Source organism: Ornithodoros turicata, chromosome 2, assembly GCF_037126465.1.
Source record: "Ornithodoros turicata isolate Travis chromosome 2, ASM3712646v1, whole genome shotgun sequence".
Classification (NCBI taxonomy): domain Eukaryota; kingdom Metazoa; phylum Arthropoda; class Arachnida; order Ixodida; family Argasidae; genus Ornithodoros; species Ornithodoros turicata.
In genome coordinates, this window is record NC_088202.1 from 21730888 (window position 1) to 21802976 (window position 72089).

The 72089-nt window shown below is 46.8% G+C and overlaps 2 protein-coding genes, 1 non-coding gene and 1 pseudogene across 3 annotated transcripts; 2 read left to right on the plus strand and 2 right to left on the minus strand.

Annotated features, from left to right (window-relative positions):
* Positions 1 to 22704: 22704 nt before the first annotated feature.
* Positions 22705 to 23930, minus strand: LOC135384393 (uncharacterized). Its single transcript, XM_064613597.1, has 6 exons — positions 23627 to 23930; positions 23442 to 23504; positions 23198 to 23251; positions 23086 to 23136; positions 22856 to 22999; positions 22705 to 22799 (listed from the first exon to the last, which is right to left on the minus strand). The coding sequence occupies exons 1-6, from the start codon at positions 23628 to 23630 to the stop codon at positions 22705 to 22707; spliced, it is 411 nt and encodes a 136-aa protein (XP_064469667.1). The 5' UTR covers positions 23631 to 23930.
* A 14557-nt stretch (positions 23931 to 38487) lies between these two features.
* On the plus strand, positions 38488 to 38559 carry Trnas-gga (transfer RNA serine (anticodon GGA)). The gene has a single exon. It is a non-coding gene; the product is annotated as a tRNA-Ser (tRNA).
* Positions 38560 to 47411: 8852 nt separating this feature from the next.
* On the plus strand, positions 47412 to 49326 carry LOC135384394 (uncharacterized; annotated as a pseudogene).
* A 10387-nt stretch (positions 49327 to 59713) lies between these two features.
* On the minus strand, positions 59714 to 60556 carry LOC135384395 (uncharacterized). The gene has a single exon (XM_064613598.1). The coding sequence runs from the start codon at positions 60554 to 60556 to the stop codon at positions 59714 to 59716; it is 843 nt and encodes a 280-aa protein (XP_064469668.1).
* Positions 60557 to 72089: the final 11533 nt, after the last annotated feature.

Genomic DNA, 72089 nt, shown 5'->3' on the forward strand with positions numbered 1-72089 from the left:
TTCTCTCTTCCCATTTCAGCCTTGTCATGCAGCGAAGCAGACTCACATCCAAAGTAATTAATTTACACTGAGGGTGCCGTGCTTCAGGAATTCCTATCCTGCGCTCAGATGCAAGCATTTCTTCACGGATACCTTTAACAGTTGACTTCCTCAACATACCGAGCTCCTAACAACATCTAACAAACAATCAGAGAAACCCTCTTCTCTGCTGTACCATGCGACTTTCTTCTGCGTAAAATCGGTGATTTGAGGAAGAGAGCAGCGAAAAATTGCGCGCACTTGTGCTTGACTTAAAAAACCTTAATCATATGCTAATAAACTAAGAAAAAGACACTCATGTCTGGTATCTGATACTGCCTCATACACAGACGCATTGCCCTTGCGTAAAGAAAGCACAGGAGAGGGATACACAAGTTTCCTTAGGTGAGCAGGGAAAAGGCTTAAGACCTCAGGTCACCACACATCGCCACGCGGCTAGCACAACATGACACCAACAACATACTAGCAGCGGGAAGAACTGCAACACTGCTAAACAAGACCAGACATGCCATGATGACGTCAGAAATCAGGAAAGAGCTCACGCACGCACGCACAGAGGACAACGCATTAAACACACGGAGCGCTCAGGAATAATCGTAGCGTTACCACACATCGCTACGAAGCTCAACGTCTAACACAAGACGACAGCAACCAGATATCAGCGAAGGGTAAAAATTGCAACACTACTGAACAAGTCCAGACATGCGACATCGCATACAAAACACTGCTCATCGGGGAAAAGGCCTAAGCCTGCGGCGGATCATCATAGACGATAGACAACTTCATTTTTCTATTTTGCGTAAACTAAACGCGGTCTGCTTGGAAAACGACGTACAAATTTTCTTAGGGAGCAGACACTCCGTGCTCAGTTACCAGCATTTCTGCTCAAAAACCTGCAAAATTAAGCACTGCTTACTTCGTCAAGATATCGAACACCCAACAAAATCAAACAAACAACCCCACTTCCCTGATAGAACACTATTCGGCTTTTACGCAGGAGGCTTTCTTCTACATAAAAGTAGAAAAAATAAGAAAAGAGCACCGAAAAATTACACACACTTTTGCTCGCATAGCTATAAGAGAAAAAAATAAATAATATAACGACGCACACGCTAATAAACTGTGACAAAGACACCGATTTCTGCTATCAGATAATTATTGCATAATGCTAAATACTCATTTGCATTGTCCTGCGTGACAAAAGCACAGGACAGGGATACACAATTTATCTTAAGCGAGCAGGGAAAGTCACTTCTACTCGAACAGCTTAATACCATAAAGTCTGAATTTTTGCAAAGAAAATAAAGCTTGAATAGCGCTACGAAGGTGACAGACACATACTAACAAACAAACAAGCACTTCTATTCATTTCTATTGATAAAGGCGTAAACCACACTTCAAGAACAAAGCACACTGCTCCAGGAAAGCGTATCAAATGCAACGCAACAGGACCGGCTCTCATACAATAGCCTGCCCAAACCAAAGACTTCACCAGGTTCGCGAGGCAATTCCATTAAAAACGCTCTCGGTCTATCCTACAGATAGCAATGCAAGCGCTGCTACTCTTATTTTTTAAACCACTATTCCACGCAATAGCACATAAATGTATCACTCGTGTCACATGAAAAGGCACACACAAAGAACTTACTTGTCAAGTGGGATCCCTGGTTCAGAAAAGCGCACGCTTTTTTGAGCGTGCGTATGTGAGCGTATGTATGTAGTGTATGTATGTATGTCCGCGTAAAAGCGTATGTGAGAGTCTATTCTCACAACCACATAAATCCATATTATTCCTCAGGTCAATAGTTATCTTACCATCGTCAAAAGATGGCTCACTCTTGTATGCGATCCCAAAGCGATAGGTCCTCGTTCCGGATGTAATAGGATATCACCACTCGACCGACGCGAACCAAAAAAGAAACAAAGGAATGCACGTTCGCTATACCTCCACGAAGAAAACGGTGCCATGCTTCTACGCTGCGATCATCATACAGGAGTGAATTGTCTTCTTCATTTTCCTTTTATTTTCTTGCATCCATATATTTTGGAAGAATACTATAGAGACCCAACAGAGCAGTGCGCTCCCATCAACACACCTTGGGCTGACCTTACACACCCGAAGCCTTTTCTGAATACATTCTGCTGGCGCTGGAATACAAAGCTTTATCGCCAGGGTACAACAATGTCAGCTCTGCTTGTGTTTAAGTGATAAAACAGTGCGCCCGAACCGCCCCCCACGCGAGCCGCGCGCGGCCCCGTTCTCGCGGTTTGGACGCGCGACGCGCGCGATTCCCCGAGTGAGCGCACTGTTTTATCACTTAAACAGAAGCAGAGCTGACATTGTAGTACCCTGGCGATAAATCTTTTTATTCCAGTGCCAGCAGAAGGTATTCAGAGAAGGCTTCGGGTGTGTAAGGTGAGCCCAAGGCGTGTTGATGGGAGTGCACTGCTCTTGATGATGATGATGATTGGGAGTTTAATGGCGCATTGACAACAAAGATCATAATGCGCCATAAACTGAGGTATGATCGAGACAGTGGTGATGTTATGGTTATTTAAGAGTAAACACGATGACTAATAAAAGATGAGTGTATACGTGTAAGACTACAGAAGGCTAATAACGCCAGCGTCTCTCAGGAAATCAAAGACGCTTCTAAAAGTGACGAGAGCCTTGTCACCAAGCAATAGGGCTGGGTGAAGAGGTAAGAAGTATTTATAAAATACATTGAAGTGATGTTTGCGATGGATTTCATGATGTGTGCATGTGATGAGTATGTGTACAACAGACAGGAGCTGACCACAGTGCGCACACTGAGGTGGCTCCTCTCCCCGAAGTAAGAACCCGTGTGTAAGGTACGTATGTACTATACGTAACCTTGCTCGTAAAGTGCACAACAGACGGTTTTCCAGCCGGTCTCCTGTATCGTGAATGTGAGGTTTAACCAAGTGAACCTTGTTATTTGTCTGTGTGATCCAAAAGGCTTGCCACAATCTGTGCAGTGATTTCTTGAGTGCCGATCTCATGTCTTGCACGGACATCTCAAAAGGTGTGATGTCATTTTGGAGTGCAGCTGCAGCTGCTTGATCTGCCAACCCATTGCCTTTGATGCCTACGTGGCTGAGTACCCAGCATAGGATGAGGGAGTACCCCTTTGTTCTTATCAAACTGGCTAAAGATCTTGTTCGCTGCACAAGAAAGTTCTTCGTTGTGTGCTGACCACAAATTGCGTTAATGGAACTCAAGGAGTCTGTATATATAACAGAGGACTTTATGGAATCTTGAAGGACGTAGTTGAGAGCCAAGATAATGGCGTAAACTCGGCAGTAAAAAGTGATGCAAATGTTTTTACACGGTGGGACCTTGTGTGCACGCCACAAATCATGGCACAAGTCACTCCTGCACTAGACTTGGACCCATCTGTGTAAATCTCAGTATGGTTATCAAAGCTGTCTTTCAAGTGTGCAAACTCTTGTTGAAGTACTGATGAGGCACTGTCTTGTTTCTTGTATTTTGCCAAAGAGATGTCAGACCTTGGAGGTGGTTCCCAGGGTGGGAGCTTTCTGCTACACTCTACAACTTATAGGTCACAGGACGAGAAACCGTGGCAATCAAACTCTGATGCAATTCGCAAAGAGAATGGAGGGACGACAGAGGGCTTGTTAATGAACAGCTGTTTAAAGCGTGTGTGCTTGACGCAAGTCGAGGCAGGATTTTGGGGTAGACTATTTATTCTAAGTGCGTACGACGTACCGAGATAAGAACGCCGTCTTTTCAAGGAGCATTCCTTCGATTCAACATATAGACTCTGTACTGGAGACGTTCGGCAGGCGCCAAGCACGAGCCTGAGCCCCTAGTGATGGACAGGGTCCAGGGCTTTCAACACCGACTCGCGCGCAGAGCCGTAAACAAAGGACCCATAATCAATTTTTGAGCGAATACATGCTGTATACACTTGGTGCCGTGTTTCCTGGTCTGCACCCCAAGATCTGTGAGAAATGATTTTTAAAATGTTTAGTGACTTGACACACTTTATCTTTAGGTTTTGGATATGAGCCTTGAAGGTTAGCTTCGAGTCGAAAGTGATGCCAAGAAATTTGGCTTCTGGTTGAACAAGGATATCTTGTCGGTTAAGCTGCAGCGTAGGTGATGAAAACAGTCCTCTAATCCTAGAGAAATGGACACACACAGTTTTCTCAGCTGAAAATTTAAATCCATTTGAAGAAGACCACTTGGCCATATTGTTGATGGCCACCTGCATCTGTCGTTCGCATATTGACAGGTTCGTGGAGCAACAAGATATTTGAATGTCATCCACGTACAAGGAGAAAGATATGGAGGGTGGGATGACATTGGTCACAGAGTTGATATTCACAATAAATAAAACAACACTGAGAACGGATCCCTGCGGGACACCATTCTCTTGTACGACGGGCCGGGATAGAGTGGTTCCCAGTCGCACTCTAAAGGATCCGTTCTGGAGGAAGTTTGAAATGCATCTAAGGAGTCTGCCCTCCACGCCAAAAGAGTAAAGATCCTGCAGAATACCGTGTCGCCACGCAGTGTCATACGCTTTCTCTAAATCAAAGAAAACGGATAGGCAATGTTGTCTTCTGACGAAGGCTTCACGGATAGCGGTTTCTAGCCGAACAAGGTGATCCATAGTGGAGCACCCTGTTCGAAAACCACATTGAAATTCAGAAAGGCAATTATTTTCTTCCAGATGATGAACCAGCCGGTTATTGACCATTCGCTCAAACGTCTTCCCAATACAACTCGTAAGGGCGATCGGTCTGTAACTGGCTGGATTCGATGCTTCCTTTCTTGGCTTGAGAAGGGGAATGTACGGGAAGGGGAAAGGGGAATGAACGTTCCCTCTGCCCAAACACGGTTAAAGAAAAGGAGCAACAATTTTTTGAGTCATCAGACAAGTGGCACAGCATAGAGTGGTTACTCTGTCTGGGCCCGGGGCAGTGGCTTTAGCAGCGAATAGGGATCGCTGTTCTTCTACTATCGTGAACCGCTGATTGTACACGTACTCATCAGCACCACTCATTGAATTTTTTTGTTTCTCAGCGTTTCTTTTTACTCTAAGATATTCGGGACTGTAATGGCATGAATCAGAGATGCGTTCAAAATGTTGTCCGAGCGCATCCGCCTGTTCTTGTAGGCTTCCCCACACCTGCCCGTTTACTACTAAAAGAGGGATTGTATAACTGCGGTGTTCTCCTCTGATTTTGCGAAGTATGTCCCACACTACTTTGGAGGGGTACTGTGAGATAGAGAAGACACGAAGTTGTGCCAAGATGACCGCTTTGCTTGTTTCCGCGTCCATCTGGCCTTGGCTCTCGCCTTTTTAAACAAAAGAAGATTTTGTGATGTGGGGTACCTCCGAAACGTACCCCACGCACGATTTTGAAGTTTACGAGTTTCCTTGCACTCGCTGTTCCACCATGGCTTCGGTCGTTTCGGTAAACGACCGGAAGTCTGGGGAATGGATTGTGTTGCTGCATCGAGGATGACGTTGGTAATTACATTGTTGGCCTCTTCAATCGTCATCCTCTCCACAGGGATTAACGACAGGTCACATTTTTTAGAGAAAGCATTCCAGTCAGCATCTTGGAGCTTCCACCTAGGGGGCATGCTGTCAGACTATTGACTGCACACATATATTTCAGGATCACTGGATAGTGATCACTCCCAAGTGGGTTTTTTTCCACGCTCCATTCTATGTCTTGATAGAGACATGGACTGCAAAGTGATAAATCTAAGACCGAGAAAGACTGAATTGAACAGTGGACGTACGTAGGTGCTCCTGTATTTAAAAGACAGATGGAGGTTGATAACAAGACCCTTTCCAACATTTTCCCTCGACCGTCGGTTCTTGTACTTCCCCAAAAGCGGATTGTGGGCATAAAAGTCGCCTAAGAGTATAAATGGAGTTGGAAGTTGGCTGATTAAGTGTTCTATGTCCCTCTGTGCAAAACTTCCTGATGGTGGCAAGTCGACCGAGCAGAGGGTGACAATTCTGTCCAGACACATCTGCACGGCTACGGCTTCCAAGTCTGTAACCAAGTGGACTTCTTTGGACGGAACAGTTCCTCGTGTGACGATAGCCACGCCACCAGATGCGCGAGTGGCATCTGTTCGATCTCTTCGAAATACATTGTGTCTACGAATTGGATTTGGTGTGTGTGTTTTTAAATATGTTTCTTGGAGGCAGAAACATGCTGCATTGTACTTGTCGAAGAGATCGTTAATGTCGTCTAAGATAGAAAGTAAACCACGGCAGTTCCACTGGAGGAAGTGGTTCATAACGGTCACACTAAAAAGGAGGAAAGAAAAGCGCAGCACTTGGTGACACCTACTGGAAAAGACTTCTACCATTTAGGGGGGTTGGACCCTTCGCGGGGGTTGTTTCTGTTGGTCATTCCCTTTGAAACCCCCTTAATAAACATATCCCCCCTTCGTCGTCCTTTTTCTCGTTTTTCATTCCCTTGTGAAGGAATGCTGGGGAAGCTTGACGATGACTTCTGCGACATGCAGTCGTCATCGTCGACCTCCATACTTTGGGTGCCTTTTTGGGAAGGGCCTTTTACGACCACGTCCCAAACTGACTGTATGCCATCGACCTTAGAGGAGGCCGTGGCTGTTTCTTTCTGGCCAGTCGAACGGCTGCTCTCCGTCACGGCAGAAGACACCGGAGTGTCTCCAGCCTTCTCAGGATGGGGAGTGTACAGTGGGGACTCAGAACCCGAGAAACAGGTCTGTGTCTCCACGGACCTCCTGGGTGGTGCCACTCCCCTACGCACCACGTCGGAAAAACTTCCTTTCTTTCTGAACTCGAGCTGTGCTCGTGCATCTTTGTAGTTTAAGTTCTGTTCTGTTTTTATTTTCAATATTTATTTTTCTTCTTTCCATCGTGGGCAGGACCGAGAGTAGACCGGGTGCCCCCCCTCACAATTAGCACAGTGGAAGTCTTTTGTGCACGACTCAGGAGTATGTTCTTTGCCAGCACATCTGGGACACACCAACTGTCATCGACAGACTTGGGAGCTGTGCCCAAACCGCTGGCATTTGAAACAGCGACGAGGATTAGGAATAAATGGTCTGACATGGCAATTGACCTAACCGGCTTTGATGGTAGAAGGAAGTGTGTGCAGCTTAAACGGCAGGATGATGTGCTTTGTCGGGATCTCCTTGCCATCTCTCCGCATAATTATCCGTTTGGCAGAGACGACGCCTTGCTCTTTCAATCCTTCTTCGATTTCAGTTTCGCTGCACTCGATTAACTCTTCTTCGGAAATGACTCCCTTAACGGTGTTCAGAGTTCGGTGGGTTGTAACTGAAACAGCTATCTCCCCGAAGTTCTTTAGAGATTGCAGTGCAGTACTTTGTTGTTTATTGTTGACCTCTACCTGAATGTCTCCTGAGCTCAGTTTCTTGGCCTGAAACGACTTTCCTATTACGTGTTCGAGTGCCCTAGCAACAAGAAAAGAAGATACTTTAGATAAACCCGTACGGACCTTTCTTCCCTCCGGGCTGCTGACCCACAATTCGCATGAACCTTTAAACACGTCACACCTAACCCTTTAAATACCATGCCAATGATGAGGACGGTGCCCAGAAGAAGAACAGTCTCTGTTCGAAATATCGGCGGCTTCTGTCCTGAGGCAACTCCCTTCCTACATCTCTACCGGTTCGCTGGATTTCTACCCATCTAGATACTTTAGATAGTTGTTCAGTCTCGTCATCTGAGTGAAGGATCAGGAACTTGGCAAACCAAGGTTCCGGACAACTTAGGTCAGTGAAATTCAACGTTTGTACTTCGGTGCGGCTCCTCTTCGGGCGCCGATCGGGTTTTTTGAGGTGATTGCGTCCATAGAAAATAATGAATTACATTCGGTGCAGACGCCCTGCCGCCCACCACGGAGCCCAACCAGGGGACCGCACACCACGCAGTAGCAGGTACCTCTGCATGATACCCAAGTGCAGCTTTCTGGAGAGTGAAAAGAACTGCCCAAGGTTGACCCTTGCCGCCAAAGAAGGTGAAAAGAGGAAGGGAGCGGGGAGGAGAAAGGATAAGGAGAAAGCAATGAAAAGTGAGGTGGCGACTGGCTGAATAGTCCTGGCCGGGCCTTCCAGGAGCACCCGTCTATGGGAAGCAGGGGCCACTGCAGTGTGTTGTTTTCCAGGAGGGGCCCCGAAGGGTCCAAACCAACCTCCGAGTCCACTCAACTGTCAGGATCCCCCTTTCCCCAGACACGGGAAAGCCATGCACAGCTATACGTGGGGGTCTCCCTCCTGCGGCGACCCAACCGTGAATGCAGGAGGGGGCTACTGCGGCTGCTGCCGGGCGATGGGGACGCCAGGTTCCCGATGCCGGGAGTGCACTGCTCTGTTGGGTCTCTATAGTACGCTTGCAAAATATATGGGTGCAAGAAAATAAAAGGAAAACGAAGAAGAGAATTCACTCCTGTATGATGATCGCTGCGTAGAAGCACGGCACCGTTTTCTTCGTGGGGGTATAGCGAACTTGCATTCCTTTCTTTCTTTCTTTTTCGGTTCACGTCGGTCGAGTGGCGATATCCTATTACATCCGGAAGAGGACCTATCGCTTCGCGATCGCATACAAGAGTGAGCCCTCTTTTGACGATGGTAGCATAATTATTGACCTGAGGAATAATATGGATTTGTGAGTGTGAAAATCTGAGTGTGTGTCTGTGTGTGCGCGCGGGCGCGCGCGCTTTTCTGAACCAGGGATCCCACTTGAGTAAGTTCTTTGGGTGTGCCTTTCATGTGACACGAGTGATACATTTATGTACTATTGCGTGGAATAGTGGTTTAAAAAATAAGGGTAGCTGCGCTTGCATTGCTATCTGTAGGGTAGACCGAGAGCGTTTTTAATGGAATTCCCTCGCGAACCTGGTGAAGTCTTTGTTTGGGGCAGGCTATTTTATGAGAGCCGGTCCTGTTGCGTTGCATTTGGTACGCTTTCCTGAAGCAGTGTGCTTTGTTCTTGTAGTGTGGTTTACGCCTTTATCAATAGAAATGAATAGAAGTGTTTGTTTGTTAGTATGTGTCTGTCACGTTCGTAGTGTTGTTCAAGCTTTATTTTCTTTGCAAAAATTCAGACTTTATGGTATTAAGCTGTTCGAGTAGAAGTGACTTTCCCTGCACGCTTAAGATAAATTGTCTATCCCTGTCCTGTGCTTTCTTCACGCAGGGACAATGCAAATGTGTATTTAGCATTATGCAATAATTATCTGATAACAGATAATTGGTGTCTTTGTCACAGTTTATTAGCGAGTGCGTCGTTTTTTTTTCTCTTATAGCTATGCGAGCACAAGTGCATGTAATTTTTCGCTGCTCTTTTCTTATTTTCTCTACTTTTATGTAGAAGAAAGCCTCCTGCGTAAAAGCCGAATAGTGTTCTATCAGGGAAGTGGGGTTGTTTGTTTGATTTTGTTCAGTGTTCGATATCTTGACGAAGTAAGCAGTGCTTAACTTTGCAGGTTTGTGAGCAGAAATGCTGGTATCTGAGCACGGAGTAGAAATTTCTATATTTCTCTGCTCCCTAAGAAAATGTGTGCGTCGTTTTCCAAGCAGACCGCGTTTAGTTTACGCGAAATAGAAGAATTAAGGTGTGTATGCTCTATGATGATCCGCCGCAGGCTTACGCCTTTTCCCCGATGAGCAGTGTTTTATATGCGATGTCGCATGTCTGGACTTGTTCAGTAGTGTTGCAATTTTTACCCTTCGCTAATATCTTGTGGCTGTCGTCTTGTGTTAGACGTTGAGCTTCGTAGCGTTGTGCGGTAACGCTACGATTATTCCTGAGCGCTCCGGGTGTTTAATGCGTTGTCCTCTGTGCGTGCGTGCGTGTGCTTTTTTCCTGATTGGTGACGTCATCATGGCATGTCTGGACTTGTTTAGCAGTGTTGCGGTTCTTCCCGCTGCTAGTATCTTGTTGGTGTCATGTTGTGCTAGCCGCGTGGCGATGTGTAGTGACCTGAGGTCTTAAGCCTTTTCCCTGCTCACCTAAGGAAATTTGTGTATACCTGTCCTGTGCTTTCTTTACGCAAGGGCAATGCGTCTGTGTATGAGGCACTATCAGATACCAGACATGAGTGTCTTTTTCTTAGTTTATTAGCATATGATTAAGGTTTTTTAAGTCAAGCACAAGTGCGCGCAATTTTTCGCTGCTCTCTTCCTCAAATCACCGATTTTACGCAGAAGAAAGTCGCATGGTACAGCTGAGAAGAGGGTTTCTCTGATTGTTTGTTAGATATTGCTAGGAGCTCGGTATGTTGAGGAAGTCAGCTGTTAAAGGTATCCGTGAAGAAATGCTTGCATCTGAGCGCAGGATAGGAATTCCTGAAGCACGGCACCCTCTGTGTAAATTAATTATTTTGGATGTGAGTCTGCTTCACTGCATGACAAGGCTGAAATGGGAAGAGTGAAAAAATAGGAGCGCTTCATTAATAGCGATCCAAGTAATAGGGCAATTATAGTTTCCATAGAAAGTAGAATTTTAATAGGCTCCTAAAATTATAGTTTTGTAGTAGTTTTTCTAAACTGCAATGCAAGGTAGAAAATCATTAATATGGTGGGAATGCCATCATGTTCCCGTAAAGGCGTTCTGTCTTGTGCTTTGGCGTGCGCGAATGGAACTTTGCTCCCCGGCTTTCGCGCCTTTTTGCTCGCAATGCGCGAATGGAAATTTGCCCCCCGGCTTTCGCGCCTTCTTGCTCGCAGCTGTAGCCTCAGACAACGAATGTATGAGCATAGAAACGGTCATGTATTACATAAGCCTGGTGATGATGTTGAGTGGTCTCACTTATTATTTTAAAAGAGCAGTGGTAGTTTACCGTGATTCTAATGACCATGATGAGCCTTTGGGGGTGAAAATCGTTAACATGCACGGTGCTTTTTGTTGAATTTTCATGTAAGAATGAATATAATTAAGAATTGGACAAAGGAAATACTCTTGCGATTCAATAATTAATAGGAGTCTTTGCCGCTGTCTTCTTCAGACAGGATGTGATGACGTCACGCAGTCTGTAGCAATGAGTTGACCGTTACTGGAAAAAAGTGTAGCAATAGAAAAATGGTGTGTATTGGACGGATTTATGATGACCACTGTTTTTGAATAAGAGGAGTGCGTGTGCTTGGAAATAGTTTGATGCTGGTTTTCTTCTTTGTTCAAGTGTTTCTTTTCCCTTTTTTCCCCCTTGTTGTCTGACAAACATGCACTGACATGCCTGGGCCTGTTCTGACATGCTTTCCTTCTACATGTAGTTTTTTTTTTCTTTTCGAAAAGAAACATTCTTGACGATGTCGATAGTGCTACCCTGAATGGGAATAGTGCTAGAACAATTCTTAATAATTTTGCGATTCATTTAGTTCAGAGAGTAATCGCGAAGGGGACAGGTTTGTGACTTTATTCAGGAGGAACAAAGCGTCATTATTCAGTTAGCAGCCTGGCTCTCGGATGGGATGGACATGTCTTGCTGAACCATTTTTTTTTCCTGTACAGTAAGACTTTGGGATTGAAATGCTTAATTCCTACAATCTCCTCTCATGTATGGTGTTTTTCTGCAATAGTTCCCTGTGGAATCATTATAGTAGAATAAAGGAAATAATATTGGGATGGTGATTCAATAAATAACAGGTCCCCTGTCTAGAGCGTAGGCGTCCTTGAGCCACGCACCTGCATGATGACGTCATACCACGAGACTATTGTTTCAGGATGACCTTGTCTAGAGGAGCATTAGTGGAAAAAACAGTGTAGCCCTGAGACAATAGGATGACGTCACGACCAATGAGAACGGCCTGTAGGGGGCGCAAGGATTCACTTCTCTCTTGCACACTGACGGGTGTGGACACGCAAATTCTGCTCCTGGCAATTGCGTTAGCCGTCAGTGGAAGAGCGTAGCTTCGATGGGGTGCGGATGTGTGGTTGGTCACTGGTCAATGGTGTTCGACGATGCAGGTGGATTTTGTGACGAACGGATTTACAATGAGGGAATGCTGTGAACGTGAAAAATGATGCTGAGTGTCTTTTTCACTCTGTTCAAGTGTCTCTGTGTTTGTTTTCCTCTGTTGCCCGGCAGTCGTACGATTTGTCCTGACGTGTCCTGACATGCCCCGACATGCATGGTTTCGTTTGTTGACGCTTTGTATTTTTTTCTTTTTTTGACAAGGAACATTCTTGTCTTGACGATGTCGATGGTGCTGCCCTGAATGGGAATAGCGTTATTCTTAATAATTTTATGGTTAAATTAGTTCAGAAATCAACCGCAAAAAGGGCCAGATGCATGACTTTATAGAGGAGAAAAAGCATTACGATTCAGTTCCGTGCCTGGCTGTCGGATGGAGTAGAGGCATCGTTCTGCTCTCCTTGTTACTCGTACTCTGTGTTGATTTGTTGAGTGCCTAGTCCTCTTATTAGCCATTGATTGAGTTACGTGTTAGGATATTTTGTTCTTTTGGAAGTCTCATTTAGTAAGACTTTGGAATTCCTTCGATCAGCCTTCATTCAGGGTGCTCTTCTGGAATAGCTTCCTATGCAATCGTTATAGAAGAATAAAGGAAATAATCTGGGGATAGTGATTCAATAAAATAGCTCCGCTGTCTAGAGCGTACGCGTCCTTGAGCTACGCAGGTACATGATGACGTCATGCGATGGCTTCATTGTAGATTGACCTTGTCCAAAGGAGCATTCGTGAAAAAAAAAAACAGTGTAGCCCTGAGACAATAGGGTAACGTCACGACCAATGAGAACGGCCAGCAGGGGGCGCAGGAATGCTCTTCTCTCTTAGCCTCTAGCAGGCGGTCGCCGCAGAGGGCGCTAAGAGCGCACGCGTAGCGGCCGCGGAGCGGCGTCCCAGTCAGTTTCTCGCTGGCTGTCGCGGAGAGCAGACGTGCGCTCGGTTGCTCCGCAGTCCCCGCGCTCGCTCAGTTTCTGCCTGGCTGATGAGCACTCGCAGCGGAAAAAGGTGGGTGATTTACCGATGTTTGCGCGTTGTTTTACCGTGCTCGTGTTAAGCCTTTCCTCGCTGTACGCACATCTTTAGACTTGTTTAGCAGTGACCAAGCCTGTTGACGCACGTTTACCGTCGTGCGGCTAGTGGTTCCCGCCTTGTGTTAGCCGCGTAGTGTTGTGACGCTGTGGTTAGGCCTAGTCGGTTGCCTTTTCCCCGATGTGTACTGTTTTCTGTTTAGCAGTAGCGGTTAGAGCTTTTCTCTCGCATGCCTAGACTTGTTCAGGAGTGTTGCCATTTTTGGCAACACACCTGCCGCTAGTGTCTTGTTCTGTCTTTCTCGCATAGAACTACGATGGTGGCGCCATCTGGTGTGATGCCTTGCAACTAAGCAGCCACTTGTCGTCGATCTCTGCAACTGCTGGGTGCCAACTACCAACATGGCGGGCGCTGGTCACTCGGGTGTTGCGGAGTGGTTTCTTCGCCGCGGCATCGTCGATTTTCGAATAAATTGTTTTTCTCCACTCTATTTCTATATATCTATTTTATTTTCTACCTATTTTTTTATTTTTTATGGACTCTCGTAGTGCACAACGCTCAGCTGGTCTGGACACGAGTTAGACGCTCCCGAATTAGTGTGGTGACTCCCTGGAGGGTGCTGATTAAGGTGGGGGGCCCACTTAGCTCTAATTGCTAAGTAAATCGCGTTCAGGCCAGTTGAGCGTTGTGCACTATGAGAGTCCAGTATTTACTAGTTCCAACCCACGAAGCATTCCGGTTCCGTAGCTCACAGACTGTACGTGGGATAATAATCGTGTCCAGCAACAGCACAACACGCGTACAATCAGAAACTGTTCTGCCGACTGGCATCACCGAAACACGGAACACAAGACGACGGACGCCGTGCCGGCCGATGCTAGCTATTTGGAAACTTTGCTGAAACTGTTGAAACGGCCGCAGGGACGCTGCACGCACAATCGGAGCGCGCACACACTAGCAGTGACCAAGCCTGTTGACGCACGTTTACCGTCGTGCGGCTAGTGGTTCCCGCCTTGTGTTGTGACGCTGTGGTTAGGCCTAGTCGGTTACCTTTTCCCCGATGTGTGCTGTTTTCCGTTTAGCAGTAGCGGTTAGAGCTTTTCTCTCGCATGCCTAGACTTGTTCAGGAGTGTTGCCATTTTTACCTGCCGCTAGTGTCTTGTTCTGTCTTTCTCGCATAGAGCTACGATGGTGGCGCCATCTGGTGTGATGCCTTCCAACTAAGCGTCCACCTGTCGTCGATCTCTGCAAGTGCTGGGTGCCAAATACCAACATGGCGGGCGCTGGCCACTCGGGTGTTACGGAGTGGTTTCTTCGCCGCGGCATCGTCGATTTTCGAATAAATTGTTTTTCTCCACTCTATTTCTATATATATATATTTTATTTTCTACCTATTTTTTATTTTTATATGGTTTTATAGGTTTTTTATAGGGGTTGCTCATAGGCCCGGTGTAAGCAAAGATCGAATTTAATCACGTTGAACCTCACTCATGCAAGGCACACGGTTTGTAGTCGCTCTGTCGTGACAGCAGCAAAAACGAAATACGTACTTTGATAAGTTTTCGCAGAACACAAGGCAACGCCATGTTATAGCTCCTGTGAAAATAGTTGCATAAATTTGTGATGGAAGTCAAAATGTGACCAACATCTGACACGCTTTTAGACGTCTAACAGTAGGCGTCTACAGCGAAATATATCCGCCATGTCTCGTAGACCACCGCTTTTAGACGTCTAAATAATGAATAGCGTTATGCACAGCTTCTAGACGTCTAAATTTATCGGTATCCCTAAAGTTTCAATTGATCCCATTTTTAGACGTATACTAGCGCACCATGTGTTACCTGGGTCTGTCTGCCTCTCTGTCTGTGTTGAGGGTAAGACCATTCTGGGTTTCTCTTTACTAGGGGTGCAAAGGACTACTGAAACTAGAATGGAGACACCTTTTTCCTCACTTCGGGATAGCTAAGTTTCTGTTTGACAATGTCGTGCATCACCTCTTTCTCAAACTTCCATTTCAGGCAAGACCTAGACTATGACGGTGATCACCTGCGCCGTTGATGCAGTGATCTTGCCCGCCACACTCTTTCGAATAATGGCCCTGTTTGCTGTATCGAGCGCACCATGCAGATCCTCTGCAATCATCAGACGCATGGCCAAAGCGACTGCAGTTGAAACACCTCAGAGGGTTTGGCGCACAGTGGTGTACGTCGGTTGAGAGATGGCCGACCTTCATTTTATCTTGAAGAGTGGGGTCATCAAAAGTCAGAACAATGTTTCTAGTAGTGATATGTTCATTGTTATCGCTTATTTTAGTTTTTGTGACGTGGATGGCTGTCTGATCTTTAGGTTCTCCTGAATTTCCTCAACAGAGACATTGATGAGTTCTGGAACTCCTATGACCCACGGCTTATGCTAAGTGTTTACGAAGAGAAGGAGATGTGTTTTGCCTATATTTCCGTGGTCTACAAGTTGTGGTCGCAGACACTCTCTGAATTACTACTACATTTCATCAATATGTTCCCTGAATGAGTGTTTTTATTTTATTTCTGTGATGTTCGAAGAAAGAGATGAAGAAGTAAGAGATCACTTTGTGAATGAAGAACAGTGGCATCCTTCCTTGTGGTGCACTCATCGTTGTTTTTTTTTAATTCTATGTTAGCGCCACGAAGCAACTGTCGCTATGAGCAGTGCGCAGACGTAGATAGATAGAGAGGACAGCAGGAAGGAGTGGGGGACAGGGGGTAAGTATGCGTACTGGACCCACTTCAGGGGGAACTGTGCCGACATTCGTCTGCAAAGTCGTCGAATACCTCAGGGAAAACCTCAGACAGTACAGCCGGTGACAAGAGTCGCACCCGTGTTACCTCCCAGTCTCTGCGTGGAAAGCGATCGTTTTATTCTCATCACTACTCAAAGCCAAGTACTCCGCTGGAAAAGACAGGTCCCTCAACAAAAGAGCTTTTGGGGTCATTGGTCCGAACACGTTTGCCATGCCCGATCATAGAAGAAGATGAATGTTTAACCATGTGAGGGTTAAGTAAATGAATGTTCCTATTGGTCACCCACACTTCACATTCACCCATGTGGAATGGTCCAGCAGTGATGATAACCCATCAGTCAGGGCTTGGCCATTAGCCTGATCGCCACCATTCAAGGCTTCCGCCCTTCGCCTGACATCCTAACGGCACCGTATGGATAACACTAGGGAACTGGCGGCCGGGGCCGTCGTGACGCCACTCACCAAACGTCAGCGTACACTGATGCTTCATGCGGGGTCCCAACGCTGCACCTATAATAGTACTTTTTTTTTCTCTCTCATCGACTACCAGCTTTGTCTTTCTGTTTACATTGCACACTTTGATCATAAAACTTTCATCATATGGAAGACAGGACAGCGATCAGGGATGACGACACGACGTTTATTCACCAAGGGCAAGCGAAGGAATAAGCGAGCTATAGTCGCGCGGTAGCGACCAAGAATGGTGACGTGAGCAATGACGTAATCAGCTGTCGTCTTCTTTGGGACATGCAACAGCTTGCCCCCCACGACGATCAGTGTGTTGTTACGTGGTTCGATGGTAGTTGCGCTGTGCCGGACTCGGATCTTGTACAGACGCTGAATCTTCAATGAGCACGACGTCACCGGGCTTGACCTTCTGATCTGACCTTCTGAGACGCTGCGTATGATACGCTGAGCGCAGTGCTGCCAGGTATTCTTTGGGCCATCGGATCCATAGCATCCGAAGATGTTCTTTGCGTCGGTTCCACATGCGCGTCAAGAGCTCTACCGATAGGGCAGTGTCATGAAGAATGTCCATAGAGGGAAGTGCCAACGAGTTGGATTGTGCTGTCAAGCGTCTGCCCTATCCGCTGGCGTAAGGGGGAATGGACTCATTCCCTTCGCTGTAAACGAAGGTGATTGGCCTCGAGTTGATCACTGCTTCCACTTCAGTGAGCAGGATCTCTATTGCCACGAAACCTATTACCTGCCTTAAGAGGGTGGTAGCGCAACTCCCATAGGCCCCTGTGTCTTCAGAATGACGCCATGACAGACACGTCAGCACCATCCATCCGTTGCGCGGACTACTACGATTGTAAATAAATGGCGTCAGAGGTGACGTCAGCAGTATTAATAATAAGTAGCGCATAATTGGCCATGGCACGTTTTCGTTCGCGCACTTCGTTTGCGTTGTATTCCCTTTTCCTCACCCGTGCAACAGTACCAGACGAGAACACAGAAAAAATAAATCGTATCAGGTTTAATGAAACATATCAATACGAAATAGATATAGTTATCACATAACTTGACAACTCCAAACAGAAGGGCACCGTAATATCACACAGAAACGAGGAAGGTTCACTTAAGCTCCATTTCTTACCTACAGCAATACGCACACGCAGTAATTAGATGTTTGCATTTATTCAGTGAGTGGCCATTGCAACAAAACGTGACATCGTTGGTGCACAGCTGATTCCTGCTAACACTCACGCTATCATGGCCGCTCGTCCCTTGATTTTTTTTTTTCGCGGGGCCAGCAACAGGGGTGCATTGTATTCATCAGTCCATACGTGTTAATCTTGGCCTACAGCTCCGAGATGTCAACGTCGCTACTTGTTTAACCCAAAAAGTATACGAACTCGTACGGACGTAGTATACGGACACTCGTAGGATACTCGTAGTATACGGACACATGGCACGGATACACACGCCCACTGCGACACATGCGCAAAGGAGCAGGACACGGAAACGTACTCGGGTGGTAGATGATTTCGTATATGTGCACGAGTGGGGCAACAGAAAGTTTTTTCTACATTGAAATTGTGAATAACCTATTAGTACGCACACAACCCATGCCCACGTTCTAAAGTTTTTGTGTTCACGATCGCACCTCTACTGTCAACACCCAGGATCGCTCGCGCCTCGTGATGGTAGCCTTGCCGATGGGTCTGATTTAGTATTTTCGCTTGTTTTCCCTACCAGTTTAGATATACCTTGTTCCACATCCACCATACCATACTACATCCGATTTTGCTTCGTGCCATTCCAGCAGACATGGCGCTGCAGTTTAATCGCGTGTTTGCAGACAAGCCATCGACATCTGCGTCCACCGGACTGCCAATTCATCATGAAGGATTACAGTCACTACTGACTTTCTTGGGCAACGAGATCAAGTACCGTGAGGACTGGAGCACCCGATTGGAGCAGAGCGCATTCAATGATCGTCCAAGGTCACAGGTAGGGTTACCAATCCCGAGCCGTTTTTGGAGTCCCAGGATTTTTTGCTCAATTCCGGGATCCTGGGACGGGATTTCGGGATTGTGACGAGTTCAGATGGTCCTTCGAAGTATAGTCCATCTCAGGTCAGAATTATCTGACCCGCATCCGACCCGTACCTGCAGGTGCAAATACGCACCCGACACGCAACCCGCGCCACGTTACAAACTGAGACCCGCATCCGCCCGATGCCCCATATTTTTTTTGCAAAATCTCACCCGCACCCGACCCGCTGCCCGCAACGCGATGAACCTGATGATTAGATATGTCAGTGTGCATGGTTTTTTGTACGACATCAGTACGACAGGGCGCAAAAAGGTGCAAATCCGCGTTGGTTTGTTACTTGAAGCATGATGATACGAACGCGACATTGGCAAGAAGGACACACAGGCGCTGTTGCAATCTAACGGTGTGAGCGTTTGTTCCGCCCTTGTCAGCGACATTTTATGTCATATTTCGAGCCACTGCAGTATAGGCGCGTAAGAAATTGAGCAACTTGGTGTACTTTCTAAGTGTTTTGATCAAATGGGTCGATCGCAACCGACCAGCTACCCGCACGACAACGAAAACCTAGACCCGCCACCCACAACAACGTGCGGGCGCCCGCTGGGCCCGCTGGTCGTGCAGGACTCTACTTCCAAGTCCATTTACCTCAAGTGACTATATCGACGTGTTGTGCGCAGTTTATGTGCGCTTTGTCAATTCTACCCTTTCCTGAAGGAAAGCACTGGAAATTAGCAGTGTAACCACATTGGTAAAATACAGACGGCGAAATGGTTACATTTATTTTTTTGCGCTATGATAATGCTACTTGTTTTTTATTCATCTGAATTTCACTGTTGTACGTGAACAGAAGGCGAGTCCCACTACACTTGAAGTAACAGGAAATGTTAGCCTATAATTTTCTCAAACCGTGTAACATTCCACTTGAATAAAGAACAGCAAGTACAACAAGAACAGAAAACGAAAAAGAAACTAATGAAAGGAAACGAAACACTAAACGGCTTATAAGGGTGCTTATCACATTGTACAATGATTAAAACACGATCTGAGAAAGCACAGAGCGTCGAGGTGAGTGTCCCCCAATTCAGAGCCAACTTTTGTGCAAATACTGGCCGCCGAACTAAAGGTCTGTTCAGCTTCTGCGCTAGAAGAAACGCCAGTCAGCAAATATCTGTACGCACGTCTAGGCAGCGGTCCTCTGCTATCTCCAGTCATAAAACGTGCCATTTCCTTACCAAGGAGTGAGTCTGTGCCTGATGGCCTACAGGTGTTTGATTTTCCTGTCATATTTGCTTTCACGAAATCGATTTTCAAGAAGAAGAAGAAATCCGGGACACACATTTTTTGAAGAAATCCCGGGACTTCGGGACTTTAAAAATTGGTCGGGATCCCGGGATTTCGGGATTCGGGATATTAAAAAGCGATAAAAATCGGGCTGTTTGGTGGTACATCTAAAAGCGATAAAACCCCGGTGCAGGGGACACAAAGAGACAACACAGACGAAGCACTGCTTCGTCTGTGCTTCGTCTGCAGTGCAGTGCTTCGTCTGTGTTGTCTCTTTGTGTCCCCTGCACCAGGGTTTTATCGCTTTTAGATTCGGTATATCCCGATTGACAACCCTAGTCACAGCTCTCCCAGGTGGCAAAGACTGCAAGCGGATTTCCGGTCACAACATTGCAGGGCATGGCAAGGCCTTCAAAGCAGGGTGTCGAACCGAACCCGAACCGTTAATTTTGCCGGAACCGGACCCGAACCGAAATTTTCATGACACTGTTGAACCTGAACCTTAACAGAACCGTAAAAAATAATAGCGATAACCGGTTCGCAACAAAACGGTTCGGACACAAAAGAAGTCAGCATAAGAGTTCCTGTCAATATCCGAACGAAGACAAGTTGGCGTCATCATCACGCGTCCATATCATGGATTTCACAAATTTTCACCTAACAGTCAAACGAGGACGTATAGTAAGCATAGTTTCAGCGCCTTTTTAAACGTTGAGGCGTAGTTGTCCTTGTGAGCGCCGCGGCTAACGTTCCACGGACGCGCTGCGGCGTCTACTCTTCAGAAACGAGCCGACACGCTGACGAATGAAACATGAATGGTGCAGGCCAGTTATGTAGCTCTATAGGACGAATATGTGATTAAGTAAGCGCCCAAGATTTCCCTTTATACGTGAACAGTAGAAATTAAACAAGTCATGAGAAGTGGAAAAGGAGTGTACACAGAACGGTGCCTGTTTGATTGGCCGTGGTTTGAAGAGATTAACTAGTACACTGCTGTGAGCTCGGGCACAGTAAGGCTGGCTGGCTTATTTTCGACATGCTTCAGTGCGGTTTCAGATCGATTCACGCTGCGAATGCACTGTGCCGCAAGTACTGTCGTCACTGTAACGCTGTCCATCTTATTAGGCTTCCTTAAAGTGTATCTTGCTGGCACTGTGCGTGTGAAAAAAGAAATTTTGGGAACAGAACGTAGCAGGACTACACCGCTTCGTCAGCGTGGACTCTACTTGCAATAAGTGTTCATCCATTTATCCGTTCTCTCGCTAAAGGGAATAGCTGACCGCTAAAAGTGGCAATGCAGACAACAGCAGGAAGCTATTAGCGACACATTTCCTGATAAAAGCAGTTTTATGGAACATATAAAATGGAAGCGTTGAACCGGCTCGATTTTTGGCGTGGTCGAACCAGAACGAAATCAACGCAACGCGAACCCGAACAGAACCCCTATTTTTTGAGGTTCTACACCCTGCTTCAGAGGGAAGCAAGGGCGTATTCTGCAACGCTCCGGAACACAAAACATCAGAATGTCCGAGGCCACTGGAAGAGAAGAAGCAATTACCGTCGGCCCAAAGTCTGTGTTTTCGCTGCACTAAGCCAAATCACTCGGCGAAACAGTGCCGAGGTTTCCTGAAGTGTCGATCTTGCTCCGAACATTATGCATCCAGTATGTGTGACCTGACTTACAAACAGACTCGTAAAGATAGTGCGGCTCCGTCGTCAGAGTCAGTGAGCCTCAAGGCAACGGTCACGAGCATCGGTCACGAGCATCGGTCAATCCAACTACATCGTATTGCTTCAGACCGCCGCTGTTTTGGCTTGAGGAACGAAGCAAGAGGTCTTTACTCGTCTAGTCTTCGATGGAGGCAGCCAACGCACGTTCATCACTAAAGCTCTGTCTGACGAACTCGGCTGTCTGCGGCTGCGATCTGAAAGTGTTTCCATTGGTTCTTTTGGGTGCTACCCGTGTCCACAATTGCTCGATGCCGTGGAAATACAGCTGAGGAGCCAGTTCGCCGACGAATGTCACACCATCTTAGCCCTTGTCGTTGAACAAATCTACCCAGAGACAAATCTCGCCAGACATGAGGATCAAAAGGAAGGACAACTTACAGCTGATCGTTCGTCCGTACGTCATCCGTTTCAAGTAATAGGTGTCGAATTTGCTGGGCCAATCACCATAAAACAACGCAAGAAGCCTTACGGAAAGGCATACATCGCCTCGTTCACGTGCGCCGTAACGCGAGCGATACATCTGGAACTGTGCGAGAATATGTCCGCTGCAACATTTTTGCAGGCATTCCGCAGGTTCTCAGCACGCAGGGGACTCTGCCATACCGTGTACAGTGACAACGCAAAGTCGTTTAAGCGTGTGTCTAAGGAACTTCGTGACGTATTTCGGTCCGTGAGAGACTTGTTGGTTCAAGACTACTCCTCCTTCAGGGGAATACGCTGCAAATTCATTGCAGAACGAGCTCCGGTGGGGTGGCTTTTAGGAGCGTCTAGTACGTTCGGTCAAGACAGCCATCAGGAAGACCCTCTCAGTGGCATATCTAGAGCTACCTGCGCCCATGGCAACATGATTAACATGATGTCCTTGGGGGTGCGTTTTCGTGTTGTCCGCACTAGGTTTCACACTATAACCTCTCTAATGGCGGGTGCCTTAGATCACTTTTCGCGGTCAACTACTCCCTTTAGCGAGAGAACGGATAAATGGATGAACACTTATTGCAAATAGAGTCCACGCTGACGAACCGGTGTAGTCCTGCTACGTTCTGTCCCCAAAATTTCTTTTTTCACGCGCACAGTGCCAGCAAGATACACTTTAAGGAAGCCTAATAAGATGGACAGCGTTACAGTGACGACAGTACACTCTCAGAAAGAAACCGGATACGAAGGGTTAAAAAACGGTGTGTTTTTTAACGTATATTTTATGTGTCAGGCGCTTACCCATAGAACCGCTGACGGATAAAAAGGGCAAAAAAAATGAAGCGTCCTTGGCCGTGCTTTAAAAGGTGTAGGGTGACGGATACCCCATCTGTCACCGCATAATCTTTACTTTTCGCTTTTTCACCCCCCCCCCCTCACACACACACTCTCCCGTACGTTGTGGGTACAAAACGGTTCTCGTCCAAAACGGTCGTCGGCTCCCGCGGTTCCTTCACAGCTGACATACTGCCTGTACAGTAAAGCAAGTATTGGCAAGAAGCAACCACACTGCAGGAAGCAACTTACAAACAGGCTGCACCGATTGGGTGTGAGGACCAAGTGAGGAGTAACATAAGTCTGGGAGATAAGTTGGGGGAGGCCCAAGCACTGCAGCAGGTACAAAGATAGGTGGATGCGGAGATGCCTGCAAGATGATGTCCTCTCCAGCTCCTGAAGACGGACCAGACAGAATACTTCTTTTTCAGTATCACAAACTACGTACAGAAAGCTGTGATGTCAACAGGAATGGCACTTACTGCTCCAAGCTTGCTGGCCTGAGACAACATGAAGGTCTTTAGCTGGGCTACCTGCGAGGGAGAATCGGTTTAATATATTTACACTGCAAGCAAAGCATACGAGACCGCTTACCTTGACTACTCCCTTTCTGGAAGGCCGTAGGAAATGGACCAAAACGACGGTTTTCTGGTACACACAGAGAAACATGTTAATACATTTGCACAGCCTGCGTACCAGTGTACTGCGAATCTCCTCATTCCATTGGCAAGGACAGGGATGTTTATTCAACTGCTGTAATTTTGCAAACAGGCAGCTGAAAAATGCTATGCCAGAGGAAGAATTGACTCCAAATAAAAAAAATAAAAAAAGAACTTACCAGCGTGCTGCTCTGTTACGTGCGCTTGCGACGTGCCTGTACAGCTAGCGTCTCGAAGAGGCCCTGTTGCATAGTGGAAACAGAATTTCACATATGTCACGTCACTGATGGTGACTGGCAGTATGAAATAAACGCACGAAATCGCCAAAAGTCTGGCAAAAAATGCAGCAAAGCAGGCAACGTACCCATAGCGCCGTGATCCGCTGGTGGATGGCCGCACGTAATGCACCAACCAGGAGGGCATTGCGAATACGAAAAAGCATCTGAAGGCCGCAAGTAACCAGGACAATCGGAGGCGTTCTGACAGCGTCCGCGAACTTGGCCCACCAAATCGGTGGAAGTGGTTGGCGGCACTGATATCTTTCTCGGCGCCGGAACGCCGCTCGTCGGACTATGGGTGTTTGACACACAGCTCTCTGACTTATTCCGGGGACATACCGCGTTTAGAAGCTCACGAGTTACAACACGCCATACTCGGCGACATCCACTCGCCGCTCCCGCCAACGTAAAGGCGCGATTCTCCCATGAAGCGGCCCGGCGCGGTAGCGATGGCGCTGCTATCCGTGCAGATTTTGTGGTAAGATATTTTGTTGTTTCGATATCAGGATAATACAACAGTTATCATGCGTTATCATGTCGCAGTTATCATACACGCTCATCCTGATCTTCCGTCAGCGTCTCCGATTTGCTCAAATTTAAACACGCGAAAAACCATGATGCGTTGAAATGGCATTAGCTTATATCTGTGACGACTGTGTGCGAAAAGACAAAGTGACACATTTTTATTTTATGAGACGCAGATCGGAAAACGTAAAAGGGTGAGCGCGTCGAGACGCGGCCTTGCTTTATCAGTCATCGGAAAAGATTAACCATCAAAATAAGAGTAAAGGAACGGGGCTTCGCAATTTACTCTTAAAACACATGCCTTCGGGTCAAGGTCGAGCCCAATGACGGATAGTACACGTTAAACGAAGCATTACTGATACACCGTCCTGGCGCCGCACTGGAACATGCCCTTACTATGCGTAAAACAACGCGTAAGCGTAAATTTATGAATTGTCTTTCTGAGAGTGTACTTGCGGCACAGTGCATTCGCAGCGTGAATCGATCTGAAACCGCACTGAAGCATGTCGAAAATAAGCCAGCCAGCCTTACTGCGTCCGAGCTCACAGCAGTGTACTAGTTAATCTCTTCAAACCACGGCCAATCAAACAGGCACCGTTCTGTGTACACTCCTTTTCCACTTCTCATGACTTGTTTAATTTCTACTGTTCACGTATAAAGGGAAATCTTGGGCGCTTAATCACATATTCGTCCTATAGAGCTACATAACTGGCCTGCACCATTCATGTTTCATTCGCCAGCGTGCCGGCTCGTTTCTGAAGAGTAGACACCGCAGCGCGTCCGTGGAACGCTAGCCGCGGCGCTCACAAGGACAACTACGCCTCAACGTTTTAAAAAGGCGCTGAAAGTATGCTTACTATACGTCCTCGTTTGACTGTTAGGTGAAAATTTGTGAAATCCATGATATGGACGCGTGATGATGACGCCAACTTGTCTTCGTTCGGATATTGACAGGAACTCTTATGCTGACTTCTTTTGTGTCCGAACCGTTTTGTTGCGAACCGGTTATCGCTATTATTTTTTACGGTTCTGTTACGGTTCAGGTTCAACAGTGTCATGAAAATTTCGGTTCGGGTCGGGTTCCGGCAAAAATAACGGCTCGGGTTCGACACCCTGCTTTGAAGGCCTTGCCATGCCCTGCAATGTTGTGACCGGAAATCCGCTTGCAGTCTTTGCTACCTGGGAGAGCTGTGACTAGGGTTGTCAATCGGGATATCCCGAATTCAGAAATCCCGGGATCCCGACCAATTTTTAAAGTCCCGAAGTCCCGGGATTTCTTCAAAAAATGTGTGTCCCGGGATTTCTTCTTCTTCTTGAAAATCGATTTCGTGAAAGCAAATATGACAGGAAAATCAAACACCTGTAGGCCATCAGACACAGACTCACTCCTTGGTAAGGAAATGGCACGTTTTATGACTGGAGATAGCAGAGGACCGCTGCCTAGACGTGCGTACAGATATTTGCTGACTGGCGTTTCTTCTAGCGCAGAAGCTGAACAGACCTTTAGTTCGGCGGCCAGTATTTGCACAAAAGTTGGCTCTGAATTGGGGGACACTCACCTCGACGCTCTGTGCTTTCTCAGATCGTGTTTTAATCATTGTACGATGTGATAAGCACCCTTATAAGCCGTTTAGTGTTTCGTTTCCTTTCATTAGTTTCTTTTTCGTTTTCTGTTCTTGTTGTACTTGCTGTTCTTTATTCAAGTGGAATGTTACACGGTTTGAGAAAATTATAGGCTAACATTTCCTGTTACTTCAAGTGTAGTGGGACTTGCCTTCTGTTCACGTACAACAGTGAAATTCAGATGAATAAAAACAAGTAGCATTATCATAGCGCAAAAAAATAAATGTAACCATTTCGCCCTCTGTATTTTACCAATGTGGTTACACTGCTAATTTCCAGTGCTTTCCTTCAGGAAAGGGTAGAATTGACAAAGCGCACATAAACTGCGCACAACACGTCGATATAGTCACTTGAGGTAAATGGACATGGAAGTAGAGTCCTGCACGACCAGCGGGCGCCCGCACGTTGTTGCGGGTGGCGGGTGTAGGTTTTCGTTGTCGTGCGGGTAGCTGGTCGGTTGCGATCGACCCATTTGATCAAAACACTTAGAAAGTACACCAAGTTGCTCAATTTCTTACGCGCCTGTACTGCAGTGGCTCGAAATATGACATAAAATGTCGCTGACAAGGGCGGAACAAACGCTCACACCGTTAGATTGCAACAGCGCCTGTGTGTCCTTCTTGCCAATGTCGCGTTTCGTATCATCATGCTTCAAGTCACAAACCAACGCGGATTTGCACCTTTTTGCGCCCTGTCGTACTGATGTCGTACCATGCACACTGACATATCTAATCATCAGGTTCATCGCGTTGCGGGCAGCGGGTCGGGTGCGGGTGAGATTATGCAAAAAATATGGGGGCATCGGGCGGATGCGGGTCTGAGTTTGTAACGTGGCGCGGGTTGCGTGTCGGGTGCGGATTTGCACCTGCAGGTACGGGTCGGATGTGGGTCAGATAATTCTGACCTGAGCAGGACTATACTTCGAAGGACCATCTGAACTCGTCACAATCCCGAAATCCCGTCCCAGGATCCCGGAATTGAGCAAAAAATCCTGGGACTCCAAAAACGGCTCGGGATTGGTAACCCTACCTGTGACCTTGGACGATCATTGAATGCGCTCTGCTCCAATCGGGTGCTCCACTCCTCACGGTACTTGATCTCGTTGCCCAAGAAAGTCAGTAGTGACTGTAATCCTTCATGATAAATTGGCAGTCAGGTGGACGCAGATGTCGATGGCTTGTCTGCGATTAAACTGCAGCGCCATGTCTGCTGGAATGGCACGAAGCAAAATCGGATGTAGTATGGTATGGTGGGTGTGGAACAAGGTATATCTAAACTGGTAGGGAAAACAAGCGAACATACTAAATCAGACCCATCGGCAAGGCTACCATCATGAGGCGCGAGCGATCCTGGGTGTTGACAGTAGAGGTACGATCGTAAACACAAAAACTTTAGAACGTGGGCATGGGTTGTGTGCGTACTAATAGGTTATTCACAATTTCAATGTAGAAAAAAACTTCCTGTTGCCCCACTCGTGCACATATACGAAATCATCTACCACCCGAGTACGTTTCCGTATCCTGCTCATTTGCGCATGTGTCGCAGTGGGCGTGTCTATCCGTGCATCTGTGTATCCGTGCCGTGTGTCCGTATAGTACGAGTATCCTACGAGTGTCCGTATACTACGTCCGTACGAGTTCGTTTACTTTTTGGGTTAAACAAGTAGCGACGTTGACATCTCGGAGCTGCAGGCCAAGATTAACACGTGTGAACTGATGAATACAATGCGCCCCTGTTGCTGGCCCCGCGAAAAAAAAAAAATCAAGGGACGAGCGGCCATGATAGCGTGAGTGTTAGCAGGAATCAGCTGTGCACCAACGATGTCATGTTTTGTTGCAATGGCCACTCACTGAATAAATGCAAACATCTAATCACTGCGTGTGCGTATTGCTCTAGGTTAGAAATGGAGCTTAAGTGAACCTTCCTCGTTTCTGTGTGATATCACGGTGCCCTTCTGTTTGGAGTCGTCAAGATATGTGATAACTATATGTATTCGTATCCACTCCGTGCGCGAACGAAAACGTGCCATGGCCAATTATGCGCTACTTATTATTCATACTGCTGACGTCATCTCTGACGCCATTTATTTACAATTGTAGTAGTCCGCGCAACGGATGGATGGCGCTGACCGTCTCTGTCATGGCGTCATTCTGAAGACACAGGAGCCTATGGGAGTTGCGCTACCTGTTTCGATATACCTTGGTATGGAACAGTAAGACTTCGTAGATGTGCCCAAGCGTTCTAAGCCTGCGCTTGCACAAAGTCGTAGAGTCGTCGGAGCTGAGGCACTTGTCGACTGGAACCTGCAGGCTCAATGTCTGCGAAGCTGTTCCAGTGTACTTGAATTAAGAGGTTTTGATTCGCGAAGCGATCACATAAGATTGAAATCGCCGTCTCATATGTTCAAACAGTCAACTTAATAGCTCGTACCGTATTCGTCGCTTCATCACGTAGCGCAGTCATGAGGTAGTTCATCTTGTCAGGTGAAGACAACTGATTATTATTATAAATAGTGGACTGAAACTAAACTCCAAAAGGCTGGCCAAAGAGGGAAGTCGAATCCCTCCTTGTCCTCGAGCGTTAGTAGCTGTTGGCGCCGTGTGAGCTGCAGAGCCGCTGCGGCTGGCAGATAAAAACGCCTTCGCGTTGAAAGTAAGGGTGCCGATGCGGTTGGTATATTCGAGCTGCCTGGTATATTCCTGCTCGAAATCGTCTTCGGTAAAAAGTGGTTCAAGTGAACTCTCAACGACCATGAGCTTATAGGTAAGGCTTTTCAGAGGTTACATGCGTTCTTGAAGCTGGTTCCCCAGAGGCGCTGACTCATCGCTGATGCGCCGTTCAATGTCAGTCAATATATTGGTCACCTGAAGGCGCAGAACCTTTCGCTTCTTGATCAGGTGAGCTTTGTCCATAGTCGTGCGATATCCGTTCCTCTATCACCACGTAGCTGTACTGTAACCTTCCGCCTTCGTTCCATGTGTATTTATCCTGGTCACGGCACCAGTTTGTGGAAGACAGGACAGCGATCACGGATGACGACACGACGTTTATTCACCAAGAGCAAGCGAGCGAATCAACAAGCCATTGTCGCGTGGTAGCGACCAAGAATGGTGAGGCGACAATGACGTAATGAGATGTCGTCTTCTTCGGGACATTCAACACATCATGCATGTAGCTGTATACCTGATCTGAATTTTAATCTTGCACCCTCTGAGCTGCAGCCCCCATAGCGATTCAGAATCCCTGCCCGAGGAAGGCCGACGCCTTCAGGCTCCTTTAGGCAAATTCCGGTGCGATATTAATGTCATGTAGCTGCAAACACGCTGTGTACCTGTCCCTTGCATAAACGTATGCTGCAGAATAAAATACTCCATGTGACAAAAACACCCAAGGGTTGGTTGTTTTTCTGCAACTCCGATTGCACTCGAACAAAGGCGAACCAGAAAACGAACGAGACAAACAAGGAACCACAACAAATGGCAGGGAGCAGAGTAGAAAGGAGGAAAGCCGGGGGTGCAATAGAAACGCGCTCTACGTTATTCTATGTCGTCGGCTGCACAATCGAAAACGAAAGAAAAAAATAGGGTGGCAAATCCTCAGTCATTGGCCCTGCGCCCGAGGTCACTTGAGGTTTCCTCCACAATAGATTTGTGGCGAAGAAGACGAAGCCCGCTACCCGGCCGGTGCGTGAATAAAAGACGATCGAGTCAGTTTTCGAAGTTGTTTCAGCCTAAACGGTCACACGCCTCACTCATTCCACAGTGGTGACCCGGGCGTGATGCAAGAGTCATCTGATGCACAACCCCCAACCTCTGCTCCGCCCCTGCAGACAGCGTCGGATGCGCATTTCGCAATTCGACTGCCCCCTTTTTTCCGTTCGAGGCCAGAGATATGTTCCAGCAAGCTGAGTCAGAGTTCGCGCTGGGCCACATTACATCGCAGACCATCAAGTTCCACCATGTTTTATCAGTGCTGCCTGAGGACGTCCTACTGCAAATCGCGGACACCTAAGCACCCCTGCAGCCCTAGAACCGTACGACATACTCAAGGCCGCCGTGATCGGCAGATCGCAACCCTCTGACCGACAACGCCTGCAAGAGATAATTTCAAGCGAGGCTTTGGGGGACCGCAAGCCTTCTGACCTTCTCCGGCATATGCAGGCAGTCCTCGGAAATGCCTGATTTGACTTGCCTCATTGCTTCGTCTTCTTCGCCACAGTAGCCCACCATCCCAAGCACGTGTCTTGGAGCGACCCTGTCGCTTCTGTGGGGAGGGCTACTGCGGCGAAGAAGACGAAGGCCGCTACCCGTGCGGTGCGTGAATAAAAGACGATCGAGTCCGTTCTCGAAGTTGTTCCAGCCTAAACGGTCACACGCCTCACTCATTCCACATATTTCTATGGCAAGTTCGGGCGCCTGGCATACCAACGGAGGAAAAGTTTCCCCGTTGTTGACCTGACGGCGATTACCATTCGCACGCATCCCACACTGCAGCGTACTACTGTGATTCTGACTACAAACGAAATCAACCACCACTCATCTGTTATGCGTTTTCTGTTTATATCTTGATGGAAGCGCTACATATAGTGTTGTCTTGTTATGAATAAGGAGATGTAGCCATGTTTTCTTATGAATATTTTCTTTTTCAATCCACATGAATTTGTCCCTGTCTCTATTGAGAAGCAGTTATAGGGTACAAGTTGCTCCTTTCATTATCTCGTGTCGCGGAAGTAAGGCGCCCCGCTGCGGAGAATACGTGAGGTAGGAGGAGTGCAAGGGGATATTTACAGGTAAGCATCCTAGCACAAATGTTACGGAACCGTCAGACGAGCTGAGGAGGAAGAGGTTCTCCTGATTCTTCCTCGCCGTCCGTGTGTCCGCTCCCATGAGACAACAGGTATAGCTTTGAAAACACGTCAGTATCAAGCGGAAAGGCTCGCAGGAGACTTGTGGGGAGTCAAACGCTCCTAATATATGCACTTTTACTTATTTTTTATTCATAATACTTCTGGAAATGGGTATGGAGTACACAGCAGGCAGTAGATAGCCAAAAAGAAATCACACAAAATAAAATCACCCCAGCGCAATGAGCATCGTCAGTATATCAAGAATACATAACATGTCGACATTGCAAAATGTAGAAGTGAGTCATTAAGGTGAAACAGAGGAGAGAAATGCAGACAGATTGTCACGCATCACAGCCTCACCGGATAATCGCTTCCAGTCTGCGATCATTTGGTTCAATTACCACTACACGGGTCCAACTTTCTCTTACGTGATACTTATTGCGCGACTCTTGCCGACTGTGCTGAAGATCGTTTTGATGGTGTCTAACGTCTGATCAGTAGTTCTACGAAAAAGACAAGAGAGGCCGTGACCATCCCTGAGGCCCACAAGGAGAAGGTCATGACATGGTCGTGAAGCACAAGTGACTTTTCGGGAGGGTTCCCCTTCGGTAACTTGCTGATATTTTTGATCCGGAAATAGTTCAACATCCGTTTACGACTCCTGAGAGGCAACCCTGTCTCGAACAATCGCAGAAGGCTGCAAAAGGAAAGACGTTTCGTAAATTCGAGAGATACTAGATACAGGATAGATTGGTATCACTACTGCAATGCACTGTTATAAGGAACATCGCAACATTTGTGTGTGTTTGCGCTAACGTGCTACTTTCAGAAGGCATTGCCCGGGCAGTCAGCAGTTCTCACCCTTCTGGTACAGCTTGGGACAAAAGTTTACGGAACACGGCGTTGGCGTATTTCTTCATCGGAGCGGCCCCGTCATACCTGCCAAGAATAGCTTGACTAAGAAACAGGTGACTAGCTGTTCTCTCCATCTTTTAGTATGTGTGTCTGCTCCCGTATGCTGCTAGGGTGCTGCTCAAGTGGAGAAATGTCACATCCCGCTGTTCCGTAAACTTTTGTCCCAAGCTGTACTCGTGTGACAGAACTGTCACCCTTTTTATATTATTTACTGAATAGCTATGCAATTCTCCATAACTGATTCCCTTCGTAATATTTCTGTGACTTGGGTGGCGGCACCCTAATTCCCATAGCACAGGTGTAGTGTCTATGGGAGTACCGACAGTGGGCAAGGGGGCCTGTCTGCCCCCACGTCAAGGACACGTGTGAAAAATCTAGCTTCAGAGGTCGCCATGAATTTATCAGATGTCATAATATATGAATCTCTGAACACCCGCACAGCCTGCAGCGTTCGTCTCAAGGAAACAAAGAGAAGGGGTTGAACACTTTGCTCTCCCTGCAAGCGCTTAACCCCCCCCCCCCGCCTTCGTTGAAAAAAAAAAACTTGGGAACGGCCATGGTAGTGTACAGGCCAACTGACAGAAAGAACAGATGAAAGTCCCAGAAACCTTCGAAAAAAAGTACACGCCGGCCAACGCTATTCTTAAATCGACTGACATCACGGAAGATTTCTTTCACATTGTTCTAACAAAGTCATCATTAGTTTATCAATATTACCATGACATACCTGACACTACAACGTCACAATTCCCGGAAACTGTTTGTTAAGCATTTTAGAAAATTACTGGCAGAGGGAGCATTCGGTCACGGTACACCATCATTGCTGTGGGGTGCTCCTGGAACGTCTGCGAACAGACATGAGTTAAACGAGTAGAGATGCAAAAATACTCCAAAAGCCGGGAGACGACATAACTTGTTAAAAAAGTAGAGAAACTCCGACTTAACATAACAAAATAACAAGGTTTACTCAGACGTTTCGTCCGTCATGCGACAGACATTATCAGTGCCAAACTAAATGAGAGACTACAGAACCGGTCGCTATTTAAGGAGATGGGAGTACTGTTCGGGAAGTATTGTTCGGGGCCGGTTTTTGTTACAAACCGAGGGGTCACCACCTATGTGCCAAGACTCTAAAAGCTTTCTGGGTCCGCATCCTTGTTCTCGAGCCAAGGTGACCGCGTTGTGAAGTCAAAATAATGTCCCGTGTCCCAACAATGCTCAGTAAGCTCAGTCTCTACCGCGTTGCGTGCGTCGCGCTCTTTATGTCCCGCTTATGTTCTTTGAAACGAATGTTCCGTTTCCTGCCTGTCTCGTCAGTGTAGCACGTGTCACAGTCTTGGCATTGCACATTGTAGACTACTCCAGACTGGTCTTCCGGGGGAACGGGGTCCTTCGGTTTCAATATGAGACATCGAAGTTCCGTTATGTTAAGTCGGAGTTTCTCTACTTTTTTGTCCAGACAGAGGGCCAACCACAATGTTTTCAGTTTTAAAAAAATGATGAACGTATGTGCCTCAATTTGCCGAAGAGTACTAACTGTTATGATGCATGCAGCTTTTTTCCCAGTAAAAACGTACAAAAACACAGGCGCCCTCGTTCACTCTCGACTCGCCACCCGGGGTACAACGAGGATGAGAAGGACGACCGCGACGTCATACCGTCTTCGCGGTTAGTCGAGGTCAGCAGCTGTCCTTTTCTTTTTGTGTGTGAGGGCCTTTTCCTTTTCTAGTCGGTAAACCTGTTCCCTAGGGGGGATTGGGGTGAACGGGTGACCGTGCGCATGGAGAATTTCATTGTCCCGCCGTAGTCTACGTGTGTGCAATGCTTCTTCAGAGCCCTGAACAGCTGACTAGTGACCATGCTCTGAACAACTCAGCGAGCGCAGTCTCTGTAGCGTCAGCGCAAGGTCACAGGCTCGAACTGCTCTTCACCACCGTTGTGTATGGTGGCTCCTAATGGCGTATCTTAAATTCAATTTATGCGATAATTATGACTGTGAACCACTTCTCCTGGTGCACTTTACTGGACTCCTTAACAGTTTTACAGAAAGAAAACATTGTGTTAAAAACGACATCTGTATTACGTTAAGTGCCTGAGACGAAGGTGCGCTTCGCGGGTGAATGTTACTACGTAAATTGTGGATGGGCGGGAAATTCTTCGACTTGTTCCCTCGACAACAATACATAACACCATGCCAACACCTAAGCACATGTTGTTCCTTCTACATGTCCTTTTCTTATCACCGAAAGTGATCCTTATGGCTATGCCTCGTTTTTCGACTCATCGAACTGGTTCTTTCAAGAACGGATTATTTCACTACATCATCGAAAGTTCCCACATCGTTTTTCCAATCTAGGAATACTTGACTCTCGGTTCTGCAGCATTGCGGGAAAGCAGTCTTCCAAAGAGAACAGTCACTTTAATAGGAAGTGAACGCGTTTGCAGGCAACACGATTGTTTCTGAACCAGGCCCATGGTAACCTGTATTAATGTCAACCTAAGCAACCTTGCTGGTGCGTCGCACAGAAATCATGTAGGGTCACAGCACAGACACCTTTTGTCTGGCGACAGATGTTGTACCTGAATCTTCTACACACACGTACATAGAATCTGTAGAACAGCAGATCGAATCCAGTTTAGATAGGTAGGTATCTGGTCACAGCATGTTAACAACGCTGTACTGTTTTAGAAATCGACATTTCAAGCTAAATCGTTGTGGAAGAACACTTGTAGCTCACTTGTGGATATGGTCGCTTATGGGTTCACGCACTACCCTGAGTTCGAAATACGCAACTTTCAGAATACTCGTGCTGAGACACACAACTCTGAAGTCGTCGTGGTTCATTATGCATTCCTACTGCAGTGTTCTCGAGCTCCTTGAAGCACAGACATATTCGATTTATTTCGGCTTTGTGGCGCACGAAGCGCACCGGAACCTAAGGCAACAAGTGCATGATTAGATACTATGACACGAAATCTACGGATTATGTCTGGGCGTTCGATAAATGCACGCTAAAAAGTTGATTTACCAGTCTGTCGAAGTCAGGCAACTGAATGCATCATGTGCGCCCGATGTCTGTGGAGCTTTGACGTGGCTTCGCGTTTGCAGCACTGACGACCTTCCGAAAGCAAGTTTCCGAACTGCTTCGCACGCAACAAAATCTCGCTCTCACGGTCGCAGAAAGGTCGGTGAAAAGTGCCGGGCTCGGAGTCACGGCCATGCAAGGTTCGACGGCCATTTTGAAGACTGCTCACTAGCAAACAAACAATGTGATTTTTCCCTTCAGATGACGCCCCCTCGGAAGTCGCTGGGGAGGTGTGTAAGCTTAGCTCAATTGGTAGAGCCCTGGACGGGCAATTCAGAAGATGTGGGTTCGAATCCTACAGCTGGCTAACCTTTTCAGTGACTTTCATCTTTCATCGTTAATTTCTTAGGCAATTTGAGGCTTTGTATGTGCTTGTCCTTTCTATGTTGTTTCAGCCTCAGAACATCAGTTCTGTCATAAACAGCGTAACTTCTGATGCGGAAACAAGCTAAAGTTCAATATACACTGGCTAGATATCGGCGCCGATTGTTCTAGTTGATGGGCGAAAGCAAAACCGGTTTCCAGTCCCTGTTTGGCAAACTGCGCTACCGCGGACAGCCAAAATTTCTCTTGTGGCTTGGAGGCGCATTACAGTTTCGTAACACATGCGAAAGAAAAATTGGTCCAACATCTGGACATCTGGTCCTTTTAATCATGCGTCTATTTCTGGTGCCTATAAGAGGTTTCTTCCAGATTAATTAAGCTTGAAAATTATTGGGAGCACAAAAAAGGAAACATGAACGAACGGGAAAACAAATGGGCTAGGTAGAACATGTAATGGCAAGGTAGAACGTACTGAAGACAAGGACACAGGAAGCGTAGAACGCTCTCCGTGCAACCAAGCAACGTTCCACAAAATACAAAGCCCTGATCAGAAAAAAAAAAAAAAACTGTTTTCGTCGTGATGGTACAAGAAAAGCGCAGCGATGTAATTTCGAGGGTGGATAATTCAAGATTCAGTTTGACGAGAATTTTACCACAGAAGAACGCAGTGAGAAACAAATAACGGAGAAGTGCCCAAAGAAACACAGAACAGAGAAAGGTAACGCTTCCTCGAGTTTCATAAGCACACAAGACTCAACAACACAACAGACGTCATTATAGGTTAATACACGCACCATAATAACATCAATTCCAACATCATTAAAATATAGAAGTTTCGTTTTGTTTTGTTTTTACGTGGAAAGCAAGGAAGGATTCTACGAGGTGTCTTCAAGTCGAACCGGGACGTTTAATTTTTCGCAAACGTAAAATTAACTTACAGGCGAGAAATTAGTTTTATTTTCCAACGTAGTCTCCAGCTGCACTAATGCTCTTGTCTCAGCGTTTCACGAGGGCTTGGATGTCTTCAGCGTAGAAATCCTTTCCGGCGCGTAGCAGCCACGGTCGGACCGCATTCTTGATCTTGTCCTCGCAGCTGAAGCGGCGGCCCCCAAGGAACGCCTTCAGTGGCCTGAAGTGATGGAAATCGCTGGGTGCGATGTCTGGACTGTAAGGGGGATGTGGCAGTAACTCCCAGCCAAGTTCCTGTAAGGTGCGTGTCGTGAGTTGCGCGGTATGTGGGCGTGCATTGTCCTGTAGGAGGAGCACTCCTTTGGTGATGAGGCCCGGCCGCTTTTGCTTCAGCGACTTATGCACATCCCTGAGAACCTGGCAATAATATGCACTATTGATGGTGGTACCACTGCGCCGAAAATCAACATGAACAACGCCAGCCTTGTCCCAGAAAACTGTGGCTATGACCCTACTCGCAGACGGTGTGCTTCAGAACTTCTTGGGAGCTTGCGAGTCCAGATGCTTCCACTATTTTGATGCGCGTTTAGAGTCAGGAGTGAAATGGTACACCCACGCTTCATCGCACGTGATAATCCGACCAAGGAACGGCTGTCCTTCAGTGTCGAAACGGTACCTTAGCTCTTGGGAGGTTTCCAGTCTTCTCTGCCGGTCAAACACGGAGAGATGCCTCGGGCCCCAACGGGCACTAACTTTCCGTAACTGTAGGTGTTCAATGTTCCCACAGAAAGATCAGTATTTCGAGCCAGTTCGAGACAGGTTACCCGTCGGTCCTTGAGGATCACGAGCTTCACAAGTTGGATGTTTTCAGGAACCTTGACACTGGACTCTGAGCCGCCCCGGCCGAGATCGTCCTGCACTGATGCCGTCTCGGAACCGTTTGCACCACTCAGAGGCTTTGCGGCGGCTATGAGCCGTGGCCGTACTGAGGCTGAAGTCCTCTGTGAATTTCATATGACTTTACACCTTCATTCACGAGAAACTTTATGACAATTCGCTGTTCGATATGCGCGCTCACCTTGTTGTCGGCCATCTTGTTCATCACCTGTCTTCTGTTTTGCACAAACTTTGGACCACCACATGGTGAACGCGGAGGCCTGTCGCGTGTGAAAAGGAGGAGAAAGAAGTAGCGCGAGCCATTTGTACACTCAGGAGACAGAAAGTCCCGGTTTGACTTGAACACCCCTCGTAATATAGAAAGAATGACCTATTTTGGGCGATTTCGCGTGCCACCAAAAGATAGTGAATTATACATCATACGGATACGACCGTGGCACGCAGCATGTTCGAGGCTAACTGACATATGGTAAAACAGTAGCTTTAGCATGTTCACAGGGCACGATAAACAAAACCTCTGAAAGTGTGTTGTTACATTCCACCCTTCAAATGTGTCCTCAGCTCCACAAAACGCAAAATGCACACCGTTATGTGACAGAACGTCCACATATTTGAAAAGGCACGACAAAAGTACACACCTTGTAAGCAGATGCCTTCAACAACTGTGTAGCTCCACAAAAGCAAGAATGCACATAATGAGATGGCAGAACATTCAAATGGTAGAAAAGGCCATGACAAACCTTGGGAAAATGTGCTTCTTATATGCACCTCTAAAAGCACTCTTGGTTCGACAAAACCCACAATGCACACAACGCGACGATAAAACACCCACAGTTTCTATTGCAATTGTTTTGCAATGCTGAACACAAAAGAGTGTTGCAGCACAGAGTCTGCGGTTTTAATTTTTTTACAAGCCATTGCAGAGTGACGCTCCACACAGAGGGTATTGTAGCTTCCCAGGACATGGAATTCGAGTGTTCTCTATGAGCCTTGTAACGTTACTCTCAAACCCCCAGTCTTTTGTGCTCCCGTTAGCCTCGTTGACTGACCATTGAGATGAATACTGGCGGCTGCCGTCTTTAAAGGAGCATGGAAGTGACCCTTAACATGACTCGAAATCCTGCTTCATTTGTGAAGCTGCCCACAAGGAGTCACGATACAAAATATTTCCGATCTGCATCGTAATGTCACTGCGCAATACACTTTACAAAAGACAACGTAATTGGACGTCAGTCGGAGAACGGCAGCCGCGGGAGAGAGACACGAGCCCCGCGTGACGTAGAAGCTGCTCGGCGCCTTTTTTCTTTGTTTTTTCATCTCGGCTCGCACGCCGCATATACATGTTTGAGCTGTGCCGTTGGACGTCACTGGTCACGTGCCGTAGCCTGTGATACGTCACGCGGTCTTCGGCTTCGCTTAGGCGCTCTTCGGATGTGGATAACGTTCTTTAAAGCTGTGTGGAACGGAGCCTTGCACGTGCTCTCTGGGCTACTTGCGCTCATCGTTCTTTCGCAGGAGCTCATTTTATTTGATGTAGAAGACGTTGCATCAAAAAACTAAAAATATTTTTGGGGTCACTTCCATGCTCCTTTAATGAGACTGACGATAATGTAACATTCCATATAGTCGCATTAAAGAAGCATGGAAGTGACCCCAAAAATATTTTTAGTTTTTGCGAATGTTTACGTCGTTTACAGTCGCCCTGCCTCGTGTCTGAATGAGAGAGTGAGTGAGAAAGATGTAAGAGAGAATGGGAATAGCGTGGTTGGTTGTCCGTCCCCCCCCGTACTTGAGGCACTCAATGGCTCGAGGGAAGCGGCGTGCTGGTGTAGTGTAGTGGTTAGCATATCTGACCGGAAATCAGAAGACCCAGGTTCGATTCCTGGCGTCAGCACCTCTTTTCCCTGAGTTGTTTCCATTTGCGAATGCTGCCTTATGTTTGCATCGAGTTCGTAAATCTTTCTCCAGTGCGTACAAAAACTGTGATAAGATGTCTGAGGAGTTGGAACTTCTTCTCATGGAGGAGCTTCTGCTGTTGAAAAAGAAGCAGAAGATCCAACAACGGCGTAAAAGTAGAAAAAGGTGGTGGGTGCGCCCGTTGTGGCTCAACAGAAAGCAAGAGAGTGACTACTACACAGCTGTAAGCAGAACGCAAATTTTATAATCTGAAGACTTATTGGGGCCCTGTTTTGTGTTTTGTTGAGTCAGAGCCGTTACGAAGCGGACATGTGTGATGTTTTGTTTTAGATGAACGTCATGCTGGAGACCGGCGACATCACGTACTTCGTCAAACTTTTCAGAATGACACCAGAAAAGTTTCACTTCCTGCACAGCCTCGTCCAGAAGGACTTAGAAAAGCTGCATATGTGCCGAGAGCCTATCTCATCTGCCGAGCGCCTGGCAATCACACTGAGGTAATAGTGTGAAATTATGCACGTAAAGTCTCTAAGTCCACCACAATCCTTTCACGTCATCTGAGCGTTTTTCTTACACACCTCATACACCTCTCACCTTATATACCTCACATGTTCTGTCCTATGGGATAATTTGAAGGACCTGTATGTGAAGGTACAAAAAGTTACATTTTGTTTAGATATTTTGTACAATTTCATAAATCTCTTCATAGCTGTCTGACCACCTTGCTTTTTGTATGGAATTGTAGCGTCCCACAGAAGCCAAGTGGAGAGAAATTGCCTAAGGCTTCGAAAGAAGGTGGTGCCTCCCCAACTGCACCGGAGCGGTTGATGGGAAGCATGTGAAGACCACATATCCGAAGAATTCGGGCAGTATCTTTTACAATTACAAGGTCACAAAATGCCTCTCATCATCAAAATGTGACACAGCTAAACAACATATTTTCGCAGGGCACTTTCTCTATCGTGCTAATGGCCGTGGTGGACAGTCGGCACAAATTTCTACTAATTGACGTGGGAGCTGAGGGCCGGCAAAGTGACTCAGGGGTCTTTAAGGCATCAGCCATTGGACATCACATGGAGTCCGGGAGCCTGGATCTGCCTGGAATGTCGCTACTGCCCGGCACGAGAATTCCAGCTCCCCACGTTTTCATCGGGGACGAGGCGTTCCAGCTGCGACCAGGTTTTTTGAGACCCTATCCTGCTCGTGAGCTCACCAGCGAAAAAAGGATTTTCAACTTCAGACTCAGTAGTGCAAGGTATCAAACATTAGATTGATGTCCTAAGTGACTTTAAAGTATTCTGCAGAACGAACTGGTCCCGGAAAAAAAAGTTCGGTTGACAGTTTTAATAGAATTCATTGGTACAGTCTTTGATATTTTCGAAATCATAATTTCTATGTTAGTTAACTCTGTGTTTATCTTCTCTCCAAGATGATCTGACCTGTAGTCATTTTCTTTCCAGGAACTGCGTTGAAAATGCCTTCGGTATTCTGGCGTTGGCGGATATTGCTGCAGGCAATGAACCTTGACCCTGGACATGCGGAAAATGTTGTGAAAGCAACCTGCATTCTCCACAACTTCCTAATGGAACATTTTCAACTTCCTGAGGCATATGGAGATGAGGTCGACTGCTTGGGGAATGTTGCAGATGAAACTTGGCGCACCGAAGTGCAAGACATCCAACTCGACACTTTGGCCCCAACACATGCGCGCAACCACAGCCGAACTGCTGTCGTCTGCAGGGAAACCTTTACGAAATACGTTTGCAGTCGTGCTGGTGCAGTGACGTACCAGTGAGCAAAAGCCGGTTGCAGTGCCCCAAATTGGAGCAGCTAGGTTATGGACATGCATGCTCATGTATTAAAGTGAAACACATGATCCAGAATCGATATTCTTTATTTATTTATTTATTTATTCCATAGTACGTCAAAGGCCCCAAAGGGGCATTACATGACGGAGTGAAAGCACAACACATGTATACACAAAAGGGAAAAAATACAAACGTTGGTAAGAAAAAATAAGCATGTTGCGGCGAGGACAGGAAAACAATAGGATGCAATTACAATGCGGCAAGGGAAGTAACAAAAACATCAGGTTTAGATTACAACATAAGAGCATAGCTACGCAAAGGATATAGTAAAATGGTTATCAATTGCACGTTTAAATGATATGGGATCAGTAAGTGAGACGATCTCGGACGGGAGGTCGTTCCAAAGGCGAATCCAACGGGGCAGAAATGATCCTTGTAAATAAGCGTGTCGGCAAAGGGGGCGTTGTAATTTGTGTGCGTGGTCGTGCCGACCCGAAATGTAGGTAGCGTCACTGAGTAGGTCACTTCGTAAATCAGGGGAATGAAAGATTTTCTGAAACAGCGATAAGGAAGCGATTTTCCGGCGGTGCGATTAAGTAGGGAGCTCAACGCCCCTTTTCAACAAAGAGACACTGTTGAAAGGCGAATAATCGTTCCAGATGAAGCGTACCGCTGCGTTTTGTATTGACTCGAGAGCTTGGGAGAGAACAACCTGATAAGGGTCCCAGATTGGTGAGGCGTACTAACTTTGTTCCTACGAAGGTAGTATACGCCATCTTTTTTTACCATAGGGTTAGAAGAACGGAGGAGCCTACGCAAGTACCCTAGGGTTCGATTGGCCTCGCAAACAATATGGGAGTTGTGCGTAGACCAGGACAAATCACTCGTGAGATGTAAGCCGAGGTACTTGTACATGGTGACTCGTTTTAAAGAGGATGATCCGATAGCGTATGTAAAAACTGAAGGTTGGCGTCGACAAAAAGGCAAGACTTTACTCCTGCTTGGGAAGCTGCCAAGTGGTACACCAAGAGGATACCAGGTTGAGATCGTGTTGGAGTACGACAGCATCAGATGAGTTCAAAATAGTCCAATAAACAACACAATCATCGGCGAACAGTCGAATTTTGGAAGTAATACCAAGGGGGAGGTCAAGAGGAGTGGTCCTATGACGGAGCCTTGTGGGATGCCAGAGGAAACTGGAAGAAGCGATGAATGCGAAGAAGTGGCGATTACGTACTGGCTCATATCTAAAAGAAATTTTTTTACCGATGCCAATACATAAGGATCAAGATTAAGGCGCGACAGCTTGGCATAGAGTTTACTATGTGGTACCTTATCAAAGGCCTTGGCCAGGTCCAGCAAAACACCATCAATCTGTAGACCGGAGTCAAGACCTGACAGTATGTCATCAGATAAGCCAGCAAGCTGGGTCTCGCACGAATGATCCCTTCGAAATCCGTGCTGGTACGTAAAGAAAAAGGAGTTACGTAGAAGTGCAGAAGAAGAGCAGGTACGTAAAGAAAACGCTGTCAAATGTGAGACGATAACGTGCTCAAGGAATTTACGGGGAATACTTGTAAGCGATATCGGTCGGTAATTACACGGATTCGTCTTAACACCTGCCTTGTAAACTGGTATAACCTTGCCAATACGCCAGTCGGTGAGAATATCAGCAGTGGCTAATGACTGGGTTAAGATAAAGTATAAAATTTCAGCCGTAACATATTTAGTATTTTTCAGTATTTTGGAATTGATACCATCATGTCCACAAGATAAGCTGAGCTTAAGATTATCGATTAACTTAACGATGCCATTATATGATAAATCGATCCTACTCATTATGGGAAAGCCAGGTTCAGGGATTGGGGGCACAACCTCGACAGAGATGTTAGAGAAAGCAGAAGCGAAATAGGTATTTAGTACAGTAGCGCAGTCTTGAGGTTGGACTTCGGTGCCGGTGGGGCTCTCAATACGAAGGGTATGGGTCTGTGCGGGGCGTAGAACTTACCAAAATTTTCTGGGTTATCGCGTAACATGGAGGGTAGTGTGTGCTGGTAAAACAAGTGTTTGCTTGACTTGAAATGGTTCCGGAATTCAGACTCCGCCAGATAGTAGTTACTCCACGAGCGTTCATTTTTCGATGTCATAGCTTTCCTGTACAACATCTTTTTCTTGTTCCGAAGACGTCTTAAAAAATCGTGGAACCAAGGAACAGAATGAGTCTCCCTAACTGATAGTCTCGGAACGTGCGTATCCTCTAGTTCAGCTAGCTTATTTTTGAAAAGACACCAATTCTCTTCAACAGTTCTAGACTGAAATGAACAAGCGAACTCTTCACAGAACACGGATAGTTCTGCGTTTATTGCGTCATAATTACCTTTCTTGTAGTTTTTAATACTTTTCCGACGGGAACTGGGACGCACAACATTCATAGGAAGCGAAAGGTGAATGAAACTGTGATCACTCTGACCATGAAAAACCGATAAAGAAGGCCTAGCACCGCGTAATGTGGTTAGAACAAGATGGAGTATGTTCGAGGAATTACCTGAAACCCGGGTAGGTTCTCTGACCAATTGCTCAAGGTGGAAAGTGCAACACAGATCAGCAAATTTACGCTCTTCTGGGGAGCAATGTGATTGTACCCCTTCATCCCATGCGATGCTAGGAAAACCAAAGTCACCGAAAATGAGCAGGTCATGGGATGGATAATTGGAAACAATGTGGTTAAGTGTTATATGGAAATTATCCACAAAGTCGAGAAGGTCAGGGGGACGATAGCAAACACCGAAGATAACATTGCGAGATACGTGGCGTTGAACAGCCCAACATGCTTCAAGATTACAGGAAATACTTAATGATTGTGGGGAAAGAGTACTGCTGAAGGCTAACAGTACACCACCACCTCTCCGTTCAATACGGTCTCGTCGAAAAATAGTATAACTAGGAAGAATCTCATCGTCGCGGGTCATAGGACCAAGCCATGTCTCTGTCAACGCGACAATGTGGGCATTAGTATTAACTACAAAAGATAGCAATTCGTCAACTTTATTAGCAACACTACGAATATTGCCGCACAAGATGGAGTTATCGGGCCTATGACGTCACTGGCTAGAGGTTGTGGCAAGACGGGTTTGAGATCGGGTGACAGGGGGAACGGAAGGTGAGACAGGCGGCGGATTACCAGCAGCATTGCTGCTGGACGACCCGGGGACTACCACGGGTGCCGATGCGGGGCGCAGATTGATTAGTGGCTGTCGCTCCTCGTTTGTTTCGTGCCAAGTGTAAGCTTTATCATCAACAAAAAGTTTACATAAATCAAGCGTACTCGTTTGTCCTGTGCTCTTTCTTCACGGGCGCTGACCATTAAGTTCCTCCGAGCGAGTCGGACTCGCAGGGTAAAATCCTCACTAATAGAGTAACTAGTCGCCCTCAGCTTCCAAGAGTTCTTCAGTATTTCAACCTTCTCTATGTAGTTGAAAAGTTTCAAAATAACGGGGCGGGTTTTCCCATGCTGCTTCTCTCCTAGTCTGTGGACACGCTCAATACTCGTGGGATTAACATTCAAACAATCGTGGAAGACCTTATTCTTCACGAAAGATAGGAGGCCACCTTGTGTCTCTGCGGCTGGTTCATTTACACCAAAGATCAACAAGTTGTTCCGCCGGGAACGAGACTCGAGTTTCTCGACTTGACTTGATAGGGAGGCAACTTTGCGTTCAAGAGATAGCATTTTATCAGATGTATCCTTTACTGTTGCTCTCAGTGGTTCAAGGTTTTTCACTTCGGTTTCTATCAACTGGACCCTCTTCGTAAGCTCAGTTATTGATTTTGCGGTTTCGTTCTGGCTCTCTCTGATAGAGTGCAAGATCATGCGATCGGATGTCTGGTTCGCCAGGAGCGTAGCCAGAAGTTCGTCAGTGGGGGGCCTGGGTTTTTCTCAACATCCCCCGAGAGCAACAGCAAACCACGAAACATGTCACCACAATCGGACATGAACATCAGTACTCTTTGTGGGCACGGCAGAATCAGTAAGCATACGTCGTTACTTCTAAAAGAAGTATAAGGTTTTGCATAACTAACATGCAACATGTAAACAAGAACATTGTAGCGTGGCATGTTGTTGACAGTGCCGTGCCCACAACTGAAGACAGATGGCGACAACAGGTCCTTAAATAGGGTAACGGCGCTACAGGCGTCGATATGGTAGCTGAAGACAGCAGGTTGGGCCGATCGAGTTGGAAATCCACGAGATAACGTGTGCCATCGATACGGTGGAAGCTATTGAACCCTTCCAAGGGCGCGAGGAGTGTTACACATGAGGCATTGTCTCGACCCTGATCTGATAAGTCGGGAAGGTACAGCATGTAGATCAGCAACATGTAAACAAGAACATTGTAGCGTGGCACGTTGTTGACAGTGCCCACCAATATTCTTGTTGCACTATTTTATTGTGTTTCCTCCGGGAGATTTCCTGCAAATTCTTTTACAATTTCCAATAGTTCGATTCGCATGTCAAAGACACGATCAAAAGGGCATGTTCTCATTCCTTCGCACAGTGAAAGTGCAAAATACTCATGGTCATCATGCCTTTGTGGGTACTGTGGGTTCTGTAGCTTCTGTAGCCTCTGACGAACTGCTACCAAGTCCCGGTCAACTTCATCATCATCTTCCCGCTTCTTCTTTTTTTGACGTGTTCTCCTCAGGGTGGGGAGCGGTGAGGCTGGTGGATTGGACGATGAGGAGAGGAGACCACACGCTGGGGAACTGTGCGAGCTCGATGCAGCTTGACCAGCATGGGACGATGGTGCGAAAGTCGATAATGTGGCAGGACTCGTGGCAGGAGGTGTTTGTTCTTACGTACACACTGCCTGGGAGTTAAGTAGCTCTGTGTCAGCAGTCCCGTTGCACTGCGGGTTGAGCAGAGATTCCAAAATTTACTTTATGCTCGCAGTGAGATTATTACTCTTGCGATTCTTATTACATTATCCTCTATCTGTCAGATCAGTGTCCCTATTGGTAAACCTCCAACACTTATCAGGGTGAAGATGTCACATGTGGTGCTCCGGTGGCCCTGCTACTAATGACGGATCTGTGAATTTCAGATGCTTTTCACGGATTGATTTCGGTGAACAACGCAGCTGAACAAGCACACACACGACGTGGGAAAATGAGATACGTCGCGGAAACGTTGAAATACATTAAGTAAGTTGCGCCAAAGTGCATTGCAGGGCTCTTCACAGATTTGTGTTTACAGTGAAACAGATGGGGCATACGCCTCACCCATGCAACTCCGTCATCTGCTCCACGGCAGTGCAAGCCTTTGCAGCTGCGTCCTTGAATGTAAAAAACGGTGAATGATTTTATGAAATGATTTGCAGGGAAGTAGATGGTATTTTCTTGTACTATTTTTGTATTATTTTTGTTCATTACATGTGTATGCATGTATCGCCACAGCCGTATTCCATACCGTGACCCCATGCACGCAGCGTACAGATAATATAGGAGTCACAGGCCCTATATCTTCTATAATACTTATATTGCTCCTATAAAACCTATAACTCCTGTGGTACCTATAAAAGTTATAGGTCCTATGTCAAATAACACCATATATACAGGATCTAGAGATGGGATTTTTCAGTAGGGTAGTCAACCAGTAAACGTCTGAGTGTCGTATCAATGTTCGAAACGTCATGAAAGAGAAGATTGCTTGCTTCCGCGTGCGATATATGCACAGTTGTTCACGTGAGGAGTGCTGGCCGATGCGATATCTTTTCTACACCGGTTCCCGAGCAGGGTAAAATGACGGACACGAAATAACGCGAAAATTAACGAGCACAAACATGGCAAAATGATGGAACTCGGCAAACGGCAGTCCACACGTGTACAGCTCATGTGACTACCACGAGGTGGCAGCAGTGATGGCGGCGCCCATTTGTGTTGTGTTTTTTGTAACAAGGATACATGAAACTGACAGAAACGGTTCGAGTTTACCTATCGCACCTCCTTGCGTCAATCCTGCCTAGGAGATCGGTTGACACGGCCTGATCTGAGAAGATTTGCTACGATAAACCAAGTGAACCCGTTTCTATCGTGTCCATGTAACTGCGGCTTATGATCCTCCCCCATTCCACAGATATTTTCAAACTTCTCTCTCAAGAGAACTTGCTCGTCATGTCGTCTTCTTCAGATGCAATAAATATCCGCAGGATCATGGCTCTAGATTAGACAACGTAATATGTTACGCATCTCTTCTATCAGCTCACACCCGGAATACATTCGGTACAACTGTAGCTGAGATTACCGTCCATTTCCGCCACGTGAAAGGACAACCGATCCCCGTATGTGTTTCTCTGTGCCTGGCATATTTATATAGTTCTGGCGTGGGCGAAAGCGATGAAAAAGCAAAAGAGAAGTTCAGTCAAATGACGCTAGAATCAGCCACACTCTATACGATATATATGCATATAAATATCAGACATAAATCCACCAACCCATTACTTTCAAACTTTTACAGCATTACACCGCATATAATTCCACAGTCACTAACCTAAAATTGCGAAGCTTCTGAGACTTCCGGAGAGGACGTTGAAAGCGGGATACTTGAAGGAACACGTAAAGCACACCGTGAGAAAAATATAGCCCAAGCAACAGGCAAAATAGCTCTAAAACGAAGGCGCCCAAACAAAAGCCCCGCTGTTGTTTACCTGTACCATCATGGCTGACTGGCCCTTCCGAAGAGTATTCACCCCTAGTCAGTTATATTACTTCAAAAGTGTCACATACTGGAACTTCTGCTCGTACTGCTTATCTTGGAAATACCTATACACCAGTCTTTGAAACGGTCGGCAAAGCAGTTCTGCTGCGTTTTACATCGACGCCATAGGGACCGAGCCAACGTGTTTTGGCGCGGAGGAAGCGCCGCCCTGCGGAGAGCTTGCCGAAGGTTGTAGGAGAAGAATCTGCGCCATAGCTTGATCGCTACGTTTGTTGCACTTCTTCATGCGTATAATTTCTGACCGGAATGCCAAGCAACGTAAATTGTTGTGTTGTTGGATGCAACGCTACCTACAGCAACTCTCCGGGAGTGAAATTTTACTGCTTTCCCTGGAAGAGTTACGAGAAGCAGCGACGTGCTGCATGGATCCAGCTCGTTCGTCGACAGAAGTGAGTAGACCTCTTTTTCTCGCCTCTGTTGTCTTTTCATGCTGACATAGCTGTTTTACAGTGCTTCTGGCGGAGTGTGGGTGCCCACAAAGAACTCACGAGTATGCAGTAAGCACTTCGTTGACAACGCCAAGTCAGACGAGGAGAGGCACCCTCCTTACAATCCTTCAATCTTTCCCGACATCTACAGGAAACGAAATCTTCGTGACACTGATCGCTACGAAAGGTATTATCTTATCACCTCTTTTCCCCCATGTGCAGTAGAGCGCCTTGGTAAAAGTTTGTGGGTAATGTTGCAGTTCGAAGTATTAGTTCTCTTTTCGTTTACGCAATGCAGATCGAAACGGCGCAGGCACGCGGACATGCCAAATGTTGACCTTGCTCCATCTGAACTTCACAACGAGCACGAAGGATTCGAAGGCACTGGGTGCCGTCATGAAGAGCAGGATACCAATATCATGTTGGAATATGAACCAGTAAGAAAGGAGGTATGCTGTACATATATATTTTCCGTTCAGTTCCCCTGTGCTATAGTTGTCTTTATGAATGTAACGCTTGAGCAGGCCTTCACAATGACTGAGGAGCTAAGTGAGGCCTCGAGGGTTGTGGTGTTTTGCTGTGAGCATGACAGTAACAGTGTCGGCACACAAGTTAGCAGTGTGGCAACAGTGACAAGAGGCACGGCGTGCCAACAAACGCAGTTGGAGAATAAAAGTACGGGCACAGCCTTCAAGGAGCCATACTTTGGAGGGTACAAGTCTGTGAGCAGCGCTTACTGGACTTGACTGGGTTGACATTCATGGTAAGTGTGATGTGGTGGTGCACAATCAGGTTCATAAATACTGGGCTAAATGCATTGTATATGTGGTTGTTTGAGCCATACAAGTAAAATAGCTCTCATTGCTCAGGTTCTGTCTGTTCTACAAAGCCTGCTTCTTGACAAAGGCCGGAAACCTCAAGAACTGCACATCCATGACAAACTCCTCCTATTCCTCATCAAGTTAAAGCATGGCATACCATTCTCATGTTTAGCTGCACTCTTCGGAATCCACCGGACAACAGCTGCAAAGATATTCAAATCTGTCCTCTTCCAGCTGTGTGCTGCAACAAGATCATGGATATTTTGGCCCAGCAGAGCTGCGGTACAGCAAACAATGCCCCCAAGTTTTCGCCTCCTGTACCCAAATTGCAGAGTTATCATCGACTGTACAGAATTGAAATCAGAGACCCCATCTGGTGTTAGAACGCAGAATATGTGGTATTCGCACTACAAAGGGGGATACACAATGAAGTATTTGATAGGAATTGCACCTAATGGGCTCGTGACGTTTGTCTCGCCAGGGTTTGGCGGTAGGGCAAGTGACACGAGCGTCACTGTAGAGTCTGGCCTCCTGCCACAGTTGGATCCAGGAGATCTCGTACTTGCCGACAAAGGCTTTCCAGGCATACGCACAGGAGTTGGCCAGCAACAGGCAACTCTGGTGATGCCTCCCTTCGCTACAAAACCACAATTTACAGAAGCAGAGGTGGATGCGACGTACGAGACAGCTTCTGTGAGGATACATGTAGAACGGGTGATTCAAAGGCTACGTATTTTTGATATACTGAACAGAAGGATCCCACATGACCTGACCAAAAACATGGACAAAATTTTGCACATTGTATGCGTGATAACCAACTTGAGGCCAGGGATTTTTCGAAGAAGCAACGAGAATGTTGACTCGACTGACTTGACTGCTTCCGAAATGCCATTGACTGATTTCGTTAACTGAGCTGACCCATCAAAAACGTTAGAGGGAGCCAGTCTGTGTGGCTGGTCTTGCGCTCTGATGCCAATACAGAGAGAGAGAGAGAGAAAAACTTGTACCAAGTGACCAGCAGGGCCCTCCCCAGTGCCAATAGTTATTTTAATAAAGACAAGAAACAGCACATCTCGTCACAATCTCTTTATTTTTGTATGTTCATTATGTGTACTCATGTTGCCTTTAACATGAAAACATATCACAGGAAGTAGCATATCACAGGGAGTGTGCGCTGATAATTCAACACAGTGTGCTGTGCACTAGGAACACAAAATTCACAGTATTAGAAGGATACAGCAATCTCAGTAGGTCAAGCACTCAGTACCCAGAGATGTGCACTTGATATATCAAGCCGCTTTACACTATTCACTCCAAGACCGAACTGTGTTTATGCGCTGCACAGAGAAGTGATGAACTGTGGGCGTGCCGTCTGCTTTTACGTGTTTATTCAGCGTTTAGTGCAGTAAGTGAACCATTGGGGAACCGTATGGTATCGCGCTATTGCAGATCAAGTGCTCTTCCAGTGAATATATGCAAGAATTACAGAAAAGAACCAACAACTCCGAACATAGGCCGACGCATTATCCACACTAGAAAGGTGACAGTTATGGCACGTGGTACAGTGAACTCTAAGTTAAAATCAGCTAAGTCGAAATTTAGGCTGAACTCAAACACTACATGATGCATCATGTATATTTACTCTGTAGTAAAATGCATTGCCTAAGTCAAATGATGGTTTAACTCAAACACAAACTGCCGGATACTGAGTGTCTAACTTAAAGGATGCTTCACTGTATTGACTAGCCCATAGTGCGCATGCTGATATTTGAAGTCTCTGCTAATGGTGTCAAACAGTAAAGTTATTTACTGTAGGTGCTAACCAATTCTGGCAAAAGAAATGAAAAATAAAATTCTCTCAAGTGTGGGACACTTTGCTGAAGAAACTCATCATCCCTAAGAATATTCAACATTAGAAAGTCTTTCTCCGTGTAAACAAAAAAGACACATTTGTGCAGTCCCAGCACATACAAAGAAACTTGAACTTGAGTATAATACTGATGGGACTGCCTCAAAGTGTAGTTTGGGTTGCCCTTTATGTACGGCAACAGTGGGTCGCCCAAGACACTGCCTTGCTTCTTGCTGAATGGGCATTTGATTTCGAGAAGACAGACGTCCCCAGCTTCATCTCTAGAACATTTTTTAGATAAATGTGAGGAGGAAGTCAGATATGTAAAATACATTTAGACGTCATCTAAAAAAAATGTGACGTGTGCAAAAAGTTATTGAAATGAGCTTACCTGAAAATTCCGTCCGGTGAACAACCGAGCCATGGATCTTCTGGGTTGATTACTAGACCTAGCTGTGTAACGACGACTCCAGTGACAGATTCGAACTTCCGCCTGGCCAAGGGTTCCATCGATATCCCATACATCATCGCTGTTGTTCGAACTGGCACGGCATTGATCATCTTGTTTGCCAGCTCCGCTGGAGCTCGGGTCCATCTTAGTATTTGGTGGCTCTGCACGACAACACCAAAAACATTAAGTTGAACGCCGAAAGGAAAAGCAATAGCAGTAGAAGTAAACATACTACGGCTATCACTGACAGCCAAACCAAGTGACATATCCTGGTCGAAAATTATAGGCAGAATCAGCAGCATGACTAGTAGTACCTTGGTTCCGGTTACCCTGAATTCACGGGCTTTCAACCATGAGGACCTGTCCCTTTTTGTTTCTGTGCAGATCACAGAAATTTCTTCTGTCCTGACCGACACCTTCTCAAGATAGAAGAGTCTCTCCTGCTCAGTAACCTTCTCAAGGAAGGACACTTTATGGAGTACTAGCCCATTTACAGTTATGCTGCTTGCATAGTTGGGAAAAACGGGCCTGGACAATTCCCAGCTGTAAACTGGAATACTGTCTCTCTCCTCAGTTCCTGCACTAACCAAGCTACCCTGAACAGGGATCACATCATTTTCTTCCGCTTTTAGCATGTCCACCATTGGGCAATCCAACCCACTGAAGTGGCGTATAACATGGGTTACAGGAATGTCCTCAACCTTACAAGGGAGACCTGAAAAACACCATACTTACTTCTACTGACACGTTGTAAAATACACACCAGTTCAGGAGCTAGCTATGCTACCTAAGCGTCACCAGGTAAAGGAAATCAACAGTCACATGATGAGAGACATGGCACCCAAAGCTGCTGATCATACCTGCGGCCACACCTCCAGATGCTCGCACAAACTTGGGGTAGAGATGCTGCTTCGACACGGATGGAATGCCCCACTGCCGCGGCATGCTCGTCTTGGTTGTGCAGTCTTCTTCCCGTACATAATGCGCGACAGCAGCGGCATGTTTACATTTTCCACCTGCTCCCGCCTTGCAAGTACAACTCGCTTTGCGCAGGTTCCCTGCCGGACTGACCTGCGTATGAAGAAGAATGATGTCAGGAAAACAAACCATGCGCTTATCTGTTCCACACTTATTAAACTTTAAAAGGTCATTGAATTAACGTTTACAGGGAGCCATGAACTTTCAGGCACCACCGCACTTTTTAGCATTTAATACAGGTACGAGTTTCGGATAAATCAACTCCTATCAGGTAAGAAGTAACATGATCATATAAATTGACCGATGACACTTACATGCAGTTTCACATGGTGACTTTGACCATTTAGTCGCGTCTGAGGCTTGCAAAATCCTTCGACGACAACGCTTGCTTCGGTGCGGATTTCCCGTACGTCGTGCACATGGCCCGCGTCGAGGAGGCCTTTGCCCTTTTTCAAGTTGCCACCTCGAAAATAATTTTCCAAACCGCTGACTGGTGAGAAAGCAGTCTGCAGGTGGCATTCTGATGAGCCCAAAGCCATGTGCAAATAAGGCAGGCTGTCAAACCACAAATGAAAGGCACGACGCGACGACACCCCGTTCAAACAAATAAACGCGTCAGATTCTTCTCCTACAACCTCCGACACGATTTCCGTTGAGGGCGCTGAACGCAGCATTGCGCATGAGCGCCACCTACACCGTCTCGCTCCCTATGATGCAGACGTTGGAGTTCAAATTTCAGACTGTTTCGGATCCCCCTTACCCCGACTGCGTAGCGACGACACTCGGCACGCGATGTGTCCATTTTGCTCGGAAGCGGACGTACGTGGGACATCCCATGCGGCAGCCACAGGGATGTCCCCAGAAACGCGTCTAGGGGTGTCGCCTTGGATGCCTATATTTGCCTGTGGATGATCGGACCCTAACGAGACGGCCACGGGCGGTTTCTGGTCGTGTGGATGTATACTTGGTTGCAAACAACTGACGCCGGGGTTTCTGACGACGTTCGACGTTTGAGCTTCCTTTGACGGGGAGATAGATATGCATAACACTTACTGAGAAGGGAAGCAGCATCAGGGTTCCGGAACGAACCGAAAACTGGAACAAAAAAAGAAAAAAGCGCCACCGGGCGAAAACCGAAATTTCATGCTCCGGAGGGAAACCGAAAATATGTTTTCGGTACCTCAAGTGCACAATACATGACATCAATCGCAGTGGCGTCGCTAGGGTACGCGTCACCTAGTGCGGGAGCTCCTTGCTTCTTCCCCCACCCCACCCCATGCCCCTATTAACGGATACCTTTCCGCACCAGGCAATTCACGAAATACTAAACATATTACACTACACTCAGAAAAAAAAGTGCCTCTCAGAAGGCTCCTCATGTTGTTTTTTTTTTTTGGCGTCATCATGCCACAGGGAACGGTAGGAAGCAGCAGTATTGGTGCGGCGCTTCACCCGGTGTGGACCTCTATGGACCGCTACCCCCCGCACCCCCTAGTGACGCCACTGATTCATCTGTGTTTGAGCAGGAAGCTCCAGACACTTCACATTACAACAATGTGCCAGAGTGCAAGACAGCTTCCTTGTTTTTGTATATAAGTCACATTATAGGACAGTAAAACCTCGTCCTTGACCCTTCTTCCTTCTTTCCCGTTGCTCAACGATCACTAGTAAATACTTGTTAATGACGTCCATAGACAATTGCTTCCATTCTCGATAACAGGTTTATTTACAAACAATATCTTATAGAAACATACATAGATGACAGCCTCGAGTCGACTGACCTCCGAGCAGAGCGTCCGCAACGGAGACCGGTAGTCAGGAAAAAGCCCCCTTACTGTTCTCGCGCTCCCTTTTATTGGCGTCCAAGATGGCGCCTGCTACGGGAGTGCGTGCTTTCTGCTCTGAGAAGATAAGTGGCGAAAAGCAGTTCATTCGTTGTTATAAGTGTTCTCACCAATTTCATGTGAAGTGTGTTGATGTATTAGCTTCCAAACTTGATGAGTTGTGTTCTGGAACGGCTTCGTTCACGTGTGATGACTGCTCTACGCGTGCTAATGATGGTAGGGACGGTAAGCAGAACGCTGCCGTGCATCCTCGTGGGTCTTCCACCGACTGCGACCTTCTTTCCGCTGTGCTAGAGTTGCAAGAACAAGTATCGTTCCTCACGGATGAAGTTATCGCATTGCGCGAAGAAAACCGCAGCCTAAAGAAAATCGTGACAGAAGGCTTTGCGGGTAACACTACCCAAATGAATGGAATGCGCCGTGAAATCGGACATCTTAAACCCAATGTGCGTCCGGTTTCGTCTAGTGTTCCCACTAATGAATGTGTGCTGCAAAAACAACAGCCATCTTACCCTGAAACCATGCACTCTGTGCCTGATGCCCCTGGCCAATCCTGGAACGGACGTCCACCAGCCATGCGCCCCACCTCAGTTCCCTTGGCTAGCCTGCGCCATTGCAGCATCCTTCCCCGCCGACCTCAAATGGTCCCCCAGCCCTCCATTTTGCAATGAACTCTTTACGCCGTCCAGAACGGGAACAGGTCACCCGTGGAACTTCAACTGCGTCCCATCTCAAGGCTGTGTCATCCACTGTTGTCACGAAGAGCAAGGCTCGCTTTGTGACACGCCTTTGTCCCTCTACCTGCCCCGAAGACATAATCTCTTTCTTGCGGGACAATGCCATTGAATTGCGGTATGTACTAAACTGGTAACTCGGAGCCCTGCCTATGCTTCCTTTCACATTTCTTGCCAAGATAGTGATTTTGAAAAATTTATGGACGCGAGTCTGTGGCCTGAAGACTGTCTATTCCGCGAATTCACTGGTCCCTTGCGTCCCCATATGATCTTTAAAAGTGATGACGTAGAGCAACGTGTAGCCTCCTCACAATAGTTCGTCTGTGTCTTTCAGGTGAAAATGGGCTCACTTCCGCATAATCAGTTTAACGTTACTCAGTGAAGCGTTTATTATCAGAATGTACGGGGTCTTAGGACAAAAGATGTAGTGTGTTTTAATGAAGTGATTGAATGCTGTTTTGATGTCATATGCTTCACTGAAACTTGGTTGTGGCCAGATATACCCAGTTCCTCTTTTTTTCTCCTTCGTCCTATACTGTAGGTCCGATCGTTCATAGGTCCGATCGCTGTCAAACTCAAAATGAGAGCGGTTGTGGTTCACTTATTGCTGTTCGGTCTCATTTCAATGTATCTCGTCGCTCTGATCTGGAACTTGTACCGGAATGTGGTTGGGTTGAATGTTGGTTTCGTGATAACGACAGAATCTTAATAGGTGTGCATTATTTTTCGCCAGGTTCTAATGTACCTGTAATTGAAAACTATTTACTGGCAATAGGGCAGGAGCTTATGAATGTTAATTCGAAAGTTCTAATTCTTGGTGATTTTAATGCTCCTGGTGTTGACTTCATTAATGACAGAGTGTCACGAAATTGTTCTGCGTTTCATCGGGAAATGTTCTTCCTCATTTAGCGCGCTTTCATCAACAAGCTCAGTTGAACAACATACTTAACAACGATGGTAATTTTCTAGACTTGTGTTTTTCAAACTTTGATGTTTCTTTGGAGTGTTCAGTTTCGCCCATTGTTCCGGTTGACACTTACCATCCTCCGCTGTCTCTTCTGTTCTTGTGCGCGCGCGTACATTCATTGTCATCTACCCCTCGACTGGATCTGCGTAAGGGAGATTATGTTGGTCTGTATCACCATTTTGCGACATGCAATTTCTCCTCTGTGTATAACTGTATTGATCCTGATGGTGCAGTCATAAACTTCACCAACATTATTAGAAATGCTATTTCTGAGTTTGTCCCATATACCATACCACGTCGGCGCAAATACCCAATTTGGTTTTCTGCTCTCACACGCAGTTATCTTAGCAAAAAGAGATATTTTCATAGAAGATTTAAGAAATTTGGAAGGGCGTTTGACTATGAACAGTTTGCTTTTTTTCGGCGGCTCTTCAAGAAGTCTGCTGACTCAGACCATAATGCGTATTTGGAAAAGATTCAAGATTACGTAAAAAGCAATCTTCGTAATTTTTGGACTGGCATAAACAATGTAAGCGTGAGAATGCTAGCACTATGTCTCTGTTTGACGGTAATGTGATGCAATGCAATCCGCCTGTCGAGGCAAATATCTTTGCGTCACACTTTTCATCTGTGTTTGATGACTCGGCCAGCACAGATTCTGTCTTTTCTTGTACGCAAATGCACGGTGACCATCTGTCCTCGTTTGTTATTACTGAGAATGATGTCCACAATTCAATTCGTAAACTAAGGCCCACAACGACACCGGGACCAGACGGTATCCCCGCTATTTTCCTTAAAGTTTATCGTGACATCCTTTCGCCTGTGCTCGTGTTCGTATTTAATCTTTCTCTTAAACGAAATACTTTTCCACAACCATGGAAGTCTTCCTTGGTCATTCCTGTCCATAAATCGGGCAGCCATAACGTTGTTACTAATTATAGACCTATAAGTATTTTACCCGCCTGCTCCAAAGTCTTTGAACACATTATTTATATTAATCTGTCGTCGTTCTTTAAGCGCAAAATTGCAGACAGTCAGCCTGGCTTTATGCCTGGGAGATCAACAGTCACAAATCTTGTATCATTCATGTCAGTCTGTTCCCCAGCGATTCTTTCTCGTGGTCAAATGGATGTAATATATTTTGACGTCTCGAAAACATTTGACTTAATGAACCATGACCTGCTCCTTCGTAAGCTTGGTTCATATGGTGTTTCTTACTCTCTGGTATGTTTCTTTGCCTCGTACTTATGGCATCGCTTATACTCCGTGTGTGTGTCCAGATCCTACTCTGATACCTATGTTACTACGTCTGGTGTACCCCAAGGGTCAAATCTCGGACCTCTACTGTTTAATATTTTTATTAATAATATTGTATCTTGTGTTAAACATTCCACCATGCTACAGTATATATATATTTATGCTGATGACTTCAAAATAATGAAAAGCATAACCTCGCCTTCTGATTGCTTAGGGCTTCAGAAGGACCTTTACAGTGTCATTTCTTGGTGTACTTCTAATTTCCTCAAAATCAACTTACCTTACACGATGCCCCTAACACGATGGCAAATCTTGTTCATGTCTTTTCATCATCATGTACATCATTTAGGTGTCATATCTCTTCTCATTTTTCGGAGATTTCTTTTCTTTGACTTTTTCAGACAATTTCCCTTTTGTTGCAGTGCGATTGCATGTGTTTCTCACATTACAATGTGCGTGTGCTCTTTTCTCGTTTCCAACTCAAGTCATGTATTTTTTTTCTCCAACTACTGTCCTTTTGTTTTTTGTTTTTGCGAGTGTGACCGCGTAGATCGTGTCTTGTTGTTAGTGCATATTGTACTACTGTATTTTTATGTATATTGTGTCTATTTGTAGTGCATTGTATTGTATTTGTGTGCGCCAACATTAGGGTCGTCACGACTGCTCTTGGGCACCAATAAAACATTATTATTATTATTATTATTATTATTATTATTATTATCATCACACCCACCCCTTTCTCTCCCGTTTAGACAGAGGATACCTTAGTACTATACACACTGTCTGACCTTGTCTGGGCCTTCCCTAAATCCGGCAAGGCCAGTCTGCCGTTGTCCTTCGCCGGTCGTCAATAAGCACGCGGCCATACGCGCTTGCCTTGAGAATCCGTCTCTCCCACTCCCGCCGTCTCAGACACTTCGCGGGAGCTTATACACAATGGGTAGGCAACAGGTTGTTTGTTTGTTTGTTTGATAAGGGGTAAAGGGAAGGTTAGCCATCATAGGATAGGCTTGCTATTTGCTAGCCTTGGTATGCCGGTGTTTCTTCTAGACACATAGTGAAACCAAGAAACGTGCGTACAACCAGGAAATAAAGGCTCGAAATGCAAGTTAGAAAGGGGAACATCCATCGCATGGCAAGTTACACATTTACACCTCCCTCCTAAAGATTGTGGCAGGGCGTCTCCTACTGACACAGTCCAGACAACTTGCAGCGCGCCGGGGAACACGCTAACGCACAAACGATACTAAATGAAGACAGTGAGGACCACCGAAACAGCATTGAGAGTAAAATTCGAAGACAAGCAATATGCGCACACAGTGCGAAACATAGGAGCCCGTTGGCACAGAATCTGGGCTCAGCACAAATTAGCGGAACGTTCCGCCTTACGCTAGCCTTGAAAGCGCGTCCACTTTTATACAGGGTGTCCCAGAAAACGTGTCATTGAATTATAATAAAAAAACTACGCCACCTAGAATCATGCGGTCAACAGCATTTGTTCTTATTAGGTTTTTGCCACCTCCTAATGTGAATGTCATGTACTCCAAGTTTAATTATATAAATATTCGCGAACTGAAATCGGAAATTTGCCCAGTAAAGGTCACTTTTTTACCCCACCAATATGAAGAGCGTGCCGAGTTCACTCAAATTCATGATAATTCATAGTTATATTGATGAGCTATCCCATCGAAAAAAATAACCGAACATCATGCTCTTCGGATCACCGGACCATAGCGCGCGATGACATCTTGAGCGCAATCGCTCTCAGTGCGACGAAAGGAGGTACCGAAGCCAGCCCACAGAGTGATGGTAGAAAAAGTAACAGTTCCTAAAATTGGGAGAGAGAAAGCATTATCCCAGCGAAAGTCGGACGTGATAAGCCGTCGCTGTTTTATCTCTTTCTGCGATGTCGGGGAGGGCTGGGTTTCCAACCTCCTTTCGTCGGACTGACAAAGATTGCGGTGAAAAATTCATCGTGCGCTATTCTGTGCGACCTCTGTAGAGCATGATGTTCGGCTATTTTTTCCGATGGGATAGCTCCTGAATATCCCTGTCGATTATCATTAATTTTACTAAATTTGACACGCTCTTCACATTGGTGGGGTAAAAAAGTGACCTTTACTAGGCAAATTTCCATAATTAAACAAAAATTAAAAATTTACATAATTAAACTTACGTTACACGACATTCACATGAGGATGTGGCAAAAACCTAGTAAGAACAAATGCCATTGACTGCATGACCCTAGGTGGTGTAGGTTTTTTATTATAATTCAATGACACGTTTTCTGGGACTCCCTGTATGTCTGTTGCCTTTCGTATGTTCCACAGTCACATTATGACGCTGGAGGACCAACGCCCACCGAGTGAGCTTGGCGCCATGGGGAGTCGTGGTCGTCAAATAGGTCAACGGGTTATGATCCGACACGACGTGCACTCGGGACCCAAAGAGCCAGTGGTCAAACTTTTTCAGGGACCAAATTACGGCGAATGCCTCGCGCTCTATTGTTGCCCATCGTGATTGGGTTTCATTGAATCCGTGACTGGCGAACGCGATAGGTCGTTCCTCACCGCCATCGCCCTTTTGACACAGACAAGCACCAGCGGCTACGGCTGATGCGTCGGTAAACTGCCAATATGGTTATGGTTCGCCGGGAGATGGCGTCGCCAACTCAACAGCGTCACTTAGCCTTTGTTTCAGCGTTTGGAAAGCGTTTTCCGTTTCCTCCGACCATGGGATACGCGTAGGCACCCTATTCGAATAAGTTTTGTGAGAGGCTCAGCAATTTCGGCGTAGCCCTCGACATATGTCCTGTAGTAGCCACAGTGTCCGAGAATGCTGCGGAGCTGTCGCTTCGTCTCAGGGCGCTTCAGCTGGCGGATAGCTGCTATGTTATCCGGGTCGGGGGCGTGCCTCCCGGAACACACTACGTGACCGAGGTATTTTATGCTAGACTGGGCGACCATGCACTTCTCTAGGTTGGCGGTTAGCCTTGCGTTTTCCAACACACTCAGGACGGTTTTCATGTGTTCTAAGTGCTCATCCCATGACACGGAATATACGGCAATGCCATCCAGGTAGGCACATGCGTATTCCTGGTGAGGCGCCAAAACGGAGTTCATCACCCTCTGGAACGTGACAACGGCATTTTTTAGGCCAAAAGGCATAACGCTCCAAGCAAACTGCTCGGAATGAGTGACGAATGATGTCATTTTTTGGCTATCCTCTGCCATGGGGCTTTGTCACTCGCATGAGGTCGATCAGCGTGAAGAACTTGGCGCGGCCCACCCTGAATATGAGCTCTTGTTGCTGCGCCATGGGGAAAGCGTTGTTAACGGTGCCGGCACTTAAATGGCGGTAGTCTACGCACAGTCTCATCGTGCCATCCTTTTTTGCGACGCATGCTACCGGATGTATGAAAGGACTGTTAACCGCATAGATGAAGCCCTGTTTGAGCAGCACATGTATCTGTTTTTGAACCTCTTCCCGCAGCGCCTCCGGCACTCGATACGGGTACACTTTCGTCGGTGTGAGCCCTTTCTTAAGCACAACCTTGTGTTTCCGAATCGCCGCGACTCCCGGGGTCTGCCGGGACAAATTAGGGAACGACGCGAAAATGTCGTGGATTTGCTTCGCGCGTCCTTTGTCTAAGTGCCGCGTGGCGATATCCGGTAGGCTAGTTTGCTCGAGATCGCGCAAAGATGGTGCGTGTACCACCGTGCCGAATTCGTCGTCGTCTTGAAACACTACCCCAACGTGCCCGACGCGCGCGTGGTACTCCCTGACATGGTTGGCGTGCACCGTCCGGCGCTTTATAACACGATGCACGAATTTGGGCGGTGCTTCGACAAGACAGTGTAAGGACCATTTCATTTTGGAAATAGCTAGAAATACTGCTAGCAGTATTTTTCTAGAGTTGAAAACCAGAACCTGATCGCCGACGTTAAAGCTCTTCGGCTTCGCTTTCCTGTTGTACTGCCACGCGTACGTAGCTTGATTCTTCGCGGCAGTGAGCCCGGCCACATCGGCGGCGAGTTGTAACTGATTTCTCAACCACTCCATGTACTGAGCCGACCCCTCTCTTAACACACTGGGAATGTCCGCTTCCCCATACAAAGTGTTCTTCAAAATGCTCAGCGGTCTTACCGGCTTAGGGCAGCAATTGGAATGGCGAGACCCCTGTGGTGTCGTTAGGTACCTCCCGGTATGCCCATAGCAGGAATGGCACGTGTTGGTCCCAATTACGCGCGTCGCGCTGTACAACATGAAATAGTATTTTGTTAAACACACGTTCGCTCGACGGAGCCGTTGCTCTCGGGGTGTTCTACATTGAAAAACTGCGGGCAAACCCGTTTTTGTGTAGGAACTCCTGTGTAAGCGCTGCGCTGAAGTTCCTCCCGTTGTCGGAGTAAATAACCTCCGGTATTCATGTGCGCGCGAAAATTTGCAAAACGGCGTCGCACGTCTTCAGGGCAGTGAACGCAGTCAGACAAACCACTTCAGGCCATCTGGTCTGCAGGTCCGTCATGCACAATGCGTATCTGTGACCGCGTGCAGACTTCGGCTCAATGGGACAGCGGGGAACGATAATGTCGACATTTACCGCTTGAAAGGGAAAGGCGGTGCGTGTCAGAGGCGAGATCGGGACTCTGTCACTGACCCTTTTGTCCGAGATTAACTGGCACCCGTTCCAAGACTGCCAATATTCTCTGATATACGCGTCCATTCCCGGCCAATGGAAGTAATGGAAGTCTGTTTTTATTCGCGCCTGAGTCTTCAGTACTCATAGGTGCCCTCCCCACGGGGAGTCGTGGGCCAGGCGAAGAACATCGCCGCGCCAATGCTTCGGGAGCGCAAGCTGCCGGGTCAATCTACCCTGTATTTTCTCTGAGTGGTACAATGTACCATCTATGACTTCAAATCCGTGACCCCTTTTCTTCGCGTGTTTCCACCCGTTGGTGAGCGTGGGATCGTCGCGCTGAGCCGACCTGAACTCCGTGTTCCCGCCGTGCGGGTCTGTCGTTCCGTAGCTTCCGCTATCACACGGGCCGCTTCGTCCTCGTCCGTGACCTCAATTTCCACCTCGAAACACGGACTGCTCTGCAAGGGATTACCGTCTTCTGCCGCGACGACAGTCTTTTCGTCCGTGTTGGTCATGGCTCCCGAGGTCAGGGTTCCCCATGCCTCTCCGGACAAACGACAATCGGTGCCCTCGGCGAACTCCTCTGTGAAGGCACAAAGAATGTACGCCGGCTTTTCGGGACCTCCCCCGTACACTCTCTACCTGACAAGCTAAGGGATAGCTTTCCCAGTTTCGCTTTTACTTGCTGTCCAAACGTCGACACCAGTGTTACGTTTCCGGCCGCCTCCGCGTATTCTTTCGGAAATAAACTGGCCCGCATGACGGTGACGTCCGCGCCCGTGTCCACGACGGCTTGGATTGTCGTAGGCGGACGCTTGGTCTGCCCCCCCCCCCCTCCCCGCCCATAGCGTAATTAGCTTTGCATTCAAGCGCGTCGTGATGCGCCGCGTCCTGATCCCTAGCTTCTTGACCCGAGGGGTCCATCATCACTGATACTCTCGCCACATTTGCTGTAGGCCGCAGGCGTTTGTTGTCAGCTGGTCTCTGCGGACAATTTCGTACAAAGAGTGGGCAACCGCATATGAGACATTTCACGCCATTTTGACTGGATTTACGGCTGTCCTGCCCCCTTCTAGGCGGTTTCTCTCGCGTGCCCTTCGCGTTACCGTTGGCAGCTTGCTCGACCCGCGACGGAACCTGCCCTGAGTGCGTGGATTGGGGGTCCGCCCTCTGTTCGCCGCGCCGACGCCTTTAGCCTCTTCAAAAGTCAGCAATTTCTGCAATTTCGTCTGCTTTTGACAACCCACTGCCCTCCTGGATCTTTACGTACTCATACGCGGCAGGACTGATCACCGTTTTTAGCTGGTCAGCCACGAATAGGTCTACCAAACTATCAAAGTCGCTCACTTTACGTGATTTTGCGTAATACAACAGGCAACACCTCAACCGTGAGGCGAAATGCGGCCACCCATCATCTTTTGATTTTTCCGGCGATAGGAATTGCCTACGGTATTCCCCGGGAGCCAACCTGGGCTCTTTCAACAGTGCGTCTTTCACAGCTCCGTAATTGTCTAGTTCCTCTGTAGACACTTTCGAGTACAGGCGTTTTAAACGTTTGGTTACGAGGGGAAGCACCAAATGGCTCGGCATGTCGGCTGGGACGCTGTAGGACTGGAACACACCCTCCACTCCATCGAATCACATTGGCACTTCGAGGTCATTCGGTAATGGCAAGAGCACACTTCTGAGCTTTTTCGCATAGCGTCCCAGAGTATATTCTCTAGACGCGGCTGGCGGCGATAAGCTTTGGGACGACCTACCGCTGTTAGCCTGAGACATCTCTAACTCGATCCGGCGTGCACGCTCTCTCTCTACTTGTGCGCGTTCTTTTTATAGCAGTATTTGCAGTCTTAGGCGTTCAAGTGGGGATCAGTACGCGTTTGGTCATCTTCCAGCGCTTCCGTTGGCTGGTTACTCTGCTTAGACTCGGCACAGCTACGCGTGTGCATGCGTGCAACTACGCCTAGCGGAATGTAGTAACATACACTGAACCCGGATGTTTGCGCAACGGCCTCCTACCTGGTATACAGGTGGGATCCCAAGGCTGTGTCCAACGGGCAGCACGTATACCACTAAATCTTCGTCTTGGCTCTGTAAGCTTGCTGCCCTCCGTCGCAGCGTTCAGGAAACTCCTCACTTCTTCCTTCTTTCCCGTTGCTCACCGATCACTAGTCGGTACTTGTTGATGACGTCCATAGACAACAGCTTCCATTCTCGATAACAGGTTTATTTACAAACAACATCTTGTAGAAACATACATAGATGACGGGCTCGAGTCGACCAACCTCCGAGCAGAGCGTCCGCAAAGGAGACCGGTAGTCAGGAAAAATGCCCCTTATTGTTCTCGCGCTCCCTTTTATTAGCACAATCACCCACCCCTTTCTCCCCCGTTCAGACAGAGGATACCCTAGTACTATACACACCGTCTGACCTTGTCGAACCAGGGTCGGTCGACCCTTGTCGTCTGTCTGACCAGGCCGAAAATAAAGTTGTTGTTGTTTGTCTGACCTTGTCTGGGCCTTCCGCCGCCTGGGCCTGACCTTAAAGCCGCCAAGGCCAGTCTGCCGTTGTCCGGCGCCGGTCGTCAGTAAGCACGCGGCCATACGCGCTTACCTTGAGATTCGTCTCTCCCACTCTCGCCGTCTCAGACACTTCGTGGGAGCTTATACACAATGGGTAGGCAATGGGTTGACTATTTGCTAGCCTTGGTATGCCGGTGTTTCTTCTAGACACTTAGTGAAACCAAGAAACGTGCGTACAACCAGGAAATAAAGGCTCGAAATGACAAGTGAGAAAGGGGAATATCCATCGCGTGGCAAGTTACACATTTACTAGGACCTTCTAACCTCTATCTATATTTCTCTCTCTGGTTTCGAACCGCTGTTTTCTTACGCCGGAGCTGAACCGGAACTGAACCGTTTTCTTCCAACCGAAACGAAAACCGGAGTTAGGAACCTCTCAGTTCGACACCCTGAGCAGAGCGCAACAGAGTACGCAGAGGGATTCTTGTCCACGTCTCTTTTGTAATTGAAAGATAACCATCGACGAGAATGTCGTCGCTGCCGTTTGTCGCCTTCTCATACCCTCCGTTTTGCCGAACTACTGACACAAGGAACGTGAGACCTACGTGCCGTTAAATGGGGGGCGATTACGGATCTCACAAAGCGTCGTATTATTTCCCAAGGGAAGTCTGCAGAGTAATACTATTTCCCAGTATTTGCATCGTTATCACCGTTATTGGCAAAATATTGATTCTTTAGCTTGTCGTTGATCCTGGTGTTGCACCAGCACTTCCTGCACAAGATACGAGTACAGGCACTTCACGTTTACGCCGTACCAGACGCATGTTGGGGCGTCTTCTACGGGCACGCCAGAACGACAGAAGGATAATCGTATGAACCAATAGGGAATTGATGAGTGAATTCTGGAATTTGTGACGACGTAGTACATGTACTTACACGTTGTCGATGGCATCTCTGTACGGCGCCGCTTTTGGTAAGATACCACCCATTAGTAGAGAACTAATTATTGACCCTTGCGGATTGTGCATTGTTCCAGGGTATACGTTGGATATAACATCTGCTTCAATGCTGGTCAGAAATAGTACAGCTGTTCCATTGGCAACGTGTGGCAGACAGTCGAGGCTCGATGGCGTCGCAATGGGTGGAAGCGAAACGGCCGCTCCTATCTCACAGCCGATCCGGGTATCACAGCTGGTAACCTGAGAGCAATGCAAGGTGTTAGGTTCAGTCCATCATCGATATGGTATAGGGAGAACTTGCCTAAGTCTACCACCACGTAAAATTTACCGATGATATTTCCACTAATCTATGCGATTCACCAACTGCCACCAAGTTGACGAAGTTCAGGAGCAACACCAACGGTGGCATTGGGTGCTGACGCTCTTGTACGGCTCCCGAGAAATAGGCGATTGATTTTTGTTTCTGTGGCTCAATCATGCATGTTTCTGTTTTTCCTGTAAGGTATTCAGCGTTCTCTCGCGCCGTTCTTTCACTCATCTGTGCACTGCTGGGAAAGTACAGATTGGGACAAACGTTTGCGGAACACAAGTGTGTCGCATTTCTCCATTGGAGCACCACCCTGCCAGCAAATTGCAGTGGACACACCATATTAGGAGACGACTAAAATAGCCAAATAATCAAACACAAACTCAAAATACCGGTCGCCTGTTTCTTATTCGATCGCTTCCTGACAGCTGGCAGGGGGCCGATCCGACGAAGAAATACGCCAATGCCGTGTTCCGCAACTTTTGTCCCAAGCTCAACATGCGCAAAAAGTTGTCTGAGTACGATGCGCTCATGCACGTTTTTTACTGGTGATAAAACCTAGCGAAGCGAAAATTTTGGCTATATTATGTCCGCTACGGGTGGCAGACCACGGAACTATTGCAACATGCAAGCATTATGCAAGCGTATCAGTTGATTATTTTTCAATTATTATTTATGAATGAAGTTATTTTTCCGAGGTGTGATGCAGGCCACTAGTATTGCGTGCGCGTCAGCTGTGCCAAAAGATAATAGAGCTCAGAGAAAGTTCCGAAATTAGTACAACCGCAGTGACTGTGACTGAGGTACGACAACACGTATTTAATGGGCAACATCCGCTGTATCTATGTCTCCCTAAGTCATGCACTCGTCTACTATGTTGTTATCTCGGCATAAGTGACGTACGCTACCACATGGTGTTCAACAGCTAGTTCCACATTTTGACATCGTTCCGAGTTTGTCAACGAGCCTTTCATTCGTAATGTAAATAGGAGGATTTTCTGCAGAGGGTCCAATTTTAGGGACGGCAACGTTCAATTCTGTTAGCCGCTCCCTTTATTGGACCACTTAGAAACTTTTGAAAGAAACAAAAACGAATTTTTAACAAGGTGCAACGTCAGCGCTCTTTTTTAATCCCCATATCCATAGTACATTTGCCAGGGTGTCAGTGATCGAACAGACGAAAGCTTACGGATATCGCTCTGTTGCCGATGCCGTATTTCTGGAAGCAAGCTCTGATCCTCCCATCCCGTAATGCATGGACAAGCTGGTCGTTGTTGTCAATTATGGGTCCCATGAGGGGCATGGTCACGAACGATGTCAAAGGTCCCGTGAAACAGGAACATATAATGATGGCAAAGACGTAAAGCGATCCCAGAAGCATGCGCACACCTAAATGGGGGGAGCGGGTGAGGATCCCACCTGGAATGTAATCAGTTCCAACCGCTATTAAAAAGCGATAACAACAACAAAAACTAAAAACTCAATCGCGGTAAAAACAACAAAAGCAACAATCTAATGTGATAAAAACAACAAGGACAGACAACAGGCGCGTTTACATGAAGGCGACATAAGTCGACTGGGCGAGATAGGTCGGTCTCCCCTCCCCATGTAAACCCGCCTTCATCAACCTAAAAGGGACGTCTACGCAGCAGAAATAAGTCGCTACGTTGGGATAGATCCGACGACTTTAGTCGTCTCGCCTTTGCCATGTAAACCGCGCAAGTCGACTGTGAGGACGGTTTCCGCTACGTCACAACCGCATCTGCCCCCGCGCTCCTCCCGGAACACAGAAAATAAACATGGCGACGGACACGGTTGACGTTCCCGCCGGTGCAAGCCTTTCAAGCCAGCAGCATTGGGCATCGATTCGACCGTTGGTAGAAGGCTTTAATGTTTAGGGCGCAATAAAGGAAGTCAGACACTGATAAAAGAGTATTCAATTGCAAAGTGACCACTTTAGTGCCTTGGCGGTGCTGTCATCGACTGAGTGGACTGAATTGCCCAGCAGACTAAGGCGCATCGCTTCCTGCCATGTAAACCGTCCCAAGTCGATCTTTGCGATCAGTCGACTGTTGCTTTCAGTCGACGTATGCGCCCATGTAAACGCGCCTAATTACACACTCTCCGGGTGGTCTTCTGTCCTTGTTGTTGGCATTGCGTACTTCCGTAATGCAGTCTTGTGAGTGTCACTATGGTGGATTAGAATGAGTGGCGTGCTCAGGGGCCTGCCCGAACCATTGCGAGCGTGTACACCTTGATTAAAGTCAGGCACGTGACCTTCGACAGCACACGATTGCCGCAGACCATGCCGGTTCTCGTTGAACTACCACAACGAGCTCAGTATTGAGGCGTGTAGCAATTCAAGAAAAGGTTTTTGAAATGGAGCTTGCTTGTCAGGATACTGAACTGTTTTATTCGTCCCCAAGTGTTTTTACTCGAGCCGCGTGACACCCGAGGCTGTCACGTTACCTCTCTCATGCGCAATGCTACTTTCGCTACAATAGTGAAAAAAGTAAGGCGACGTCGCTGCGCTATCAAATAAAAGTAGCATAAATACTAGGCAACCTCTATCTAGGCTACAGAGGGGAAGTTAGGAGAACGAACTCTGCCTCACCCACTGATCTCGATTGTAAAAGGCTGGATCGCGGATAGGGAGCGCGAGCGTGAAGAAACCGGCCGCCATCTTACGGTGCCCACAACAGCCGCCGCAGCGATCATGGCAACTTCTTGCAATTACGGTCGTACCAACCGTACTGCCAAGGTTACAGGGCCTAAACTTATACAGGTGAGTCACTCTTCATCAAGGAATAAATAGGCGTCCATTCTGTACATTTATTTGACCATTATGAAGTGTTTTTTTGCCCAAAACGAGCACTGGATGCAGGTTGCTTGATCGCTCTTCCGACGTTCAATCGAGCACACTTGCATTTTACCCGGTGGCAAATACAGTTTGAGTGCATAATATGCTTGAAAGAACATGTTACACTACACAGGTAGTGTTGTCATCAATATATGTGCGAGCACTCGAGCGCTTTTTTGCATGCATTGCTAGCATGGTACACGGTGTTCTCTGCGGAAGCAAGTGCCACAGTCATTTCTTTGAATTACCTTCGCGCACAAGTTCGGTATTACGTCATAATAAGACCACGATTGTCACATTTTTTCATGTATTGGTATTGTTTTGTGCCTTGGTGTGATTTGTGACAAAGAATCCTACGTAACGGTGGTGTGGCGCGACTTGAATAACGCCTTTGTGTCTGAGATGTATCGTCAGCTTGTTACGATAGTAATAATTTGTAGCGTGTCGGGCTATTTGTAGCAGTTTTAAGGCAAAAGTGGTCTCTCAATACAGGTTTCGTCATGAGGGCTGCCCAGTGAATAATCTGTGCAGTGTGATACGGCTGGGTGTACAGGTAAGTATCACGTTCCTCATCCACTGGTTTCAACTTTACAGGAAGGAACAACCTCAGTGCACGCACTGTGGTTAGCCTCTCTCAGTTTTGCATATTTTCTTACATGTTCACATCAGAAACACACCTTACACTTTAGGCTCGTTCACCCAGCAATATAATAATTAGAGATTATAATTCTGTTTAGAAGAGTTCCCCATATTCTTTTTAGAATAGTTTTTAATCTTTTTAATTATTAGAAGATACAGGGATTGTAAACCATGTTTTAAACTGATGTTTTAACATTTGTCCAATGCATTTATTAAACAACATATTCATTTTTAACTGGTTGCACCCAAACCAATGTTCTGATGTATTATTTCCTTTGTTCTCGATGCACCATAAAAATTGGAATAATCATCAATGCAGGTTACTTCACAGCTGCCTCGACATGCTCAAGAAATGGGTGCAGAACCTGCGTAATGCCCACAAACTTTGACTACCACAGCACCTCCAGAAAGTAAAGGCATATGTCACATGGTATTTTTAAAGGCATTCACAGTATATAATACCTTGTATGAACTGTTGTAGATCTAAGCAGCCTCTACAGTACACTCTCAGAAATTAAAACGTGTCAGGGAACTGTGATAATTGTTTCAGTGAATAGGCATGCACATATATGCTATAAGAAGAAAATTATTTATTGAGAATGCACTTCTCTGGCTACTCATGTTGTTTACATCTACTGTTGATCACATATTATGTTCTTATATATTATTATTAGATCATCACATATTTGATCACATTAAATTCAAAATCCAGCGTATATGAGAAAATATCAGGAGGGAAGCTGCTATTCGTTGTGCATTCCAACCTAAAATTGAGTGCTACAAATTAAGAGAGTGTACCTGTCCATTGTCATTCCTAAATAATATATTGTCATTATAGCAAGGTCACAAAACAATAAATCTAGTCTTTTGCGACCTCCCTGCACGTTCATTGTATCCTGAAACGCGTAAGTGCAAGAAATAAATGTTGAACTTGAATAAACTTGATGTTGTATAAACTTGATATAAAATGTTGAATAATATAATGTATGATATAAAATGTTGAATGAACTTGAACTTGTATATTCTCTTTACTCATCATCAGTGATCTTCTTTACAAAAGCATATCGTGTTAGACTTGTTTGTTTGCGTTTCACAGACGGGGTACACGAGGACCAAAATGACAAAATCAAAACTGTTTCAAGCTCCAAATCGACCTGTTGCAATTCGCAGACCATACGTATGTAGTGCAAGAGGGCCCTTGCACATCAAAATGTAAGGTGGGAGTCACAGTTAATGCAAAGTGGTTCCTATGAGAGGCTTCGATGCTGAACAAAATTGTGCAAACTGTGGAAGGTGCCATAGAAGATCTTCAGAAAGTGTGTCTGGTCTCATAACGGTGCTACGACGCTCCCCTTTAGATGACGATGATCCTGATTGGAGTTTCAGATGTGCAGCTGCATTTTTTTGGAACGTGCTCCACATAACAAGCATGACAAAGCCAGCACTGGATAGCGGGCCCCCGTCCCTAAGCAGCTTTGCTCACGCTGCAGTTGTATTCAGCTAAAGCATGTGAGTACTCGAGAAGGACATTCAGTTTGGCACAACCGCGCCTGCAAATAATCAGAACAAATGAAGCAAGAAACAAACAAACATAGATGGGCTGTACTTCAAAAAGAGATAAGTCATGTGTCTCAAGGAGGTGTTACCACTTCTAAGTAACTTAATTGATTAAGCTTACATCACTACCTGATTAACTGTCCTAACGAGCGTGATCTAATTGCGTGAAGCAATTAGATCACGCTCACAACGTATTTGGGCTGCTTCGGTGTGTCCATATTTGCGAGGCAAAGCACCGCAGTCGTTCACTAGAAAACACGGATATACTTTAGCAATGATGCCGCGGCCTTTTCGAACTGAAAAAACAAGAAAAGCCAAAAATGCGCTATCTTCTTAGCAACTTTAAGACAATCTCCGGCGGCGACAACTTTCTGCGGCGATGCTTGATATAAATCATACTAAACCCATACATGGCTAAAACAACGGCTGTGATTCTACAGAACGATCTGTTTCTGCCATGCGAGTATATCCTTTCCCGGACCGTTCTTTATGGAACAATTTTTGTCCAGAACGCAGCACGGGATATTACATACATGGTTGTTGTTAACTTCACATCGTTTCTTTTTGAAATATTGGGTGGGAAACGTACTGTAGTACAATACCCAGCGCTGCACTGCTGTGACGGTCTAGTTTCGGAATGCAGAACATAACGTAATTAAGAATCGAACGGCAGGACACCTGTGAAACACTGTTAGGATACATCAGTATACTGGCACCTTACAAAATTGTGTGATGACAAGCAACGATCAATGCCTGCAGTGCAATAAATACTCACAATCTCAGTTGCCTCTCATTGTTTTCTATGGGCGCACACTGCGCTTTAGGGCCTCCCAACATGGCGGCCCGAAGGCACGCCTCTCCCCCACGAGCCCCTCTCTCATGCGCGATCCAGCCTTTATACATAGAGATCAGTGGCCTCACCGCCGTTGACAAAGCGTGGTCCCGAATTCTTGAGTCTAAAGCGGTAACCGCATACGGCGATTTCTCGACGGAAAAGCGGCAAACTTCCCCACCGGCATGACAACTCGACGGAAAAACGGCTGGATGAACCGCATGTACAGATTTCCACTGCGGCGGACGGTGGCGTCCTAGCGGGCGTTTCGCTACTCCGTGTTAAATTTTGACTTCAAGTTAACTGATAAATATTTTGCTACACATAGAATAGTTATAGTGGCACACAGAAGAGTTCTTGCGGTCATTGCATATTTTCGAAGCAAGCGCTACAAAAGCGCCCTCAGACAGCAGCGAGCGGATGACAGCATCCTTCCCACTTCCCAGGTTAGCCATACGGGCATCCGAAATGCCCGCCACTGTGGTCCAGCACATCCGCTCGTGGAACAACAGCGCGTGGAGCGGTCCTATTGGCTGCCGTCGAGCGACCGCTTCCGCTCTTCGCCAAATTTTTCTGTCCACCGCTGTCGTAGAGAAATCGGTTAAGTTCCCATTGCTCCCGTTGGCTCACCGGAAAAACGGTGACGGTTGCCGTTTTTCCGTCGAGCATTCGTCGTATGCGGTTAGCGCTTAATTGTGGCTTCGGCGCGGCGCTCGCTCTGCCAGGTACTTGCTCCTCTGAAATAAGGTTGCTGTAATGCACTCTTTCAGATGTACTTGTTTGTCCAGTGCGAGCAGAAAAATTTTTTTTTTTATAAGTAAACACGCTTGTCGTGTATCAAGGAACGATCTCATTATGAATTTTTGGCCTACAGTTGTTGTTACTGCAAAGCCAGAAGCTTTTATTGTAGAATGCGGGGAAGCCGCCGTGACGGGGGCTCCGCGTTGGCTTGAAGGCTCGAATGTCTCCGCAAGCGTAGTGCTCTCGCAGTCAACAAGCTGTTCTCTTTTTTTATTTGAGATAAAACGCGACGCCTGAAGAAGCACAAAGCTGGTTGTCCGACATCGTACAGGATGGTACCGGTATTTACATCACCGCCAACGCACGACAACGAGATATACATTGATGAATGGTTTGTATTGATCACTATTAGTTCCCGCGTAGCGAAATGATGTCATTGGGCTGGTTAATCCACATTTGCATTCCAGCTGTTGCACGAGAGCTTTGTCGCGCGCGTTTCTACCAGCCGCTTCGTATGGACAACGCTTTGGGAAACA

What these genes read in the sequence shown, in the direction of transcription:
- LOC135384393 (XM_064613597.1), bottom strand. An exon ending in AGGCCAGCAAGCTTGGAGCA is followed by an intron (nt 23,000 to 23,085) that starts GTAAGTGCCATT and finishes GTCCGTCTTCAG; the next exon opens with GAGCTGGAGAGGACATCATC. An exon ending in CCAATCGGTGCAGCCTGTTT is followed by an intron (nt 22,800 to 22,855) that starts GTAAGTTGCTTC and finishes TTTACTGTACAG; the next exon opens with GCAGTATGTCAGCTGTGAAG.
- LOC135384395 (XM_064613598.1), bottom strand. Translation starts at nt 60,556, where the DNA reads ATGGAGTGGTTGAGAAATCAGTTACAACTCGCCGCCGATGTGGCCGGG.